We start from the raw sequence: 55,034 nt of genomic DNA on the forward strand, positions 1-55,034 counted from the left end.
CAGCTGGAAGGCTGGCAAAGGAGCCTCGTTTTCTCGCTGCTGCAGCTGCTTCTCTCTCATCGCCGAACAATCCATGCCCCCCCCCCCAACACACACATCGCACAAAGCAGGTAGACAAACCCTCCCCATCTAGCTGCTTTCTGTAGCCGGGACGCCCCTCAAGCATGCACCAAAGAACAGCAAAGGATCGCTTAAGGAGGATCTTAACAGGATGCAAAAGGACGCGGCTTCTCTCCTGCACTAAGACTCCAGCCATCGCCTTGCCCTGTTATTCCTCCCCCCCCCCCCCACGAGAGGAGGAGGAGGAGGAGGGTCTCTGGAGCCTTAGTGCACGAGCGAAACGGCCCCGTACATCATTTCACGCCACATTTGCGTGTAAGGCAGCGTTAGCTGCCCGCTTGCGCCCTCCGCGCTCGGCTTAGGAGCTGGGGGACACGGCAAGGCTGGGGCCTTGATGCAGGAGAGAAGCCACGTTCTTTTGCGTCCTGCTAGGATCCTCCTTAAGCGAGCAGCCAGTGGCCCCGCTGGCGCCTTTGCTGCCCTTTGGCGCTCGGTTAAGGGGGGGGTTGTCTCCCTGCGCGTGCGTGCACCCTCCCGCCCTTCCCACAGCCAGCCACCTCCTTGCGAGAGGAGGAGGAGGAGGGCCGACCGAAAGGAAGCCTCCGCCACGGCTGCCAATCAATTTCCAAAAAGAAGAGAGCACAGAGGAGCTGTGACTGCCGGAACCCACCCCTGGTCCAAAGCTTCTCATCCATTCTCAGCATCCAGAAGCTGCTGGGGAGGAGAGGGGCATACAGGGCTCTTAAAACCAGATGTGAAGCAGCAGCAGCTAGCGATAACTTTGCAGTTACTTTGTGCTGAGTTTTCAAGCCTGCATTAAAACACATCTCATGCCAAGAACTGTGTCACTTGCTGTTTTCTGGTGCGGGAGGCTTGGAACATGACTAAGTCAGTGTTCCCTCCTCCTCCCCTCCTTGTCTCCAGCTGGTTGCCTACCTGTTCCCTGCAGGGTATAAGAAGCCAGGGGAGTATCATGGGAAATGCTGAGGGAACAGTGATGGAGGCCACTGCTGGAGTGGCGGTGGATCTATCCCTAGGGGCAGTCCTTCCAGCGCAGGACGATGGGGTTTCCCAGTTAAGATATATGCCCCAAGACGTGTGAGGCCCGCTGACATGTACAGCTGGTCCATGCGGCATCTGTCCAGGACAGAGGACAAGAGATGGGACCCACCGGAGAATGGTGGTGGAGTTCATTGGCAGCTGGTGATTTGGGACCCTGCTACTGACATCGAATCTGTCTGGCAGATATTTGACGCGGTGGCGGGAGAGTTGCCTGTCTGAAGGTGATGATGATGAGGGGTGGAGTTTTTCCACTGAGCCTGGCAGTCAAACAATGGTGCTGCTTTGGGAGCGGTTTGGTGAGGCCATTTTTGAGACGTTGGTCCTGGCAGCGTGGGGAGTTGAAGGGGGGGAGACAGCAGCCACACTGAGGGCCCTGTTGCAGTTCAGTCAAGCCGGTGGGTCCACCCACCCATTTCTGCTTGGCCAGCCTGAAACTCCGGCTAGATGATGGCCATGGCAGATCTCAGGAGACCCAAGTGGTGAGGGGACCTGGGACCAGGCCCCTCCTTGACAGAGTTTGGCAGAAGCTCTGGCCAAAACCAAGGTGAGGCAACAAGACTTTTTAATAGTAGAAAACAATGGATGCCCCCTCGGCAGGGCAGCCCACCTCTGGCACGGCAGTGACCAGTGCCTAGGGGAGCTCATCAGATCCCATTGATTCCAGGGTGGCCTCTGGGCAGAGGTGGGATTCAGCCAGTTCGGATCAGTTTCGGCAAGCCAGTTGTTAAAATTCTCCGCGGTTCAGTGAACCGGCTAATCCCACCATTGACTGGTCCCACCACCACACAATTTTGGGGCCTGAAAAACAGCTAAAAATGCCCCCCAAAACCCTCTCAGAAACAGCCTGGAAAATGGCCTGGAAATGGCCAAAAAATTGGTCCAAAAAAAAAAAGCCCTGAAAATATCTAAAAATGGCCAAAAACAGCGCAAAAAACCTCCGAGAAACAGGCTGAAAAAGAGCCAAAACCCACCACAGAAAACAGCCTGGAAATGGCCCAGAACACGGCCCAAAAAGTCCCAAAATACAGCCCACAAAATGGCTATGAACAGCCCCAAAATGGGCCAAAAACCACCCTGGAAACAGCCTAAAAAACACCCCCAAAATGGCCACAAAAAACTTCAAAAAAGGCCACAAAACACCCGAAAACATCCCCAAATATACCCCAAAATACAATCTGACAACAGTCTGAAAATGGCCCATAAAGGGCTGGTAAATGGCCCACAAATTGTCCAAATATTTCCCCAAAAGCAGCCCCCCAAATGGCCCCAAACCAGCCTGTAAATGGCCCCAAAACACTCTAGAAACCGCCTAAAAACAACCCCAAAACTGGGCCAAAAAACAATCCATAACAGGCCAAAAATGGCCCAAATTACTGCCTGACAACAGCCCAGAAAATGCCCCCAATGGGCCTGAAAAACAGCCAAAAACTGCCTTTATCTCTCTGTTCTCTACTTCCTCTTGCTCTGTTCCTCTGCCCTCTTTCCAGACCTTCCTTCTCTCCTTCCTCCCTTCTGCTTCCCTCTCTCCTGTCTCCTCTCTCTCGCTTTCCCTCTCTTTTTCTTCCTTCCAGTCTCTATTTTGCATGGTGTATTTCAGCATTTCAGCAAACCCCATTCAATATCAATGGGATTAATAATTATATTCAAAAAACTATTTTTCTTATTACTAATTTTACATACCTTCTCCTTTTAAAGGTCTACCTATATAAGAGTTCAATTGGTTTCCTCCCCCCCCCCCAAGCCCCTTTTTTGGCCGAAATGTGAGAGGGATTCAGGTTTCCAGCTATCCCCATAATACTATTACATAGTTATACATCAGTAAGCACCAATATTTTTTAGGTCTCGTGTTGTAATTTTAAATATATTTTGTTAGGCGTATTTCCAAATTCCCCCTCCATTCTTTTTCTTTTTCTAACCCCTGATAACTTTTCCAACTGATATTTTTCTAATCCAGTATAATCATTTCACATTCCACCTAAAAACAACCCCAAAACAAACAAAAACAGCACAAAAATGTCTCCAAAAACAGCCTGGAAATGGCCTGAAAAACTGATGGAAGCATTTGGGATTATGAGCGCAAAGAAATGAATCCCTTTGTGAGCCTGAGTTCTTCGCAAGAAGCTTCCATAGGGAGCACAGTCACTTCTTAAGAGATTCGTCGCCATGGTTTGAAACTGCTGGTTGGTTAGAGAAGGGTGAAGGAATTGCGGATTCTACAGATTTGGAGTGAACAGATTAAATGTGTGATGAACCGGACTTTGAAGTGATGTTGGTTGTCAATGGGAAATGGACTTGCCATATCCAATTGGAAAACTATTTGGACTGGACTGTGGTGAAAATGGAGAGACAACAGAGGTTTATGATTTTGAGGAATAAGACACAATAGTTGTTTTATTTACCATCCCTCTCAAATGGTTGTCCAGTCTACTCTTGAAAACCTCCAGTGACCCACAAAACAGGGAGGCAAACTATTCCACTGATTAATTGCTCTGACAATATATGTATGTATGTACGTACGTACGTACGTACGTATGTGTATATATCTTCTAGGTTGGGCCTCATTTTAATTAGCTTCCACCCATTACTTCTTATCCTGCCATCTGGTGCCCTAGAGGATAAGTCAATCTGCTCTTCTTTGTGTCAGATGCATAAGTACCACTTGAAGACAGCTATCTTGTCCCTCTTGGTTGCTCTTCTGTGCACATTTTCCAGTGTCTCAACGTTTTTATATCATGGTGACCAGCACTCAACTATGTATTCTAAGTGTTGTATTGCGTAAAGCAATTCTATATTTTCTTGTTGTCTTGACATTATTCCTCTCTTCATGCAACCTAGGACTACATTGGATGTTATTGGCAACTGCAGCACAATGCTGGCCAAGAGGTATTTGTCCACTTATCAGGCACTCCAGGGATACATGGCCTGCCCTTTTGGAGATCTCCCAGAAGCAGACACCATTTTCATTGCACCCGCAATTCCTTAACACGCTCTACAAAGTGTTAAGGTAGCTGTGATGCCTGGTAGGGTGGGAGTCAGGCCTAAGGACTGCAGGGATCCAGTAGAAGTGGAGATCCTCTTTGTGTTTGTGGTGGGGGGGGAGGACTATGGAACCATGTGGGGAGCCTAAGGGGGACGACTGACCTATTGGGACCTGTGAGGAAGGGAAAGGGCTAGGAGGACCCAAGGGTGGGATTCTCCAAACTCTGAAGTAGCCACTGTTGAGCTTAACAATTTGCACATTCATTTGATGGCTTCATCAGGAAGAGCAAGGGGTGAGAGTAATTCAGCAAAATGATCAGCCAGTATTCAAATGAGGCCAATATTCAGTGTTCTCACCTACACTCTAAGCGGGAGTTCAGAAATGAAATTCAAACCTTCTCCAAACTCATCAACTTCTGTGAGTCCCCTGGTGTATCACTAGGTAGGAATTCTGACTGAAACCTTTCTCACAGTCAGAACATTCAAAGGATTTTTCTCCTGTGTGAGTCCTCTGGTGTGTCATCAGGCTGGAATTATCACTAAAACCTTTCCCACAGATAGGAAATTAAAAGGGTTTCTCTCCTGTGTGAGTCCTCTGGTGTATCAACAAATTGGACGTCTGACTGAAACATTTCCCACAGTCAGGACATTCGAAAGGTTTCTCTCCTGTGTGAGTTCTCTGGTGTGTCACCAGGCTGGAATTGTCACTAAAACCTTTCCCACAGATAGGACATTCAAAGGGTTTCTCTCCTGTGTGAGTCCTCTGGTGTATCAACAAGCTGGACTTGTGACTGAAACCTTTCCCACAGTCAGGACATTCAAAAGGTTTCTCTCCTGTGTGAGTCCTCTGGTGCATCACCAGGTTGGACCTTTTACTGAAACCTTTTCCACAGTCAGGACATTCAAAGGGTTTTTCTCCTGTGTGAGTCCTCTGGTGTATCAACAAGCTGGACTTGTGACTGAAACCTTTCCCACAGTCAGGACATTCTAAGGGTTTCTCTCCTGTGTGAGTCCTCTGGTGTATCACTAGGTGGGAATTCTGACTGAAAGCTTTCCCACAGTGAGGACATTCAAAGGGTTTCTCTCCTGTGTGAGTCCTCTGGTGTGTCACCAGGCTGGACCTGTGACTGAAACCTTTCCCACAGTCAGGACATTCAAAGGGTTTCTCTCCTGTGTGAGTCCTCTGGTGTATCACTAGGTAGGAATTCTGACTGAAAGTTTTCCCACAGTCAGGACATTCAAAGGGTTTCTCTCCTGTGTGAGTCGCCTGATGTTTCACTAGGTGGGAATTGCTGCTGAAAGCTTTCCCACATTCAGGACATTCGAAATGTTTCTCTCCTGTGTGACTCCTCTGGTGTATTACTAGGTCGGAATTATGATTGAAACTTTTCCCACAGTCAGGACATTCAAAAGGTTTCTCTCCTGTGTGAGTCCTCTGGTGAATCACCAGGTTGTACCTGTTACTGAAACTTTTCCCACAGTCAGGACATTCAAAGGATTTTTCTCCTGTGTGAGTCCTCTGGTGTATCACCAGGCTGGAATTATCACTAAAACCTTTCCCACAGATAGGACATTCAAAGGGTTTCTCTCCTGTGTGAGTCCTCTGGTGTATCACTAGGCTGGAATTACGACTGAAACCTTTCTCACAGTCAGGACATTCAAAGGGTTTCTCTCCTGTGTGAATCCTCTGGTGTGTCACCAGGCTGGAATTATCACTAAAACCTTTCCCACAGATAGGACATTCAAAGGGTTTCTCTCCTGTGTGAGTCCTCTGGTGTATCACTAGGCTGGAATTCCGACTGAAACCTTTCTCACAGTGAGGACATTCAAAGGGTTTCTCTCCTGTGTGAATCCTCTGATGTATCAACAAGCTGGACTTGTGACTGAAACATTTTCCACAGTCAGGACATTCGAAAGGTTTCTCTCCTGTGTGAGTCCTCTGGTGTCTCACCAGGCTGGAATTATCACTAAAACTTTTCCCACAAACAGGACATTCAAAGGGTTTCTCTCCTGTGTGAGTCCTCTGGTGTATCAACAGGACGGACCTCTTACTGAAACTTTTCCCACAATCAGGACATTCAAAAGGTTTCTCTCCTTTGTGAGTCCTCTGATGCATCACCAGGTTGGACCTCTTACTGAAACTTTTCTCACAGTCAGGACATTCAAAGGGTTTTTCTCCTTTGTGAGTCCTCTGGTGTCTCAACAGGTTGGAATTCTTGCTGAAACCTTTCCCACGATCAGAACATTCATATGATTTCTTTTTTGTGTGCATCCTCTAATATATTACCAGGCTGGAGTTCAGAGTGAAACTTTTCTCACAGTCAGGATTCTCCCTGGTGTGAGTTCTCTAATGTACCACAAAGTTGCCAAGCTCACTTCCTTGGGAGCACATGTAGGGCTCCCCCCCTATGTGGGTCCTTCCATGAACCAACCACAAGGAGCAGTTCTGACTAAAGCTTTGGCCACATTAATATTGCTTTTCTCCAATGTGGATCATTTCGTGGCCATTTAGTTATGATTTGAAATACACATTTTGCTCACAATAGCCACATCTGTGGAGCTGCCAAAGGGGATCATGTGACCCTAGAACAGGGCAACTGTCATAAATGTGAGTTAGCTGCCAAGGATTCAAATATAGATCACGTGACCATGGGGCTGCAGCAATAGTCATAAGTGTGAAAAATGTTCATCAGTCAGGTTTTTCAGTGGCACTGTCACTTTGAATAGTTACTAAATGAACTGTTATAAGTCGAGGACTACCTGTAATGTATCCTTGTGTTCTGCATACTCTATGTTTTCCAGTTCGAAATCTCTTCTTGATTACCTGCTGGGGAAGAAGGAGAATTTTGTGGGTTTCTCTAGGAGATGGAAATGTTTTGATTTCTGGCTTGATTAACTTTCCTTTTTAATGTTGCTTGTTATTCTCATTTGTCCGGAGTTCTCTTATTGGCATCCTCTTTGCCTGTAAGATTCAAAGAAATTGCTTATAAAATGGTTGCAGAAGATATACATATTAAATAAAAATACCATATACATTACAGGTAAAAAGGAAATAGCCCACTAAAATAACCTTAGATTAATTATGATTTATTTGACACATTGAAGATTACAGAGACCCAAGTTCACATTTGTATGCAACCATGAAATTCTCTGGTTGACTTGGGTCAATACAAATTCTTAGTATAGCAATTATTGGCTAGAATCACTGTAATTAAGATGAATACAATATATAACAGAATAATAGAGTGGGAAGGGACCTGAAAGGTCTTCTAGTCCATCCCTCTGCTCTACCATTTCAGAAGTGGCCGTCAAATCTCTTTTTGAAAGCTGCCAGTGCGGCAAAAGAAAAAAGCGGCTTTTGCCCGCCCCACCACTATGTCTGATATAGAGGCGGGGTGGGAAAAAGCCGCTTTCTTTCTACGTCCGACATAGAAGCGTCCTGACTCTATGTCGGACATAGTGGCGGGTCGGGCAAAAGCCGCTTTTTAAAAAAAATGTTTTTATTAACAAACATGTAAAATACACAAACACAAAAATTAGACGTACACCACATTTATACAATACAGTACGAACAGGAACTTCCTGTTTTTTATAATAGCAATCATCAATCGATACCGCTCACCTAATATTATTTCCCCTTGTATTGTATTTCATTTAGATTTCATCATTCTTAACCCTCTTATTTTACTCAGAACTATTATTTTTGAGTTTTGTTATATTCTTCCATTGATTTTTGTTTCTTTCCTCCATCCACCTATATCATTTATCCCATATCTGGTAGAATTCTGATTCTTCCTTTCCCTGGATTTCTTTAGTTAGTTTATCCATTTCGCCACAGTCCATAATCTTTCTTATTATTTCATCTTCATTTGGGATTAATTTGTTTTGCCCGCTTCTGGGCAAAAGAAAGAAAGTGCCAGCCCGGCAGCATAGACGGGTAAAAGAAAACAAACTCTCAAATTGAGAGTTTGTTTGAGTGAAGAAACAAACACACGCACACACACACACAAAAACACACATATTACTTTAAAAATTACATTAATTTTGAATTCCTCCCCCTCCCTTTGACCCACATACCTTTTCCAGCTGTTTCACAATCACAGAGGATTTCAACTCTGCTCTTGCCTGCCATCATGAAAATGTAAAAATACAAAAGGAAAAAGGCAAGAGCTGCTGAGGTCAGGCTGGGTTAGCTGCTGCCAGAGTCCCCAATGGATGACTCTGCTTAAGTGTTTAAAAAAGCCTCTAAAAAAAACGCCCTCTACAGGAGGAGGCAAGAGAACCACGTACCTCATCTACATAAGGAATTTTTCGGCTTTCAACCCTTGCTTAACTCTGCTCGAGTGAACATAAAGTCAGACTAAATGAGGCACGTGGTTCTCCCGCCTCCTCCTGTAGTGGGCACTTTTTTAGAGGCTTTTTTAAACAGTTAAGCACTAAGCAGAGTCATCCACTGTGACTCTGGAAGCAACTACCTCAGCCTTTTTCCTTTCTTTTCATGATGACAGTGGTGAGGCTCTGCCTCCCCCTGACTGCATGTCACTGATATAATTAGATAAAGTGTATCTTTCTTAAACCCTTCCGGTATTATACCTAGGAGAAAAATTTCTGGTTTAAACAGAATTTTGTCTCCCACCATTTGTTCTAACCATGATTGAATCATTTTCCTATATATTTTTGGCCTCATTGCCTGTCCACCACATACGATAAAAAGTGCCTTCCGACAATTTGGGGCCAGATTTTTAAACATTTTGGAGAGCCATGTTGGGGGGAGATGCCATCTGTAGAACATCTTATAAAATTTTTCTTTATACGCCGTAGCCAATGTTAGTTTCCGATTAAGTATCCAAAGTTTTTCCCACTTAGCCAATTCCACATAATAACCAAATTTTTTCACCCAGGTGACATGTTCCTCCTCTAGCTTATATTCCAATGAAAATCTATGTAACACTTTGATCGATCTCTTTTCTGTCTGTATCAAAGGTTTATCTAACATTGTGTAATCTTTGGTAATCCTTTTTTTCTATCCTGTGCAAACCTTGGTTGTATCTGTAAATAAGACCACCATTCCACTTGGAATTTTCTTTTTAGTTATAGGTTGTATCTCTCTTTGGTTAGTTTACATCCTTTTGGTACTTTGGAAAATAAATAGTCGTCTTTGTCTTCATAGGGGCCCCTCAAATATTGGAACATTGTTGTCATATTTCCGCTAGTCCTCCTCATTAGGACTTGCATGTCCACAACATATGATAAAAACTGCCTGTGTTTTTTTACACTTCCAACAATTTGGGGCCAGTTTTTAAATGTTTTGGAGAGCCGTGTTGGGGGAGATGCCATCTGTAGAACATCTTATTAAAATTTTCTTTATACGACATAGCCAATGTTAGTTTCTGATTACGTATCCAAAGTTTTTCCCACTTAACCGATTCCCCATTGTAATCAAATTTTTTCACCCAGGCGACCATAGTTTTTTAGACATGTTCCTCCTCTAGCTTATGTTCCAAAAAAATCTATATAACACTTTGATCAACCTGTTTTCTGTCTGCATCAAAGGTTTATCTAATATTGTGTAATCTTTGGTAATACCTTCCTTCTTCCTATCCTGTGCAAACCTTGGTTGTATCTGTAAATAAGACCACCATTCTACTTGGAATTTTCTTTTTAGTTATAGGTTGCATCTCTCTTTGGTTAGTTTCCATCCATCGTTTCTTTTGGTATTTGGAAAATAAATGGACGTATTTGTCTTCATAGGAGCCCCTCAAATATTGGAACACTGTTGTCATGTCTCCCCTAGTCCTTCTCACTAGACTAGACATGCCCAATTCCTATAACCATTCTTTGTACGTTTTAACCTCCAGCACCCTAATTACCAAAAATACATTTTCTGTTTTAGACTTTACAAATAGCAATAGCAGTAGACTTATATACCGCTTCATAGGCCTTTCAGGCCTCTCTAAGCGGTTTACAGAGAGTCAGCATATTGCCCCCAACAATCTGGGTCCTCATTTTACCCACCTCGGAAGGATGGAAGGCTGAGTCAACCCTGAGCCGGTGAGATTTGAACCGCTGAACTGCTGATCTAGCAGTAGCCTGCAGTGCTGCATTTAACCACTGCGCCACCTTGGCAAATGGAGTAAGTGATACTCCATTTAAACAATTGCAGATGGAGATCTCGGAATTTATATTACAAGGGATGAAACCAAGAATTACATATAAATTAATATTAATTATTCCAAGACGTTAAGGAAAGAGGAGGTTGGTTTACCAGATTGCTGCTTCGATCCTTGGAAGAGGCGCCAGAGTCTCTCTGCGCGTCACTCTCCCCTCTCGTCTTCCGTGAGTGTTTCGGAAGTTCCTCTGTGCTCCTTTTCCCCTATCCTTTCTAGCAATTCAGTACACGATGATTTTAACTCCTTTAAGGTCAACTGGAAGGGCCGCAATTTTACTGTTGGCTCTTCAGTCACAGATGCTGCCATCTCCTGACAGGAGGCTGAAAAACAGGCTTGTCCTATCTAACAATGGCATTGGCCAGATCCTGTCACTGATTATGTGCTATCAGTCATGTTCAGACTCCTAGCAACCTGTATTTGTACCTGAGTCAGGAGAAATATAATAAGTACTGAAAAACTGCTATCACATCACTCCGCTCCTTCTCTCTGTTACCCAATTCCTTCAACTGTTCATCATGTTTTACCCTCCAGTCCCCTAAGAGCCAAGGTGGCGCAGTGGTTAAATGCAGCACTGCAGGCTACTGCTAGATCAGCAGGTCAGCGGTTCAAATCTCACCGGCTCAGGGTTGACTCAGCCTTCCATCCTTCCGAGGTGGGTAAAATGAGGACCCAGATTGTTGTTGGGGGCAATATGCTGACTCTCTGTAAATCGCTTAGAGAGGCCTGAAAGGCCTATGAAGCGGTATATAAGTCTACTGCTATTGCTATTGCTATTACATGACTTTTTTCTTCTTCTCTGCACTCTTTCTGCAGCCTAAACACTTTTGTATTCTGGTGACCAAAACTGGATGCAGGATTCAAAGTGCTGTTCCCCACAACTGGATGTCACCTGCAAATTTGATGAGTTCTCTTCCAATCTCTTCATCTAAGTCAAGTTTGAACAAACTGGATATTCTAGCACTCAAGCTGCTGTCCCAAAGATGCTTTTCCAAACCCAACTTTTGCAGGAGTAGACTTCCAAAATTTTACCACCAAGGTGTCAACAGAAATCCTGAGGACTGTGTGCTTCTCCCAAGACTTGTCTTTGTGAGACTCCAAACAGTAGGATCTTCAGTGCAGTGTCAATTAGCAACCAAATAGAGGTGCCAACATGTACAGAGATGAAAATAAGTAACAGCTGATTGAAACTTCCCTTAGCACCAAACAGGTAAATATGTTGCTGCCAAACAGGAAGGAAACACTGTACCTTATGCCTTCCCCTTGATTTTCAAGGAAATATTAAAAAGACAGAATATGATACCTCCCTGGATGAGAAAAGGAGAAACAGCCCCCACCTTTCTTTTTTTTTTATTTTATTTTTTTTATATATATATTAAGATTTTATTGGTAAAAAGAAAATACAACATCCATAACTTGTAACAAACAATACAACTACATTTCAAGATATTCCCATACTATCACATCATTATAAACATCAAAGGTTAGGTATCTTTCCCTCCCTCTTTTCTTCCCTCCCCCCTTACTTCCTTCTCCCCTGCCTTCCCTCCTTTCTTTTCTCCTTTTCTCCTTTCCTTCCCCCTCCTTTCCCTCCCTCGCTCCCCCCCTCCTTCACACATACCTTCCCTCCTTCCCTGCCTCTTTCCCTCCTCCTTCCTTTTCTCTTAATCTCCCTCCTTTCCTCCCTCCTTCCCTCCTTCCTTTCAACTCTCCTTCTCTCTTTCTTTCCCTCCCTCTTTCCCTCTTTACTACCCTCTCTTCTTCCCTCCCTCCTTCCTCCCCCAGTTTCTTCTCTTTCTTCTCTCCTTCTTTCTTCCCACCTTCTTTCCCTTCTCTTCTTTCTCTTCCTCCTCTTTCTTCCCCCCTTCTTCTGCCTTTCCTATTCCTCTCCTTTCTCCTCTCCATCCTGACTTCCCTACTATCCTCCTTCCCTCCCTTCTAACCTTTGTTACCTTTGCATATTTTCCTCTGCTGAGGACAATCTGGTTCTCTTTCCCTTTCCTTGCTTGAAGAGGCAAGGATTATACATCTTCTCGCCTCATCTAAAATGAGGTTTGATCACTAATTTCATGCAGGTAATTATAGCGAATTTCCTATCAGCTTTTTAAAGTTTTCTCAGCATTGTAGCGTGACACAATTGCTCGACGGTGGGTTCTCGCCCCTGGTACATTTCTCCTTTCGTTTATCTCTCAGTTGTTGTATATTGTTCATTTAATTTATTGGTTTAATCGTGATAGGTTAGTTAGCTATCTCTTTTTATGTCTAGGTCTTCACTGACTCATCAAGCCATTTGTATAGCTTCTCCCAGACTGTATAAAAGTCTGTGTCTTCTTTGTCATTAATTCGCATCGTCAGTCTGTTCATTTCTGCTAGTTCTAAAATTTTATTCATCACCATAGTGTTGGTGGGGGCATTTTCACTCTTCCAGCACTGTGCGTAAACAATCCTTGACGCTGTCAGAATATGGACTAGGAGGTATTGGTCAGATTTGCAAATTTTTTGATCTATTATTCCTAATAAGAAAGTTTCCGGCTTAAAGCATAGTTTAATTGACAGGATTCCATTCAGCCATCCTAGTATTTGCTTCCAATATGCTTTGGCTACCGGACACGTCCACCACATATGGTAGTACGTGCCCAGCACCGTTTTACATTTCCAGCATATGGCCGAAACTTTTGAAGACATTTTCGCCAGTCTTGTCGGTGGAAGATGCCAGCGGTAGAACATTTTATATATATTTTCTTTATAGGCCGTCGACTTTGTCAATTTTAGATTCCATTCCCAGACTCTTTCCCAGTCGTCTAGATCTATTGAGTGGCCGATGTTTTGGGCCCAGGTTACCATGACTTCTTTTACTCTTTCTGCTTCCGTTTTTCGAATCAGTAAGCAGTTATATATTTTTGAAATTAATTTCTCATCTGGTCCAATTAAAATTTTATCTAATTCCTGGTTCTTGTTCTGGAAGCCAGGTTGTGCTAGATCGAATTTATATTTGTTTTGAATTTGAAGATATGGCCACCAATCGATGTTTATTCCCTTATCAGCCAAATTTTCCCTAGGGTTTAGTTTGTTTTGGTCGTCTAGCAACTGTTGGTAGGTAACAATTTTATCCAAGTTTATCAAATTCGGGTATATCAGGGCTTCCGTCGGAGATATCCATTTAGGTAGTTGCGTATAGTATCTCCTTCTAATTTCGAGCCAGTCCTTAATCAATACCCCCCTTAAATGGTGACTACTAAAATAATTGTGGATTTTATTTCCCTCGCACCATAAGTAGTTGTGCCAGCCATATTGCAGGTCGTGGCCCTCTATTGTTAAGATTCTTTTATTAGCTAACATTACCCATTCTTTTATCCACATGTTTTGGAGAGCCGTGTTGGGGGAGATGCCATCTGTAGAACATCTTATTAAAATTTTCTTTATACGACATAGCCAATGTTAGTTTCTGATTACGTATCCAAAGTTTTTCCCACTTAACCGATTCCCCATTGTAATCAAATTTTTTCACCCAGGCGACCATAGTTTTTTAGACATGTTCCTCCTCTAGCTTATGTTCCAAAAAAATCTATATAACACTTTGATCAACCTGTTTTCTGTCTGCATCAAAGGTTTATCTAATATTGTGTAATCTTTGGTAATACCTTCCTTCTTCCTATCCTGTGCAAACCTTGGTTGTATCTGTAAATAAGACCACCATTCTACTTGGAATTTTCTTTTTAGTTATAGGTTGCATCTCTCTTTGGTTAGTTTCCATCCATCGTTTCTTTTGGTATTTGGAAAATAAATGGACGTATTTGTCTTCATAGGAGCCCCTCAAATATTGGAACACTGTTGTCATGTCTCCCCTAGTCCTTCTCACTAGACTAGACATGCCCAATTCCTATAACCATTCTTTGTACGTTTTAACCTCCAGCACCCTAATTACCAAAAATACATTTTCTGTTTTAGACTTTACAAATAGCAATAGCAGTAGACTTATATACCGCTTCATAGGCCTTTCAGGCCTCTCTAAGCGGTTTACAGAGAGTCAGCATATTGCCCCCAACAATCTGGGTCCTCATTTTACCCACCTCGGAAGGATGGAAGGCTGAGTCAACCCTGAGCCGGTGAGATTTGAACCGCTGAACTGCTGATCTAGCAGTAGCCTGCAGTGCTGCATTTAACCACTGCGCCACCTTGGCAAATGGAGTAAGTGATACTCCATTTAAACAATTGCAGATGGAGATCTCGGAATTTATATTACAAGGGATGAAACCAAGAATTACATATAAATTAATATTAATTATTCCAAGACGTTAAGGAAAGAGGAGGTTGGTTTACCAGATTGCTGCTTCGATCCTTGGAAGAGGCGCCAGAGTCTCTCTGCGCGTCACTCTCCCCTCTCGTCTTCCGTGAGTGTTTCGGAAGTTCCTCTGTGCTCCTTTTCCCCTATCCTTTCTAGCAATTCAGTACACGATGATTTTAACTCCTTTAAGGTCAACTGGAAGGGCCGCAATTTTACTGTTGGCTCTTCAGTCACAGATGCTGCCATCTCCTGACAGGAGGCTGAAAAACAGGCTTGTCCTATCTAACAATGGCATTGGCCAGATCCTGTCACTGATTATGTGCTATCAGTCATGTTCAGACTCCTAGCAACCTGTATTTGTACCTGAGTCAGGAGAAATATAATAAGTACTGAAAAACTGCTATCACATCACTCCGCTCCTTCTCTCTGTTACCCAATTCCTTCAACTGTTCATCATGTTTTACCCTCCAGTCCCCTAAGAGCCAAGGTGGCGCAGTGGTTAAATGCAGCACTGCAGGCTACTGCTAGATCAGCAGGTCAGCGGTTCAAATCTCACCGGCTCAGGGTTGACTCAGCCTTCCATCCTTCCGAGGTGGGTAAAATGAGGACCCAGATTGTTGTTGGGGGCAATATGCTGACTCTCTGTAAATCGCTTAGAGAGGCCTGAAAGGCCTATGAAGCGGTATATAAGTCTACTGCTATTGCTATTGCTATTACATGACTTTTTTCTTCTTCTCTGCACTCTTTCTGCAGCCTAAACACTTTTGTATTCTGGTGACCAAAACTGGATGCAGGATTCAAAGTGCTGTTCCCCACAACTGGATGTCACCTGCAAATTTGATGAGTTCTCTTCCAATCTCTTCATCTAAGTCAAGTTTGAACAAACTGGATATTCTAGCACTCAAGCTGCTGTCCCAAAGATGCTTTTCCAAACCCAACTTTTGCAGGAGTAGACTTCCAAAATTTTACCACCAAGGTGTCAACAGAAATCCTGAGGACTGTGTGCTTCTCCCAAGACTTGTCTTTGTGAGACTCCAAACAGTAGGATCTTCAGTGCAGTGTCAATTAGCAACCAAATAGAGGTGCCAACATGTACAGAGATGAAAATAAGTAACAGCTGATTGAAACTTCCCTTAGCACCAAACAGGTAAATATGTTGCTGCCAAACAGGAAGGAAACACTGTACCTTATGCCTTCCCCTTGATTTTCAAGGAAATATTAAAAAGACAGAATATGATACCTCCCTGGATGAGAAAAGGAGAAACAGCCCCCACCTTTCTTAATAGCCCCAGAAAGACAAAATATATCTCATCTGCAACACAAACCATCTTCAGCTCCAGGGTGATGGGATTAGCCCTCCTCATCCAAACAAGGACAATGTCTTTAAGCCATAATAGGAATTGCCCAAAGCCCCTTCGTTACCACCACACAGCAAGACTCAATCCTGTTTTTCGGTTTCCCATTAGGAGATGGCAGCATCTGTGACTGAACAGCCAACAGTACAATTGCGGCCTCTGTGGCTGAGTTTAAAGGAGATAAAACCATCGAGTACTGCATGGGAGAAGGATGGGAGGATGGGAGGAGGCGAGAAGGATGGGAGGATGGGAGCAGGCGAGAAGGATGGGGAAAAAAAAGGATGGGAGCAGGCGAGAAGCACAGAGGAACTTCCTCTTCTGAAACAGTCACGGGGTGGATTCCCCCCCCCCCCCGCACAGAACAGGCGAATATTTCTGTTTTCTCACTTGGAAGGCTGGCAAAGGAGCCTCGTTTTCCCGCTGCCGCAGCTGCTTCTCTCTCAGCTCCAAACAATCTATGCCCCCCCAACAGACACACACACACACACATCGCACAAAGTAGGTAGACAAACCCTCCCCATCTAGCTGCTTTGTCTGGCCGGGACGGTGCGTGCGTGCGGGGAGACGCCCCTCAAGCATGCGCCAAAGGACAGCAAAGGCTCGCTTAAGGAGGGTCTTAAACAGCAAAAGCTCGCCTAAGGAGGGTCTTAACAGGATGAAAAAAAGACACGGCTTCTCTCCTGCACTAAGGCTCCAGCCATCGCCTTGCCCTGTTATTCCCCCCCCCCCCCACGAGAGGAGGAGGAGGAGGAGAGTCGCTGGAGCCTTAGTGCACGAGCGAAACAGCCCTGTACATTATTTCACGCTCGGCTGAGGAGCTGGGGGACATGGCAAGGCTGGGCCTTAATGCAGGAGAGAAGCCACGTTCTTTTGCGTCCTGCTAGGATCCTCCTTAAGCGAGCAGACAGCTACTCTGCTGGAGCCTTCGCTGCACTTTGGCGCTCCCTTAAAGGGGGGGGTCGTCTCCCTGCGCATGCGTGCACCCTCCCGCCCTTCCCACAGCCAGCCACCCCCTTGCGAGAGGAGGAGGAGGAGGGCCGACCGAAAGGAAGCCTCCGCCACAGCTGCCAATCAATTTCCAAAAAGAAGAGAGCACAGAGGAGCTGTGGCTACCGGAACCCACCCCTGGTCCAAAGCTTCTCCGCCATTCTCAGCATCCAGAAGCTGCTGGGGAGGAGAGGGGCATACAGGGCTCTTAAAACCAGATGTGAAGCAGCAGCAGCTAGCGATAACTTTGCAGTTACTTTGTGCTGAGTTTTCAAGCCTGCATTAAAACACATGCCAAGAACTATGTCACTTGCTGTTTTCTGGTGCGGGAGGCTTGGAACATGACTAAGTCAGTGTTCCCTCCTCCTCCCCTCCTTGTCTCCAGCTGGTTGCCTACCTGTTCCCTGCAGGGTATAAGAAGGCAGGGGAGTATCATGGGAAATGCTGAGGGAACAGTGATGGAGGCCACTGCCGGAGTGGCGGTGGATCTATCCCTAGTGGCAGTCCTTCCAGCGCAGGACGATGGGGTTTCCCAGTTAAGATATATGCCCCAAGACGTGTGAGGCCCGCTGACATGTACAGCTGGTCCATGCGGCATCTGCCCAGGACAGAGGACAAGAGATGGGACCCACCGGAGAATGGTGGTGGAGTTCATTGGCAGCTGGTGATTTGGGACCATGCTACTGACATCGAATCTGTCTGGCAGATATTTGACGCGGTGGCGGGAGAGTTGCCTGTCTGAAGGTGATGATGATGAGGGGTGGAGTTTTTCCACTGAGCCTGGCAGTCAAACAATGGTGCTGCTTTGGGAGCGGTTTGGTGAGGCCATTTTTGAGACGTTGGTCCGGGCAGCGTGGGGAGTTGAAGGGGGGGAGACAGCAGCCACACCGAGGGCCCTGTTGCAGTTCAGTCAAGCCAGTGGGTCCACCCACCCAGTTCTGCTTGGCCAGCCTGAAACTCCGGCTAGATGATGGCCATGGCAGATCTCAGGAGACCCAAGTGGTGAGGGGACCTGGGACCAGGCCCCTCCTTGACAGAGTTTGGCAGAAGCTCTGGCCAAAACCAAGGTGAGGCAACAAGACTTTTTAATAGTAGAAAACAATGGATGCCCCCTCGGCAGGGCAGCCCACCTCTGGCACGGCAGTGACCAGTGCCTAGGGGAGCTCATCAGATCCCATTGATTCCAGGGTGGCCTCTGGGCAAAGGTGGAATTCAGCCAGTTCGGATCAGTTTCGGCAAGCCAGTTGTTAAAATTCTCCGCGATTCAGTGAACCGGCTAATTCCATCATTGGCTGGTCCCACCACCACACATTTTTGGGGCCTGAAAAACAGCTAAAAATGCCCCCCAAAACCCTCTCAGAAACAGCCTGAAAAATGGCCTGCAAATGGCCAAAAAATTGGTCCAAAAAAAAAAGCCCTGAAAATGTCTACAAATGGCCAAAAACAGCGCAAAAAACCTCCGAGAAACAGGCTAAAAAAGAGCCAAAACCCACCCCAGAAAACAGCCTGGAAATGGTCCAGAAAACGGCCAAAAAAGTCCCAAAATACAGCCCACAAAATGGCTATGAACAGCCCAAAATGGGCCAAAAACCACCCTGGAAACAGCCTAAAAAACAGCCCCAAAATGGCCACAAAAAACTTCAAAAAAGGCCACAAAACACCTGAAAACATCCCCAAATATCCCCCAAAATACAATCTGACAACAGTCTGAAAATGGCCCATAAAGGGCTGGTAAATGGCCCACAAATTGTCCAAATATTTCCCCAAAAGCAGCCCCCAAAATGGCCCCAAACCAGCCTGTAAATAGCCCCCAAACACTCTAGAAACCGCCTAAAAACAACCCCAAAACTGGGCCAAAAAACAATCCATAACAGGCCAAAAATGGCCCAAATTACTGCCTGACAACAGCCCAGAAAATGCCCCCAATGGGCCTGAAAAACAGCCAAAAACTGCCTCTATCTCTCTGTTCTCTACTTCCTCTTGCTCTGTTCCTCTGCCCTCTTTCCAGACCTTCCTTCTCTCCTTCCTCCCTTCTGCTTCCCTCTCTCCTGTCTCCTCTCTCTCGCTTTCCCTCTCTTTTTCTCCCTTCCAGTCTCTATTTTGCATGGTGTATTTCAGCATTTCAGCAAACCCCATTCAATATCAATGGGATTAATAATTATATTCAAAAAAACTATTTTTCTTATTACTAATTTTACATACCTTCTCCTTTTCAAGGTCTACCTATATACGAGTTCAATTGGTTTCCCCGCCCCCCCAAGCCTCTTTTTTGGCCGAAATGTGAGAGGGATTCAGGTTTCCAGCTATCCCCATAATACTATTACATAGTTATACATCAGTAAGCACCAATATTTTTTAGGTCTCGTGTTGTAATTTTAAATATATTTTGTTAGGCGTATTTCCAAATTCCCCCTCCATTCTTTTTCTTTTTCTATCCCCTGGTAACTTTTCCAACTGATATTTTTCTAATCCTGTTGCAGCAGATTGTGGTTTGTAATCTACTTACGAAAGATCAGGACTTGAGACCACGAAGGAAGAGAAACAGGTTTATTGGATGCATCGAGTTCAGCGTGTTCACACACCAACATCTGAACTGGCCTGGCTACGCCCAGGGCAGTGATTTTATACCTTTAATCAAACTTCGTCAATCAGAGGGCGTTTAAAGAGGCGTATTCATACAAAACGTAAAAACCCCTGTCCAGAACAGGGAAGTACATCTTGGAAAAATACAAAAGCAGATATTCATACCAACAGTTTTCTGCAACTTCTCTATTCTATCTCTCCCCCGCGTATGGCTTCCTGTGCCCCTCCTTTACAGAGTCTTGCCACACTGTTCAGCCCTATTTGTAATATGAGGAAGTTAAAAGTCAACTTTGGGACTCCAGGGCACTGGAGTAAAAGGCCAAACTAAAATGAATCTATAAGGTCCATTCTATTAAGACCACCTAACCTGGCCAGCCACTGGTGGGTTTACCTGTGCAACCCATGCTGTATCATTCCCCCCTATTGAAACTTCACCCAATCCTAAGATTATTGTGTAGTTTCATAAATGGCAGGTTCCTCTCCATGAAGCATGAGCCCAACATATTTGCTCGAGCGTCCTTCTTCTGAGCGTCCCACCAGGGCCAGAACCTTTGCAGTGGCCCATTTCTCCATCAAGAGGGGTGAAACCCTGGCAATTTCGGGAACCAGGAGTTAGAAGTGGAGGTTAAATCAAAACCTTTCCATTCCTGCCCTGGGACATGAGTGAGTTGCCTTATTTCTGTGGTGAGCTGCTTAATGACACGTTCAGTCTCATCAATGTGAAGGCAGCAATTAAACAAGTTGAACTTCCCACAGACCCTCCTTCCCTTGCGTGGAGGTAATCAAGAGCCAATCGATTTTGGTACACTGCAGTACAGAGTTTGCCAGTGGCACTGGGGAGGATATTCAAAGATTTATCAATCCTCTCCCCAGCCAAGTCCAATACTGCCTGCAAATCATTTCACATTCCACCTAAACACAACCCCAAAACAAACAAAAACAGCACAAAAATGTCTCCAAAAACAGCCTGGAAATGGCCTGAAAAACTGATGGAAGCGTTTGGGATTATGAGCGCACAGAAATGAATCCCTTTGTGAGCCCGAGCTCTTCCCAAGAAGCTTCCATAGGGAGCACAGTCACTTCTTAAGAGATTCCTCGCCATGGTTTGAAACTGCTGGTTGGTTGGAGAAGGCTGAAGGAATTGCGGATTCTACAGATTTGGAGTGAACAGATTCGATGTGTGATGAACCGGACTTTGAAGGGAAGTTGGTTGTCGCTGGGAAATGGACTTGCCATATCCAACTGGAAAACTATTTGGACTGGACTGTGGTGAAAATGGAGAGACAACAGAGGTTTATGATTTTGAGGAATAAGACACAATAGTTGTTTTATTGTTCTCAGCCAAAATATTAAGAAAAAGTTTTATTCGTAAGAATCAAACAAAGATATTTCATCCCGGATAGATCATAGACAATGATTATGGTAAATAAAAAGCCATTCTGGACTTTATACAAATTAAATGCAAAACTAAATTGTTAATGCGATTTTAATTTTGCTGTTTATTCACCTGTTAACCACTTTGCCTCTCTGTGTAGTAGATTGATGAAAGTCAAATTGTTTGTAAATAGAGGCAGAACTTTATAAATTTTGGGCCTGCTTCACAAGGGGAGGTAAGTAATATTGGTCCGACATATGTATGAATACTCAAGGGGAGGGGATAGTATATGTAAATCTGTTTTTGCACATTTTTTTGCTTTCTTTTTAAACCTTGTGTCTATTTTTGCTTTGCTTTAAAAGCTTTGTGGGGGTTTGGGGAGTTTTATTTATATTAATTTCCCCCCAAAAGCCACAAGAAGCAAGTTCATGTGGGTGCTCTTTACCTATCTTTACGGTTTCTCTCCTGTGTGAGTCCTCTGGTGTACCACCAGCCGGGAATTACGACTGAAACTTTTCCCACAAACAGGACATTCAAAGGGTTTCTCTCCAGTGTGAGTCCTCTGGTGTGTCACTAGGTCGGAATTCCAACGGAAACTTTTCCCACAAAGAGAACATTCAAAGGGTTTCTCTCCCGTGTGTGACCTCTGGTGTACCACCAGCTGGAAATTGCGACTGAAACTTTTCCCACAAACAGGACATTCAAAGGGTTTCTCTCCTGTGTGAGTCCTCTGGTGTGTCACTAGGTGGGAATTCCCACTGAAACCTTTCCCACAAAGAGAACATTCAAAGGGTTTCTCTCCTGTGTGAGTCCTCTGGTGTCTCACCAGGTTGGACCTGTTACTGAAACCTTTCCCACAGTCAGGACATTCAAAGGGTTTCTCTCCTGTGTGAGTCCTCTGGTGTGACACTAGTTCGGAATTCTGACTGAAACCTTTCCCACAGTCAGGACATTCAAAGGGTTTCTCTCCTGTGTGAGTCCTCTGGTGTCTCAACAGGGTGTACTTGTCACTAAAACCTTTCCCACAGTCAGGACATTCAAAGGGTTTCTCTCCTGTGTGTGTCCTCTGGTGTATCACTAGGTGGGACCTGTTACGGAAACCTTTCCCACAGTCAGGACATTCAAAGGGTTTCTCTCCTGTGTGAGTCCTCTGGTGCATCACCAGGTTGGACCTGTTACTGAAATCTTTCCCACAGTCAGGACATTCAAAAGGCTTCTCTCCTGTGTGAGTCCTCTGGTGTATCACTAGGCGGGAATTCTGACTGAAACCTTTCCCACAGTCAGGACATTCAAAGGGTTTCTCCCCTGTGTGAGTCCTCTGGTGTTGCACTAGGCTGGAACTGTTACTGAAACTTTTCCCACAATCAGGACATTTGAAAGGTTTCTCTCCTGTGTGAGTCCTCTGGTGTTGCACTAGGTCGGAATTCTGATTGAAACTTTTCCCACAGCCAGGACATTCGAAAGGTTTCTCTCCTGTGTGAATCCTCTGGTGCATCACCAGGCTGGAACTGTTACTGAAACTTTTCCCACAATCAGGACATTTGAAAGGTTTCTCTCCTGTGTGAGTCCTCTGGTGTCTCACTAGGCTGCAATTCTGACTGAAAGCTTTCCCACAGTCAGGACATTCGAAAGGTTTCTCTCCTGTGTGAGTCCTCTGGTGTGTCACCAGGCTGGAATTATAACTAAAACTTTTCCCACATATAGGACATTCAAAGGGTTTCTCTCCCATGTGAATCCTCTGGTGTACCACCAGAGGGGAGTTCCTGCTGAAACTTTTCCCACAAAAAGGACATTCAAATGGTTTTTCTCCTGTGTGAGTCCTCTGGTGCATCACCAGGTTGGACCTCTTACTGAAACTTTTCCCACAATCAGGACATTCGAAAGGTTTCTCTCCTGTGTGAGTCCTCTGGTGTGTCACCAGGCTGGAATTATTACTAAAACTTTTTCCACAAAGAGGACATTCAAAGGGTTTCTCTCCTGTGTGAGTCCTCTGGTGTTTCACTAGGTTGGACCTCTTACTGAAACTTTCCCCACAATCAGGACATTCGAAAAGTTTCTCTCCTGTGTGAGTCCTTTGGTGTATAACTAGGTAGGAATTGTGACTGAAACCTTTCCCACAGTCAGGACATTCAAAAGGTTTCTCTCCTGTGTGAGTCCTCTGGTGCATCACCAGGTTGGAATTCTTGCTGAAACATTTCCCACGATCACAACATTCATATGATTTCTTTTTTGTGTGCATCCTCTAATATATTACCAGGCTGGAGGTCAGACTGAAACTTTTCTCACAGTCAGGATTCTCCCTCGTGGGAGTTCTCCAATGTATCACTAAATTGCCAAGCTCACTTCCTTGGGAGCACATGTAGGGCTCCTCCCCTATGTGGGTCCTTCCATGAACCAACCACAAGGAGCAGTTCTGACTAAAGCTTTGGCCACATTAATATTGGTTTTCTCCAATGTGGACCATTTCGTGCACACTCAGTTGTGATTTGAAATACGAACTTTGCCCACAATAGCCACATCTGTGGACCTGCAAAAGGGGATCATGTGACCCTAGAACAGGGCAACTGTCATAAATGTGAGTTAGCTGCCAAGGATTCAAAGACAGATCATGTGACCATGGGGCTTCTGCAATAGTCATAAGTGTGCAAAATGTTCATCAGTCAGGTTTTTCAGTGGCACTGTCACTTTGAATAGTTACTAAATGAACTGTTATAAGTCGAGGACTACCTTTAATGTATCCTTGTTTTCTGCATATTCTACGTTTTCCAGTTCGAAATCTCTTTTTGATTACCTGCTGGGGAAGAAGGAGAATTTTGTGGGTTTCTCTAGGAGATGGAAATGTTTTGATCTCTGTCTTGCTTGATTTTCCTTTTTAACGTTGGTTTTTATTCTCAGTAGTCCGGAGATCTCTTATTGGCATCCTCTTTGCCTGTAAGAGTCAAAGAAATTGCTTATAAAATGGTTGCAGAAGATATACATATTAAAAAAAATACCATATACATTAAAGGTAAAAAGGAAATAGCCCACTAAAATAACCTTAGATTAATTATGCTTTATTTGACACATTGAAGAGCCAACAGTACAATTGCGGCCTCTGTGGCTGAGTTTAAAGGAGATAAAACCATCGAGAACTGCTTTGCTAGAAAGGATGGGAGCAGGCGAGAAGCCCAGAGGAACTTCCTCTTCTGAAACAGTCATGGGATGGATTTGCCGCCCCCCCCCCACAGAACGGGCGAATATTTCTGTTTTCTCACTTGGAAGGCTGGCAAAGGAACCTCGTTTTCCCACTGCCGCAGCTGCTTCTCTCTCACCTCCAAAGAATCTATGCCCCCCCAACACACACACATCGCCCAATGCAGGTAGACACACCCTCCCCATCTAGCTGCTTTCTGTAGCCAGGACCAATGTTTCCTCTAATTTTTTTTCAGTGTGAGCAGAAAAGTATAGTGTTTGAGTGGCATATTTTCATGCCTGAGCACCTGAATTTTTTTCACAGATGTCACCTAAGACAACAACAAAATCAGTATTATTTGAAACTCAAAGTTATGTTTATTCAAGGTACCCGCTTAATTAAAAGTGTTATATAATATCAGTATCACTTAACAACGCTCCTGCTTAGCAACCAAAATTTTGGCTCAGAAAGTCTGGCATTTGAAGCACGCAAGTCTTAAAGCTGGAAATGGATCAACAACAGAGCTTTATGATTTTGCGGAATAAAACACAATAGTTGTTTTATTGTTCTCAACCGAAATATTAAGAAAAAGTTTTATTCGTAAGAATCAAACAAATATATTTCATCCCGGACAGATAACAAACAATGGTTATGGTAAATAAAAAGCCATTCTTGACTTTATAAATTAAATGCAAAACTAAATTGTTAATGCGATTTTAATTTTGCTGTTTATTCACCTGTTAACCACTTTGCCTCTCTGTGTAGTAGATTGATGAAAGTCAAATTGTTTGTAAATAGAAGTAGAACTTTATAAATCTTGGGCCTGCTTCACAAGGGGAGGTAACTAATATTGCTCCGACATACGTATGAATACTCAAGGGGAGGGGATAGTATATGTAAATCTGTTTTTGCACATTTTTTTGCATTCTTTTTAAACCTTGTCTAGTTTTGCTTTGCTTTTAAAGCTTTGTGGGGTTTTTGGGGAGTTTTATTTATATTAATTTCCCCCCAAAAGCCACAAGAAGCAAGTTCATGTGGTTGCTCTTTACCTATCTTCTAAACTGCCTCCAAATTCATGGAAACATTGCATTACAGGCTTGGGAGGGACATCGGAGGTCTTCTAGTCCAACCTGCCCTTCAAGGCAGGACACTTAAACCATCCCTCTCAATGGTCGTCCAGTCTACTCTTGAAAACTTCCAGTGACCCACAAAACAGGGAGGCAAACTATTCCACTGATTAATTGCTCTGACAATATATGTACGTATGTATGTACGTACGTACGTACATATGTGTATATATCTTCTAGGTTGGGCCTCATTTTATTAGCTTCCACCCATTACTTCTTATCCTGCCATCTGGTGCCCTAGAGGATAAGTCAATCTGCTCTTCTTTGTGTCAGATGCATAAGTACTTGAAGATAGCTATCTTGTCCCTCTTGGTTGCTCTTCTGTGCACATTTTCCAGTGTCTCAATGTTTTTATATCATGGTGACCAGGACTCAACTATGTATTCTAAGTGTTGTATTGTGTAAAGCAATTCTATATTTTCTTGTTGTCTTGACATTATTCCTCTCTTCATGCAACCTAGGACTACATTGGATGTTATTGGCAACTGCAGCACAATGCTGGCCAAGAGGAACTTGTCCACTTATCAGGCACCCCAGGGATACATGGCCTGCCCTTTTGGAGATCTCCCAGAGGCAGACACCATTTTCATTGCACCCGCAATATCTTAAAACAATCTATAAAGTGTTAAGGTAACTGTGATGCCTGGTAGGGTGGGAGTCAGGTCTAAGGACTGCAGGGATCCAGTAGAAGTGGAGATCCTCTTTGTGTTTGTGGTGGGGGGGAGGACTATGGAATCATGTGGGTTTCTCTCCTGTGTGAGTCCTCTGGTGTCTCAACAGGCTGGAGTTGTGACTGAAACATTTCCTACAGTCGGGACATTCAAAAGGTTTCTCTCCTGTATGAGTCCTCTGGTGTCGCAACAGGTTGAAATTCTGACTGAAACCGTTCCCCCAGTCAGGACATTCAAAGGGTTTCTCTCCTGTGTAAGTTCTTTGGTGTCTCAACAGGATGGACTTGTGACTGAAACCTTTCCCACAGTCAGGACATTCAAAGGGTTTTTCTCCTGTATGAGTCCTCTGGTGTTGCAAAAGGTCGAAATTCTGACTGAAACCTTTCCCACCGTCAGGACATTCAAAGGGTTTCTCTCAAGTGTGAGTCCTCTGGTGTCTCAACAGTTGGAATTCTTGCTAAAACACTTCAAGGAATCATAACATTCATATGATTTCTTTTTTGTGTGCATCCTCTAATATATTACCAGGCTGGTGGGAGTTCTCCAATGTATCACCAAGTTGCCAAGCTCACTTCCTTGGGAGCACATGTGGGGGTCCTCCCTTATGTGGGTCTCTCCATGAACCAACCACAAGGAGCAGTTCTGACTAAAGCTTTGGCCACATTAATATTGCTGTTCTCCAATGTGGATCATTTCGTGTACACTCAGTTGTGATTTGAAATACGAACTTTGCCCACAATAGCCACATCTGTGGACCTGCAAAAGGGGATCATGTGACTGTAAAACAGGGCAACTGTCATAAATGTGAGTTAGCTGCCAAGGATTCAAAGACAGATCATGTGACCATGGGGCTTCTGCAATAGTCATAAGTGTGCAAAATGTTCATCAGTCAGGTTTTTCAGTGGCACTGTCACTTTGAATAGTTACTAAATGAACTGTTATAAGTCGAGGACTACCTGTAATGTATCCTTGTGTTCTGCATATTCTACGTTTTCCAGTTCGAAATCTCTTCTTGATTACCTGCTCGGGAAGTAGGAGAATTTTGTGGGTTTCTCTAGGAGATGGAAATGTTTTGATTTCTGGCTTGATTAACTTTCCTTTTTAACGCTTGTTATTCTCAGTTGTCGGGAGTTCTCTTATTGGCATCCTCTTTGCCTGTAAGATTCAAAGAAATTGCTTATAAAATGGTTGCAGAAGATATACATATTTTAAAAAAATACCATATACATTAAAGGTAAAAAGGAAATAGCCCACTAAAATAACCTTAGATTAATTATGATTTATTTGACACATTGAAGATTACAGAGACCCAAGTTCACATTTGTATGCAACCATGAAATTCTCTAGTTGACTTGGGTCAATACAAATTCTTAGAATAGCAATTATTGAATAGAATCGCTGTAATTAAGATGACTACAGTATATGACAGAATAATAGAGTGGGAAAGTACCTTAAAGGTCTTCTAGTCCACCCCTCTGCTCTACCATTTCAGAAGTGGCCGTCAAATCTCTTTTTGAAAGTTACAACACCCAAAACCTCTGAAGGCAAGCTATTCCATTGGTTGATTGCTGCAATCGGTAGGATTTTTTTAAAGTATATTTTTATTATTTTTAAATTTAAAACAATGCAGTACCGCAAAGTCAAAGTGAACATACATTCACATTATAAAGCCGTGTTGGGGGGAGATGCCATCTGTAGAACATCTTATAAAATTTTTCTTTATATGACGTAGCCAATGTTACTTTCCGATTAAGTATCCAAAGTTTTTACCACTTAGCCAATTCCCCATTATAATCAAATTTTTTCACCCAGGCGACCATAGTTTCTTTGACATGTTCCTCCTCTAGCTTATGTTCCAAGAAAAATCTATATAACACTTTGATCAACCTGTTTTCTGTCTGCATCAAAGCTTTATCTAATATTGTGTAATCTTTGGTAATACCTTTCTTCTTCCTATCCTGTGCAAACCTTGGTTGTATCTGTAAATAAGACCACCATTCTACTTGGAATTTTCTTTTTAGTTATAGGTTGCATCTCTCTTTGGTTAGTTTCCATCCATCGTTTCTTTTGGTACTTTGGAAAATAAATGGACGTCTTTGTCTTCATAGGAGCCCCTCAAATATTGGAACACTGTTACCATGTCTCCTCTAGTCCTTCTTATTAGACTAGACATGCCCAATTCCTATAACCATTCTTTGTACGTTTTAACCTCCAGCACCCTAATTAGCAAAAATACATTTTCTGTTTTAGACTTTACAAATACTTGTAAGTGATACTCCATTTAAACAATTGCAGATGGAGATCTCTGAGTTTATACTACAAGGGATGAAACCAAGAATTACATATAAATTATTCCAAGACACTAAGGAAAGAGGAGGTGGGTTTACCAGATTGCTGCTTCGATCCTTGGAAGAGGCGCCAGTCTCTCTGCGCGTCACTCTCCCCTCTCGTCTTCCGTGAGTGTTTCGCAAGAAGTTCCTCTGTGCTCCTTTTCCCCCATCCTTTCTAGCAATTCAGTACTCGATGGTTTTAACTCCTTTAAGATCAACTGGAGAGGCCGCAATTTCACTGTTGGCTCTTGAGTCACAGATGCTGCCATCTCCTGACAGGAGGCTGAAAAACAGGTTTGTCCTATCTAACAATGCCATTGGCCAGATCCTCTCACTGATTTTGTGCTATCAGTCATGTTCAGACTCCTAGCAACCTATATTTGCAGCTCAGCCAAGTAAAATATAATAAGTACTGAAAAACTGCCATCACTCTAGTCCTTCTCTCTGTTACCCAATTCCTACAACTGTTCATCGTCCTGTTCCCTACATGACTTTGTTCTTCTTCTCTGCACTCTTTCTGCATCCTAAACACTTTTGTATTCTGGTGACCAAAACTGGATGCAGGATTCAAAGTGTAGCCTTACTTCAGTAAAACACAATACTAACACTTAATATGATCTTGATACTATCCCTGTGATGCTGCAGAGGAGGACTGAATTGACTTTTTCGGCAATTACAGGGCACTGTGGTTGTTTCTAGGTCCCTGACACAATTTCTGCTCTTGAGCCAAGTACAACCTCTTCTATAGATGTGCATTTAGATTTTCTTGCCTAAGTATAAGTTCCTCACCACTGAATTGCATTTTACTGGAAAGGGCCCAGTGCTCACATCTGTCAAGATCCTTCTGTATCTTGGGCTTATCCTCTAAAGCAGTGAGGGCAGACCTTTTCAGGGACGTGACCCGGAGCAGAAGCTGCCAAGTGTGCATGCAAGCGCCGGGAAATGAACTTCCTGTTTTTGACACACGTATGTTCACCAGCCAGCTTGTCTTCCAGTTACTGGCGTGCATTTGTGCACAACAATCAGCTGCCCATTGCACATGCGGACAACGGAAACCAGAAGACCAGCTTTTCCAGTTTCCGGGACTGCCACACACGTTAAGAAAAGCTGATTGTCACAAGTGCACGTGTGCCAGAAATCCAGAAGAAGAATGAGCGATGCTGCATGTGCCAGCCGACATGGTTCTGCATTCGCGCACGTGTGCTATAGGTTCGCTATCACTGGTTTAAAGCATTGGCTGTTCCCTGCAACTGGATGTCACCTGCAAATTTGATGAGTTCTCTTCCAATCTCTTCATCTAAGTCATGTTTGAACAAACTGGATATTCTAGCACTCAAGCTGCTGTCCCAAAGATGCTTTTCCAAACCCATGTTTTGCAGGAGTAGAGTTCCAAACTTTTACCACCAAGGTGTCAACAGAAATCCTGAGGACTGTGTGCTTCTCCCAAGCCTTGTCTTTCTGAGACTCCAAACATTAGGAGCTTCAGTGCAGTGTAAATTAGCAACCAAATAGAGGTGCCAACAGGTACAGAGATGAAAATAAGTAACAGCTGATTGAAACTTCCCTTAGCACCAAACAGATAAATATGTTGCTGCCAATCAAACAGGAAGGAAACACTGTACCTTATGCCGTTCCCTTGATTTTCAAGATCCCTCCTGAATCTGTTTTTGAAAAAATTATTGCAAATGCTGATAGCAGTTAGGAAAGAAGCTTACATGAAATGCCCTCAGTTAGGTTGGCATTGTGATGTAGAGCTTCGTTGTGGTGTCCCATGTCTCCTGTGCCTAATTCCATTTTAAACTTGGGGGACATGTAACTCTGTTGATGCAAAGGGGGTGTAGAAAGATAGCCCCCACCCTCTCTTAGAAAAATGAAATCTAGGAAATATTAAAAAGGCAGAATATGATACCTCCCTGGATGAGAAAAGGAGAAACAGCCCTCCACCTTTGTTAATAGCCCCAGAAAGACAAAAGACATCTCATCTGCAACACAAACGATCTTCAGCTCCAGGGTGATGGAATTGCCCAAAGCCCCTTCGTTACCACCACACAGCAACTCGACCCTGTTTTTCGGTCTCCTATCAAGAGATGGCAGCATTTGTAACAGGAAAGCCAACAGTACAATTGCGGCGTCTGAGGCTGAATTTAAAGGAGATAAAACCATCGAGTACTGCATGGCTAGAAAAGATGGGAGAAGGCGAGAAGCCCAGAGGAACTTCCTCTTCTGAAACAATCACGGGGTGGATTTCAATTTTTGTAAAGCTAAAGGCTCTGTGGGCGTGGCTAGATGGGTCACTCACGCGCACTCAGTCATATGGCCCCCCCCACCTAGCCACACCCACAGAACCGGCGAATATTTCTGTTTTCTCAGCTGGAAGGCTGGCAAAGAAGCCTCGTTTTCCCGCTGCCGCAGCTGCTTCTCTCTCAGCGCCGAAAAATCCATGCCCCCCTAACACATACACATCGCACAAAGCAGGTAGACACTCCCTCCCCATCTAGCTGCTTTCTGTAGCCGGGACCAATGTTCCCTCTAATTTTTTTTCAGTGTGAGCAGAAAAGTATAGTGTTTGAGCGACATATTTTCATGCCTGAGCACCTGAATTTTTTTCACAGATGTCACCTAAGACAACAACAAAATCAGTATTATTTGAAACTCAAAGTTATGTTTATTCAAGGTACCCGCTTAATTAAAAGTGTTATATAATATCAGTATCACTTAACAACGCTCCTGCTTAGCAACCAAAATGTTGGCTCAATAAGTCTGGCATTTGAAGCACGCAAGTCTTAAAGCTGTTGTTACAAGACCCTTGCACCTCTAACCCTTTAGGGGAAAACAACCCCAGGGGTCTTCAAACGTGACAGCTTTAAGACTTGTGGACTTCAACTCCCAGAATTCCTCCCTGAGAGGAATTATATATTTGGACTGTTTCATAGTTACATTAGAGAACTACATTGTTAGAACTTAGCACAAAAGATACCTTTTATCTATAAACCTGCTATTATCCCAGACCACTAAGGTCATTTGTCCCAATCTGTTTTACAAGATACAGCCGCGCACCTTAGAGGGAACAGTGGCCGAGACGCCTCTCAAGCATGCGCCAAAGCACAGCAAAGACTCGCAAAAGGACACGGCTTCTCTGCTGCACTACGGCTCCAGCCATCCCCTTGCCCTGTTATTCCTCCCCACCCCCACGAGAGGAGGAGGAGGAGGAGGGTCTCTGGAGCCTTAGCGCACGAGCGAAACAGCCCCGTACATCATTTCACACCACATCTGCGTGTAAGGCAGCCTTAGCTGCCCGCTTGCGCCCTCCGCGCTCGGCTTAGGAGCTGCGGGACACGGCAAGGCTGGGGCCTTAATGCAGGAGAGAAGCCACATTCTTTTGCGTCCTGCTAGGATCCTCCTTAAGCAAGCAGCCAGTGGCCCCGCTGGCGCCTTTGCTGCCCTTTGGCACTGGCTTAAGGGGGGGGGTCGTCTCCCTGCACCTGCGTGCACCCTCCCGGCTTTCCCACAGCGAGCCACCCCCTTGCGAGAGGAGGAGGGGGAGGAGGGCCGACTGAAAGGAAGTCTCCGCCACGGCTGCCAATCAATTTCCAAAAAAAGAGAGCACAGAGGACCTGTAACTGCCGGAACCCACCCCTGGTCCAAAGCTTTTCCGCCATTCTCAGCATCCAGAAGCTGCTGGGGAGGAGAGGGGCATACAGGACTCTTAAAACCAGATGTGAAGCAGCAGCAGCTAGCGATAACTTTGCAGATACTTTGTGCTGAGTTTTCAAGCCTGCATTAAAACACATCTCATGCCAAGAACTATGTCTTGCTGTTTTCTGGTGCGGGAGGCTTGGAACGTGACTGTACGTCAGTGTTCCCTCCTCCCCCTCCTTTTCTCCAGCTGTTTGCCTACCTGTTCCCTGCATGGTATAAGAAGGCAGGGGAGTATCCTGGGAAATGCTGAGGGAACAGTGATAGAGGCCACTGCCGGAGTGGCAGTGGACCTGTTCCTACTGGCAGTCCATCCCAGAAACAGGCCGAAAAAGAGCCAAAACCCACCCCAGAAAACAACCTGGAAATGGCCCAGAAAATGGCCAAACATCCCAAAATACAGCACACAAAATGGCTGTGAACAGCCCCAAAATGGGCCAAAAACCACCCTGGAAACACCCTGAAAAACAGCCCAAAATATCGCCCAAAATACAATCTGACAACAGTCTGAAAATGGGCCAAAATGGGCTAGTAAATGGCCCAGAAATTGTCCAAATATTGCCCAAAAAGCAGCCCCCAAAATGGCCCCAAACCAGCCCGTAAATGGCCTGAAAAATGGGCCAAAATACACCCCAGGAACTGCCTAAAAACAACCCCAAAATAAACAAAAACAGCACAAAAATGGCTCCAAAAAGAGCCTGGAAATGGCCTGAAAAACTGATGGAAGCGTTTGGGATTATGAGCACACAGAAACGAATCCCTTGGTGAGCCTGAGCTCTTCCCAAGAAGCTTCCATAGGGAGCACAGTCACTTCTTAAAAGATTCCTCGCCATGGTTTGGAAACTGCTGGTTGGCTGGAGAAGGCTGAAGGACATGTGGATTCTACAGATTTGGAGTGAACAGATTCGATGTGTGATGAACCAGACTTTGAAGTGAAGTTGGTTGTCGCTGGGAAATGGACTTGCCATATCCAACTGGAAAACTATTTGGACTGGACTGTGGTGAAAATGGATCAACAACATAGATTTATGATTTTGAGGAATAAAACACAATACTTGTTTTATTGTTCTCAACCAAAATATTAAGAAAAAGTTTTATTCGTAAGAATCAAACAAAGATATTTCATCCCGGACAGATAACAGACAATGATTATGGTAAATAAAAAGCCATTCTGGACTTTATACAAATTAAATGCAAAACTAAATTGTTAATGCTATTTTAATTTTGCTGTTTATTCACCTGTTAACCATTTTGCCTCTCTGTGTAGTAGATTGATGAAAGTCAAATTGTTTGTAAATAGAAGTAGAACTTTATAAATTCTGGGCCTGCTTCACAAGGGGAGGTAAGTAATATTGCTCCGACATACGTATGAATACTCAAGGGGAGGGGATAGTACCGTATTTTCACGACCAAAAGCCGCACCGGATTATAAGCCGCAGTATCAATTAACGTTAATTTTTCAAACTTTTTCCACATATATAAGCCGCACGTTTCCCGACGCTTCTGGACATCTGTTGCAGTCGCGAGGAGCGGCGCGAGGGTTCTTGGCGCTCAAGGGGGCCCCGGGGGCGGCTGGGAGAGGCGCACGGCCCGGCCCCCCCTCCCTGGACGCCGCAGCAGCAGCCTCAAGCGCACCGATCTCCGCGTTTTTCGCATCGGGGCATGCTCTTGCAGCACACCCCGATGCGAAAAACACCGAGATCGGTCAGCCCGGGGCCGCCACTGCGACATCCAGGGAGGAGAAACCAAACCGCGCGCCTCTCCCAACTGCCCCCGGGGCCCCCCGGAGCGCCAAGAACCCCCGCGCCGCTCCTCGCGACTGCAACAGATGTCCAGAAGCGGCTCCTGGGGCCAATGGGGACTGGACCTCCAGCTCGACAGCCCCTGTCGCCCCTGGACGTCCACCGCAGTTGTGAGGAGCCGAGGAGAGTGCGGAGAAGAGCGCGCGGCGGCCCCCGGCGCTCCGGGAAGCGGGAGAGGCGCGCGGCCCGGTCTCTCCTCCCTGGACGCCGCAGCAGCAGCCCCAAGCGCACCGATCCCCGTGCCCCTCGCATCGGGGCATGCTCTTGCAGCACACCCCAATGCGAAAAACACAGGGATTGGCGCGCCCGGGGCCGCCGCCGCGACGCCCAGGGAGGAGAAACCAAACCGCGCGCCTCTCCCGCCTCCCGGAGCGCCAAGAACCGCCGCGCGCTCCCCCCCACACTCTCCTCGGCTCCCCACAACCGCAACAGACGTCCAGAAGCGACAGGGGCCACCGAGCCGGAAATCCAATCCCCACCAGCCCCAAAAGCCGCCTCTGGACATCTATTGCAGTCGCGAGGAGCAAAGCAGCTGGGAGATCTTTTTCCACATATAAAGCGCACCGGGTTATAAGCCGCACTGCCGATTTTGGATCAAAATTTAGGATTTTTAGTGCGGCTTATAGTCGTGAAAATACGGTATATGTAAATCGGTTTTTGCACATTTTTTTGCATTTTTTAAACCTTGTGTCTATTTTTGCTTTGCTTTTAAAGCTTTGTGGGGTTTTTGGGAGTTTTATTGATATTAATTTTCTGAATAATTTCCCCCCCAAAAAAATCCACAAGGAAGTTCATGTGGCTGCTCTTTACCTATCTTCTAAACTGCCTCCAAATTCATGGAAACGTTGCATTATAGGCTTGGAAGAGACCTCGGAGGTCTTCTGGTCCAACCTGCTCTTCAAGGCAGGGCACTTAACCATCCCTCTCAAATGGTCGTCCAGTGTACTCTTGAAAACCTCCAGTGACCCACAAAACCGGGAGGCAAACTATTCCACTGATTAATTGCTTCGACAAAAAAAAAATCTTCTAGTTTGGGCCTCATTTTAACTAGCTTCCGCCCATTACTTCTTATCCTGCCATCTGGTGCCCTAGAGGATAAGTCAATCTGCTCTTCTTTGTGTCAGATGCATAAGTACTTGAAGACAGCTATCTTGTCCCCCTTGGTTGCTCTTCTGTGCGCATTTTCCAGTGTCTCAACGTTTTTATATCATGGTGACCAGCACTCAACTATGTATTCTAAGTACGATATTGCGTAAAGCATTTCTATATTTTCTTGTTGTCTTGCATTATTCCTCTCTTGATGCAACCTAGGACTACATTGGCTGTTATTGGCAACTACAGCACAATGGTGGCCAAGAGGTACTTGTCCACTTATCAGGCACCCCAAGGATACACAGTCTGCCCTTTTGGAGATCCCCCAGAGGCAGACACCATTTTCATTGCACTCACAATTCCTTAAGACAGTCTACAAAGTGTTAAGGTAGCTGTGATGCCTGGTAGGGTGTGGGGGGGTGGGACTATGTAACCATGTGGGGAGCCTAAGGGTGATGACGGACCTATTGGGACCTGTGAGGAAGTGAAAGGGCTAGGAGGACCCAAGGGTGGGATTCTCCAAACTCTGAAGTGGCCACTGTTGAGCTTAACAATTTGCACATTCATGTGACGGCTTCATCAGGAAGAGCAAGCGGTGAGGGTAATTCAGCAAAATGATCAGCCAGTATTCAGATGAGGCTAATATTCAGTGTTCTCACCTACACTCTCAGCGGGAGTTCAGAACTGAAATTCAAACCTTCTCCAAACTCATCAACTTTTGCCTCATATACATTGAGTTGTATGCATTAAGGAAGGGGTTTCAAAGTCAAAGCCCAGGATCAGATGCGGGTCGCAGGGTGGTTAAATCCGGCCAGCAGGGCTGTCGTGAAACCACGGACTGGTACGTGGTGCCTCTGCCAGCATTTGCACTGGCAGAGGATTGCAGGAGGCCATTGCAACTAAAAATGGAGGTTGCGGGGGACGCAGGAGAACCTCCCGAGCTCCGTTTTCATTGATAGAGGGTTGCAGGAGGCCACAGCACCTGAAAATGGAGCTTGAAATCCCATTTTTGTTGGCAAAGCACTTGGGCTTCCACAGGCACCCCCAACAGAAGTGACGTCAAGATAGCTATGCCCCCCTGTCCACTTCCACCAGAGCCCTCCACCCAGGTCAAACAGAACCATAATGCAGGCCTCAATGAATCTAGTTTGACAACCCTGCGATAAGGAGTCATTTTGGCCAAAAGTACTATCCACAGACTGGCCATTTGAAAGGCACTCCCATGTGAGTCCTCTGGTGTTTTACTAGGTTCGAATTGAAATGAAAACTTTTTCCTAAATAGGGCATTCCGTGTTTTTCATGTGACCTCCAGTGTATCACCATGTTAGAATTCTAACTGAAACTTTTGCCACAAAGAGGACAATGATACGGTTTCTCCTCTGTGTGTCCTCTGGTGTTTAATCAGACTGGAATTCTTGGTGAAACGTTTCCCACAGTCAGCACATTCAAAAGCATTTTCTCCTGTGTGTATCATCTGGTGATTTGTGAGCTGTAATTTTGTAATGAAACCTTTTCCACAGTCAAGACATTCAAAGGGTTTCTCTCCCGTGTGAGACCTCTGATGTTTCATTAAGCTAAATTCTGAGTTCTGAATTCTTTGCCACAAACAGTACACTCATACGGTTTCGCTCCTATATGGGTTTTCTCGTGACTCATGAGGTACAATTTTGTAATGAAACATTCCCCACAATATGGACAAGGATATGATTTCTCTCCTGTGCGAGTCCTCTGGTGTTGCACCAGGTGGAAATTGGAACTGAAACTTGTTCCACAAATCGGACACTCCTACAGTTTCTCTCCTGTGTGAGTCCTCTGGTGTGTCACTAGGTGGGAATTCCGACTGAAACTTTTCCCACAAAGAGGACATTCAAAGGATTTCTCTCCTGTGTGAGTCCTCTGGTGACTCAACAGGGTGTACTTGTCACTGAAATCTTTCCCACAGTCAGGACATTCAAAGGGTTTCTCTCCTGTGTGAGTCCTCTGATGTGTCACTAATTGGGAATTCCAAGGGAAACCTCTCCCACAATCAGGACATTCAAAGGGTTTCTCTCCTTTGTGAATCCTCTGGTGTGTCACTAGGTAGGAATTCTGACTGAAACTTTTCCCACAGTCAGGACATTCAAAGGGTTTCTCTTCTGCGTGAGTCCTCTCGTGTATCACTAATTGGGAATTCCAACTGAAACCTTTCCCACAATCAGGACATTCAAAGGGTTTCTCTCCTGTGTGAATCCTCTGGTGTGTCACTAGGTAGGAATTCCGACTGAAACTTTTCCCACAGTCAGAACATTCAAAGGGTTTCTCTTCTGCGTGAGTCCTCTGATGGTGCACTAGGTAGGAACTCTGATTGAAACATTTCCCACAAACAGGACATTCAAAGGGTTTCTCTCCTGTGTGAGTCCTCTGGTGTTGCACTAGGTGGGAATTCTGACTGAAACATTTCCCACAGTCAGTTAGTTTCCCTTTAGTTTCCAATTACGTATCCAAAGTTTTTCCCACTTAGCCAATTCCACATAATAACCAAATATTTTCACCCAGGGGACATGTTCCTCCTCTAGCTTATATTCCAACCAAAATCTATGTAACACTTTGATCAATCTCTTTTCTGTCTGTATCAAAGGTTTATCTAACATTGTGTAATCTTTGGTAATACGTTCCTTTTTTCTATCCTGTGCAAACCTTGGTTGTACCTGTAAATAAGACCACCATTCTACTTGGAATTTTCTATTTAGTTACAGGTTGTATCTCTCTTTGGTTAGTTTACATCCTTTTGGTACTTTGGAAAATAAATAGTCGCCTTTGTCTTCATAGGAGCCCCTCAAATATTGGAACATTGTTGTCATGTCTCCCTTAGTCCTTCTCATTAGACTAGACATGCCCAATTCCTATAACCATTCTTTGTACGTTTCAACTTCCAGCACCCTAATTACCAAAAATACATTTTCTGTTTTAGACTTTACAAATACTTTTAAGTGATACTCCATTTAAACAATTGCAGATGGAGATCTCTGAGTTTATATTACAAGGTGTTGAATTATTACATATAAATTATTCCAAGACGCTAAGGAAAGAGGAGGTTGGTTTACCAGATTGCTGCTTCGATCCTTGGAATCCTTGGATCTCTGCGCGTCACTCTCCCCTCTCGTCTTCCGTGAGTGTTTCGGGAGAAGTTCCTCTGTGCTTCTTTTTTCCCATTCTTTCTAGCAATTCAGTACTCGATGGTTTTAACTCCTTTAAGGTCAACTGGAGGGGCCGCAATTTTACTGTTGGCTCTTCAGTCACAGATGCTGCCATCTCCTGACAGGAGGCTGAAAAATAGGCTTGTCCTATCTAACTATGGCATTGGCCAGATCCTCTCACTGATTATGTGCTATCAGTCATGTTCAGACTCCTAGCAACCTGTATTTGTACCTGAGTCAAGAGAAATATAATAAGTACTGAAAAACTGCTATCACATCACTCTGCTCCTTGTCTCTGTTACCCAAATCCTACAACTGTTCATCGTATGTTTTACCCTCCAGTCCCCTACATGACTTTGTTCTTCTTCTCTGCACTCTTTCTGCAGCCTAAACACTTTTGTATTCTGGTGACCAAAACTGGATGCAGGATTCAAAGTGTAGCCTTACTACAGTATAACACAGTACTAACCCTTTATATGATCTTGATACTATCCCTGTGATGTTGCAGAGGAGGACTGAATTGACTTTTTCGGCAATTACAGCGCACTGTGATTGTTTCTAGGTCCCAGACACAATTTCTGCTCTTGAGCCAAGTACAACCTCTTCCATAGATGTGCATTTAGATTTTCTTGCCTAAGTGTTAGTTTCTCACCACTGAATTGCATTTTACTGGAAAGGGCCCAGTGCTCACATGTGTCAAGATCCTTCTGTATCTTGGGCTTATCCTCTAAAGCAGTGAGGGCAGACCTTTTCAGGGACGTGACCCGGAACAGAAGGTGCCAAGTGGGCATACAAGCACTGGGAAATGAACATCCCGTTTCTGACACACCCATGTGCACCAGCCAGCTTTTCTTCCGGTTACTGGCGTGCATTCATGCACAACAATCATCTGGCCTTTGCACATGCCACAATAGAAACCAGAAGACCAGCACTTCCAGTTTCCGGAACTGCCACACACGTTAAGAAAAGCTGATTGTCACAAGTGCACGTGTGCCAGAAATCCAGAAGAGGAATGGGCGATGCTGCATGTGCCAGCCAACATGGTTCTGCATTTGTACATGTGCTATAGGTTCGCCATCACTGGTTTGAAGCATTGGCTGTTCCCTGCAACTGAATGTCACCTGCAAATTTGATGAGTTCTCTTCCAATCTCTTCATCTAAGTCATGTTTGAACAAACTGGATATTCTAGCACTCAAGCTGCTGTCCCAAAGATGCTTTTCAAAACCCACATTTTGCAGGAGTAGAGTTCCAAACTTTTACCACCAAGGTATCAACAGAAATCCTGAGGACTGTGTGCTTCTCCCAAGACTTGTCTTCCTGAGACTCCAAACAGTAGGGAGCTTCAGTGCAGTGTCAATTAGCAACCAAATAGAGGTGCCAACAGGTACAGAGATGAAAATAAGTAACAGCTGATTGAAACTTCCCTAAGCACCAAACAGGTAAATATGTTGCTGCCAATCAAACAGGAAGGAAACACTGTACCTTATGCCTTCCCCTTGATTTTCAAGATCCCTCCTGAATCTGTTTTTGAAAAAAATATTGCAAATGCTGATAGCAGTTAGGAAAGAAGCTTGCATGAACTGCCCTCAGTTAGGTTGGCATTGTGATGTAAAGCTTTGTTGTGGTGTCCTATGTCTCCTGTGGCTAATTCCATTTTAAACTTGGGGACATGTAACTCAGTTGATGCGAAAGGGGAGTAGAAAGACAGCCCCCACCCTCTCCTAGAAAAATGAAATGCAGGAAATATTAAAAAGGCAGAATATTATACCTCTCAGGATGAGAAAAGGAGACACATTCTATTGGAAAGCAGCCCCCACCTTTGTTAATAGCTCCAGAAAGACAAAAGACATCTCATCTGCAACACAAAAGAGCTCCAGGGTGATGGGATTAGCCCTCCTCATTCAGATCCAAACAAGGACAAAGTCTTTAAGCCATAATGCCCAAAGCCCCTTCGTTACCACCACACAGCAAGACTCAACTCTGTTTTTCGGCCTCCTATCAAGAGATGGCAGCATTTGTAACTGGAAAGCCAACAGTACAATTGCGGCCTCTGTGGCTGAGTTTAAAGGAGATAAAACCATTGAGTACTGCATGGCTAGAAAGGATGGGAGAAGGCGAGAAGCCCAGAGGAACTTCCTCTTCTGAAACAATCACGGGGTGGATTTCAATTTTTTTAAAGCTAAAGGCTCTGTGGGCGTGGCTAGATGGGTCACTCACGCGCACTCAGTCGTATGCCCCCCCCTCCTAGCCACGCCCACAGAACCGGCGAATATTTCTGTTTTCTCAGCTGGAAGGCTGGCAAAGAAGCCTCGTTTTCTCGCTGCTGCAGCTGCTTCTCTCTCAGCGCCGAACGATCCATGCCCCCCCTAACACACACATCGCATAAAGCAGGTAGACACTCCCTCCCCATCTAGCCGCTTTCTGTAGCCGGGACGCCCCTCAAGCATCCGCCAAAGCACAGCAAAGGATCGCTTAAGGAGGGTCTTAACAGGATGCAAAAGGACGCGGCTTCTCTCCTGCACTAAGGCTCCCGCCATCGCCTTGCCCTGTTATTCCCCCCCACACACACACGAGAGGAGGAGGAGGGTCTCTTTAGCCTTAGCACACGAGCGAAACGGCCCCGTACATCATTTCACGCCACATTTGTGTGTAAGGCAGCCTTAGCTGCCCGCTTGCGCCCTCCGCGCTCGGCTTAGGAGCTGCGGGACACGGCAAGGCTGGGGCCTTAATGCAGGAGAGAAGCCACGTTCTTTTGCGTCCTGCTAGGATCCTCCTTAAGCAAGCAGCCAGTGGCCCCGCTGGCACCTTTGCTGCCCTTTGGCACTGGCTTAAGGGGGGGTCATCTCCCTGCTCCTGCGTGCACCCTCCCGGCTTTCCCACAGCCAGCCACCCCCTTGCGAGAGGAGGAGGAGGGCCGACCGAAAGGAAGCCTCCACCACGGCTGCCAATCAATTTCCAAAAAGAAGAGAGCACAGAGGAGCTGTAACTGCCGGAACCCACCCCTGGTCCAAAGCTTCTCCGCCATTCTCAGCACCCAGAAGCTGCTGGGTAGGAGAGGGGCATACAGGGCTGTTAAAACCAGATGTGAAGCAGCAGCAGCAGCTAGCGATAACTTTGCAGATACTTTGTGCTGAGTTTTCAAGCCTGCATTAAAACACATCTCATGCCAAGAACTATGTCACTTGCTGTTTTCTGGTGCGGGAGGCTTGGAACATGACTAAGTCAGTGTTCCCTCCTCCTCCCCTCCTTGTCTCCAGCTGGTTGCCTACCTGTTCCCTGCAGGGTATAAGAAGGGAGGGGAGTATCATGGGAAATGCTGAGGGAACAGTGATGGAGACCACTGACGGAGTGGGGGTGGACCTGTCCCTAGTGGCAGTCCTTCCAGGCAGGACGATGGGGCTTCCCAGTTAGATATATGCCCCAAGGAGTCTGAGGCCCTTGGACATGTACAGCTGGCCCACGTTACATCAGTCCAGGATGCAGGACAAGAGATGGGACCCACCGGAGAATAGTGGTGGAATTCATTGGCAGCTGGTGGTTTGGGACCCTGCTACTGACATCGATTCTGTCTGGCAGCTATTTGACACGGTGGCGGAAGAGGTGCCTGTCTGAAGGTCATGATGATGGGGGATGGAGTTTTTCCACCGAGCCTGGCAGTCAAACAATGGTACTGCTTTGGGAGCGGTTTGGTGAGGCCATGTTTGAGACTTTGGTCCTGGCAGCTTGGGGAGTTGAAGGAGCGGAGGCAACAGCCACACTGAGGGCCCTGTTGCAGTTCAGTCAAGCCAGCGGGTCCACCCACCCAGTTCTGCCTGGCCAGCCTGAAACTCCGGCTAGATGATGGTCATGGCAGATCTCAGGAGACCCAAGTGGTGAGGGGACCTGGGACCAGGCCCCTCCTTGACAGAGTTTGGCAGAAGCTCTGGCCAAAGCCAAGGTGAGGCAACAAGACTTTTTAATAGTACAAAACAATGGATGCCCCCTCGGCAGGGCAGCCCACCTCTGGCACGGCAGTGACCAGTGACTAGGTGAGCTCATCAGATCCCATTGAGTCCAAGGTGGCCTCTGGGCAGAGGTGGGATTCAGCCAGTTCGGATCGGTTTCGGCAAGCCAGTTGTTAAAATTCGGCTCGGTTCAGTGAACCGGCTAATCCCACCATTGGCTGGTCCCACCACCACACATTTTTGGGGCCTGAAAAACAGCTAAAAATGCCCCCCAAAACCCACCCAGAAACACCTTGAAAATGGCCTGGAAATGGCAAAACAAATAGTCCAAAAAACAGCCCTGAAAATGTCGAAAAATGGCCAAAAAACGGCCCCAAAAACATCCCAGAAACAGGCTGAAAAAGAATCAAAACCCACCCCAGAAAACGGCTAAACATCCCAAAATACAGCACACAAAATGGCTATGAATAGCCCAAAAATGGGCCAAAAACCACCCTGGAAACACCCTGAAAAACAGCCCCAAATATCGCCCAGAATACAATCTGACAACAGTCTGAAAATGGCCCAAAAACATGCTGGTAAATGGCCCACAAATTGTCCAAATGTTGCCCAAAAAGCAGCCCCCAAAATGGCCCAAAACCAGCCAGTAAATGGCCTGAAAATGGCCCCAAAACACTCTAGAAACTGCCTAAGAACAACCCCAAAACTGGGCCAAAAGCAATCCATAACAGGCCAAAAATGGCCCAAAACATCCCAAAATACAGCCCAAATTACTGCCTGACAAAAGCCCAGAAAATGCCCCAAAAGGCCTGAAAAAATGGCCAAAAACAGCCAAAAGAAAGCCCCCGAAACAGCCCGTAAATAGCCTGAAAAATGGTCCAAAATATACCCCAGGAACTCCTTGATCCCAACTTAAATTTTTATTTCATTTTTCATTTTCATTTTATACAATCACTTATATACTGTGCATAAAAAAAAAAAGGAAAAAGAAAACCCAACATAACACTTCATTCCCCCATACACCCTCTCTTCTCCCCCTCCAACTTTCCTTTCACCCCTCCAGCATTCCCCTCTTCTACTTCCCTACCCCCTCAGACATCTCCCCCTCCCTCCATCTCACCCTCCTTACATTCCCTCTCACTCCCTCTTTACTTCTCCCTTCTCTTTCCCTCTTCTCCTCACTTTGGTGTATCTATACAATTCAGTTTGTTTTTAAAATAAAAGTAGAAAAAGAAAAAAAGAAAAAAAAGAAAAACGAGCCGCAGTATACAAGTGAATTCTTATTGTTCTAAAGATTGAAACTGTAATTCCACCCTCCCCCCTCCCCCCTATAATCCCCCCTCCCTAACCCCCTTACGGCTTCGCAGGTCCCATACCCGGCATAATTCTTTAACAAGCATTTGAGTATAATAAGGCCAGCTAACTTTAAAATTAAAAAAATAAAATAAAAGTAAAGCCAAAAAGAAAAAGGAAAAATATTAGAAAATAAGAAATTAAAAAAAAAACACACACTCACACACAAAAAGAAGAAAGAAGCAAAAAGGGTCAATAAACCCACTACGTTAACACAGCTTCCCATTATCTATAAACCTTAAACAATGTAGTTCATTCCAAATTTCGGTTATTTTGCTACTTGCAGGGTTTCAAACTGTATTAGAGCCAGGTAAGTTGATCAATTAGGATTCCCCAACTAAAAGTCTCGTTGCTTTGTCTATCTATTCAGACCTTTAATTTATCTCTTTTTTTATCCAAATATCCAAACCTTTCTATAACACCATTAAGCTCAAATACTTCTTTCATTTTTCATTTCCAACACCTCCCTTTCTATCCTTACCCACCTCCACATATAAATTTTTTACCTTCCACCCTGCCTTTATCCATATCCACATATATATTTTATCCACATTCATTGCTCCTCCCATGTTTACTCCACTTTCCTGAAGATTCTCCGACCAATCTTTCTTAACCTTATATTGAGATAGCAACTCAAACAAACATCAGCTTGCGTTCTAGCCCCAGGTAATCTAGTTAAGCTTTCGCTACCCCTCCCTCTCCCACACACCTCCCAACTCCGTTCGTCCCAAACCACAACTCAGAAAAATCACAATTTCCGCTCTCCTCGCCTTAGAAAATGGTTCATGCGCAATTTGAGTTAGAGTTCAGACAAAACTTATGTACAATATATGTCCACAATCAGCAACGCTTCTTTCAGTCTCCATGTCTCATCATCGATATGCCACTTTTCCATTTTATCCCAGACGGAAATCATAAAGCTTTAAAAACATCGCTTAGTCTTTATTCTTTAGTCTTCTGCCCTTCCGGAAGAGAAAAGCAACACCCTCCGCCTTGTAGCCACGTGTCTCGCTGTTTGTCTTCTCCTTCTCCTTGTCTCTCTCCAGGTCTGGATGAATCAGGAAGTCCCGCCTTCAAGGTCTCGTAGTAAAATTTTTGGGCTTCACAGACAGAATTAATGCGGTGTTTTTGGTTGCCAAATGTAACTGTAATACCAGCTGGGACTTCCCATTTGTATGGAATCTGAGAGTTTCTGAGTTCTTCGGTTAAGAAAGCATACTGTCTCCTTGTTCTTAATATTTGAAATGGTATCTCTTTAAAAACAATCAAGTCCTCCCCATCAATTCTCAACCTCTTTCCGTAAAGCCTCTGTATTATCTCATTTCTAGATTCCCTTGTATTAAAGTATATTATTATGTCCCTCGGAAGCTGTCGCTGTTTTGCTACCCAGGAATTCTGGCGGTAAATTCTTTGAATCTGCCAATCAAAGTTAAGTCCCGGACTTCCCACCAAGCGGCTGAAAGCCTCAAAGAAAGTCTTTTTCAAATTCTCCTGTTGGTTTTCACGCAGTCCTCTAACTCTTATAGCAAAAGCAGTCTTATCATAATTTATCATAACAAGTTCTTTTTGAGCAGTTTCAATTTCCTGTTGCAACGTTTGAATTTTTGATATCAGATTAAGGTTAGTTTCTTCCAAAAGTTCCAATTTGTCCTCCGTTTCAGCAATATAATCTGTCATGACTGTCATTACTCCGATCATATCCTGCTTTGCCTGAGCAATTTTAGCATCAAATTGATCACATAAATCCGATATCAGTTGATTAATCTCCTGTCTGAAATCATTAAGCGTTTTGAGAAGAAATTCTTGTGTTAGCAATTCTCCCGTGGAGGGTGTAGGAGACAAGGGTAGCGACTTCATAGCAGTTTTTGGAGATATGTTATTAAGGAAGCGCTTCTGTTTAGATTTGGGAGCCATTCCAGAATAAAAATAAAAGACAAGCAATCAAGCGAGCCAAAAATCAAAGTCTCTGCTCCCCTCAGTTAATCTTTTAGCAATTAGTACGGAGAAGCCTTCAGGAGGGTAGGGCTAACTAAGTACGTCACATCAAACACAAAAGCTACGAGATCACCATCTTGTGACGCAGCTAAAAAAGAAAGGGAGCCTTTTGCGAAATTGAAGCTGGTATTTTAAATAGTAATGGAAGAAATTCCTCGGGAATGGTCCCCGCCCGGATTGACTTTTAAATAGCTTGGCTTTGTCCTGGGGGGGGGAGGCAGTCTGCCTAGGCTGCAAAAAAGGCAGCGCGGAAAACTGGCCGGAGTAAAGGCTCAGCTAATGTTGAACCTCTTCTCCATTCACAGCAAAAAGAAAAGCTATGAATTACAAAGAGATCCTAATGACTGACCTTCTCCCTGCCCCTTTCTGCCAGAAAGGGGAGATATCTATAGATCTTATAAGATATACGAACCAGAGTCCTGGCAGGAGCTTTGTTGAGCTCCCGACGGCGGCGGCTCCTCCCCCCCAGGAACTCCTTAAAAACAACCCCAAAATAAACAAAAACAGCACAAAAATGGCTCCAAAAAGAGCCTGGAAATGGCCTGAAAAACTGATGGAAGCGTTTGGGATTATGAGCGCACAGAAATGAATCCCTTGGTGAGCCTGAGCTCTTCCCAAGAAGCTTCCATAGGGAGCACAGCCACATCTTAAGAGATTCCTCGCCATGGTTTGGAAACTGTTTGGAGAAGGCTGAAGGAGATGTGGATTCTACAGATTTGGAGTGAACAGATTCGATGTGTGATGAACGGACTTTGAATTGAAGTTGGTTGTCGCTGGGAAATGGACTTGCCATATCCAACTGGAAAACTATTTGGACTGGACTGTGGTGAAAATGTATCGACAACAAAGATTTATGATTTTGAGGAATAAAACACAATACTTGTTTTATTGTAGTCCACCAAAATATTAAGAAAAAGTTTTATTTGTAAGAATCAAACAAAGATATTTCATCCCGGATAGATCATAGACAATGATTATGGTAAATAAAAAGCCATTCTGGACTTTATACAAATTAAATGCAAAACTAAATTGTTAATGCGATTTTAATTTTGCTGTTTATTCACCTGTTAACCACTTTGCCTCTCTGTGTAGTAGATTGATGAAAATCTAATTGTTTGTAAATAGATGTAGAACTTTATAAATTTTGGGCCTGCTTCACAAGGGGAGGTAACTCATATTGCTCCGACATACGTATGAATACTCAAGGGGAGGGGATAGTGTATGTAAATCTGTTTTTGCACATTTTTTTGCATTCTTTTTAAACCTTGTTTCTATTTTTGCTTTGCTTTTAAAGCTTTGTGGGGTTTTTTGGAGTTTTATTGATATTAATTTTCTGAATAATTTCCCCCCCCCCAAAAAAAAATGACACAAGAAGCAAGTTCATGTGGTTGCTCTTTACCTATCTTCTAAACTGCCTCCAAATTCATGGAAACGTTGCATTATAGGCTTGGAAGGGACCTCAGAGGTCTTCTGGTCCAACCTGCTCTTCAAGGCAGGACACTTAAACCATCCCTCTCAAATGGTTGTCCAGTCTACTCTTGAAAACCTCCAGTGACCCACAAAACCAGGAGGCAAACTATTCCACTGATTAATTGCTCTGACAAAATATATGCATGCATGCATACATGTATGTATGTATGTATGTATGTATAAATGTAACAAAGGCAATCTTAAAATATTGGGCTTTCTGTCTGGATGGTCTCTTGTGACGAGCCGATGGACTGAGAATGGAAGCAGTTAGCTTCCTCCCATAATTGGGGCATACCAGGCGTTGTGACTTTAAATATATACCATATACACATATACATATACATGTATATGTATATCTTCTAGGCTGGGCCTCATTTTAACTAGCTTCTGCCCATTACTTCTTATCCTGCCATCTGGTGCCCTAGAGAGTAAGTCAATCTGCTCTTCTTTGTGTCAGATGCATAAGTACTTGAAAACAGCTATCTTGTCCCCCTTGGTTGCTCTTCTGTGCACATTTTCCAGTGTCTCAACGTTTTTATATCATGGTGACCAGCACTCAACTATGTATTCTAAGTGTTGTATTGTGTAAAGCAATTCTATATTTTCTTGTTGTCTTCACATTATTCCTCTCTTGATGCAACCTAGGACTACATTGGCTGTTATTGGCAACTGCAGCACAATGCTGGCCAAGAGGTACTTGTCCACTCATCATGAACCCCAGGGATACATGGCCTGCCCTTTTGGAGATCTCCCAGAGGCAGACACCATTTTCATTGCACTCACAATTCCTTAACACAGTCTACAAAGTGTTAAGGTAGCAAAACAGAACAATTTGTCCCACTCCCAGTGACCAAGAAGCAGCCGCCTTATTGACACAGGCAGCCATGGCAAAATGACAGCTGCTTCCACAAGTTCACTGCATGGCCTACGGATGAATCCCGGGCACAGTCAAAGGAATGGCTCCTTCTATTAGGCAGTCACACAGCCCAGAGATACATGCCCTGTCCCCTTTCCCCACATGAGATTCAGAGATCTTCAAAAGGTATGGAGGAGGCTGTGATGCCTGGTAGGGTGGGAGTCAGGCCTAAGGACTGCAGGGATCCAGTAGAAGTGGAGATCCTGTTTGTGTTTGTGGGGGGGTGGGAGGACTAAGGAACCATGTGGGGAGCCTATGGGGGACGACTGACCTATTGGGACCTGTGAGGAAGGGAAAGGGCTAGGAGGACCCAAGGGTGGGATTCTCCAAACTCTGAAGTAGCCACTGTTGAGCTTAACAATTTGCCCATTCATTTGACGGCTTCATCAGGAAGAGAAGCAAAATGATCAGCCAGTATTCAGATGAGGCCAATATTCAGTGTTCTCACCTACACTCTCAACGGCAGTTCAAAATGAAATTCAAACCTTCTCCAAACTCATCAACTTTTGCCTCTTATATGTTTAGTTGTATGCAATAAGGAAGGGGTGTCAAACCCAAGGCCCAGGGTCAGATGCGGGCCGCAGGGGGGTTAAATCCGTGCCGCAGGGCTGTCGTGAAAACATCGGACTGGCCCATGGTGCCTCTGTCAGCATTTGCACTGGCAGAGGATTGCAGGAGGCCATTGCAACTAAAAATGGAGGTTGCGGGGGACGCAGGAGACCCCCCCGAGCTCCGTTTTTATTGATAGAGGGTTGCAGGAGACCACTGCAGCCGAAAATGGAGCTCGAAATCCCATTTTTGTTGGTAAAGCACTCGGGCTTCCACAGGCGCCCCCAACACAAGTGACGTCAAGATAGCTATGCCCCCCTGTCCACTTCCACCACAGCCCTCCACCCAGGTCAAACAGAACCATGATGCAGCCCTCAATGAAATCTAGTTTGACAACCCTGCGATAAGGAGACATTTTGGCCAAAAGTACTATCCACACTGGCCATTTGAAAGGCGCTCCCATGTGAGTCCTCTCGTGTTTCACTAGGTTGGAATTGCATTGAAAACTTTTTCCTAAATAGGGCATTCCGTGTTTTTCATGTGACCTCTGATGTATCACCATGTTGGAATTCTGACTGAAACTTTTGCCACAAAGAGAACACTGATACGGTTTCTCCTTTGTGTGTCCTCTGGTGTTTAACCAAACTGGAATTCTTGGTGAAACTTTTCCCACAGTCAGCACATTCAAAAGCATTCTCTCCTGTGTGTATCATCTGGTGATTTGTGAGCTATAATTTTGTAGTGAAACCTTTTCCACAGTCAAGACATTCAAAGGGTTTCTCTCCCGTGTGAGACCTCTGATGTTTCATCAAGTTAGAATTCTGAGTGAAACCTTTGCCACAAACGGGACACTCATTCGGTTTTGCTCCTATATGAGTTCTCTGGTGACTCATGAGGTAGAATTTTCTAATGAAACATTCCCCACAATATGGACACTGACATGATTTCTATCCTCTGGTGTTGCACCAGGCGGAAACTGGAACTGAAACTTGTCCCACAAACCGGACACTCCTACGGTTTCTCTCCTGTGTGAGTCCTCTGGTGTGTCACTAGGTGGGAATTCCGATTGAAACCTTTCCCACAATCAGGACATTCAAAGGGTTTCTCTCCTGTGTGAGTCCTCTGGTGTATCACTAGGTTGGAACCCTGACTGAAACCTTTCCCACAGTCAGGACATTCAAAGGGTTTCTCTCCTGTGTGAGTCCTCTGGTGTTGCACTAGGCTGGAATTCTGACTGAAACCTTTCCCACAGTCAGGACATTCAAAGGGTTTCTCTCCTGTGTGAGTCCTCTGGTGTATCACTAAGTGGGAATTTGTGCTGAAAGCTTTCCCACAGTCAGGACATTCAAAGGGTTTATCTCCTGTGTGAGTCCTCTGGTGTCTCATCAGGATGGAATTCTGACTGAAACCTTTCCCACAGTCAGGACACTCGTACGGTTTCTCTCCTGTGTGAGTCCTCTGGTGTATCAACAGGACGGACCTGTTACTGAAACTTTTCTCACATTCAGGACATTCAAAGGGTTTCTCTCCTGTGTGAGTCCTCTGGTGTTGCACTAGGCTGGAATTCTGACTGAAACCTTTCCCACAATCAGGACATTCAAAGGGTTTCTCTCCTGTGTGAGTCCTCTGGTGTATCACTAGGTAGGAATTCTGACTGAAAGCTTTCCCACAGTCAGGACATTCAAAGGGTTTATCTCCTGTGTGAGTCCTCTGGTGTCTCATCAGGATGGAATTCTGACTGAAACCTTTCCCACAGTCAGGACACTCGTACGGTTTCTCTCCTGTGTGAGTCCTCTGGTGTATCAACAGGACGGACCTGTTACTGAAACTTTTCCCACAATCAGGACATTCGAAAGGTTTCTCTCCTGTGTGAGTCCTCTGGTGTGTCACCAGGCTGGAATTATCACTAAAACCTTTCCCACAAATAGGACATTTAAAGGGTTTCTCTCCTGTATGAGTCCTCTGGTGTATTACTAGGCTGGAATTCTGACTGAAAGCTTTCCCACAGTCAGGACATTCAAAGGGTTTCTCTCCTGTGTGAGTCCTCTGGTGTCTCAACAGGATGGACTTGTGACTGAAACATTTCCTACAGTCAGGACATTCAAAGGGTTTCTCTCCTGTGTGAGTACTCTGGTGTATAACTAGGTAGTAATTGTGACTGAAACCTTTCCCACAGTCAGGACATTCAAAAGGTTTCTCCCCTGTGTGAGTCCTCTGGTGCATCACCAGGTGGGAATTCTGACTGAAACTTTTCCCACAGTCAGGACATTCAAAGGGTTTCTCTCCTGTGTGAGTCCTCTGGTGTCTCATCAGGAGGGAATTCTGACTGAAACCTTTCCCACAGTCAGGACACTCGTACGGTTTCTCTCCTGTGTGAGTCCTCTGGTGTATCAACAGGACGGACCTGTTACTGAAACCTTTCCCACAATCAGGACATTCGAAAGGTTTCTCTCCTGTGTGAGTCCTCTGGTGTGTCACCAGGCTGGAATTAGCACTAAAACCTTTCCCACAAACAGGACATTTAAAGGGTTTCTCTCCTGTGTGAGTCCTCTGGTGTATCAACAGGACGGACCTCTTACTGAAACTTTTCCCACAATCAGGACATTCGAAAGGTTTCTCCCCTGTGTGAGTCCTCTGGTGCATCACCAGGTGGGAATTCTGACTGAAACCTTTCCCACAGTCAGGACATTTAAAGGGTTTCTCCCCTGTGTGAGTCCTCTGGTGTGTCACTAGGTGGGAATTCCGATTGAAACCTTTCCCACAATCAGGACATTCAAAGGGTTTCTCCCCTGTGTGAGTCCTCTGGTGTGTCAACAGGATGGACTTGTAACTGAAACTTTTCCCACAATCAGGACATTCGAAAGGTTTCTCCCCTGTGTGAGTCCTCTGGTGCATCACCAGGTGGGAATTCTGACTGAAACCTTTCCCACAGTCAGGACATTTAAAGGGTTTCTCCCCTGTGTGAGTCCTCTGGTGTGTCAACAGGATGGACTTGTAACTGAAACTTTTCCCACAATCAGGACATTCGAAAGGTTTCTCCCCTGTGTGAGTCCTCTGGTGCATCAACAGGTTGGACCTGTCACTGAAATCTTTCCCACAGTCAGGACATTTAAAGGGTTTCTCTCCTGTGTGAGTCCTCTGGTGTATCAACAGGACGGACCTGTTACTGAAACTTTTCTCACATTCAGGACATTCAAAGGGTTTCTCTCCTGTGTGAGTCCTCTGGTGTTGCACTAGGCTGGAATTCTGACTGAAACCTTTCCCACAATCAGGACATTCAAAGGGTTTCTCTCCTGTGTGAGTCCTCTGGTGTATCACTAGGTAGGAATTCTGACTGAAAGCTTTCCCACAGTCAGGACATTCAAAGGGTTTATCTCCTGTGTGAGTCCTCTGGTGTCTCATCAGGATGGAATTCTGACTGAAACCTTTCCCACAGTCAGGACACTCGTACGGTTTCTCTCCTGTGTGAGTCCTCTGGTGTATCAACAGGACGGACCTGTTACTGAAACTTTTCCCACAATCAGGACATTCGAAAGGTTTCTCTCCTGTGTGAGTCCTCTGGTGTGTCACCAGGCTGGAATTATCACTAAAACCTTTCCCACAAATAGGACATTTAAAGGGTTTCTCTCCTGTATGAGTCCTCTGGTGTATTACTAGGCTGGAATTCTGACTGAAACCTTTCCCACAGTCAGGACATTTAAAGGGTTTCTCCCCTGTGTGAGTCCTCTGGTGTGTCAACAGGATGGACTTGTAACTGAAACTTTTCCCACAATCAGGACATTCGAAAGGTTTCTCCCCTGTGTGAGTCCTCTGGTGCATCACCAGGTTGGACCTGTCACTGAAATCTTTCCCACAGTCAGGACATTTAAAGGGTTTCTCTCCTGTGTGAGTCCTCTGGTGCCTCAACAGGATGGACTTGTACCTGAAACCTTTCCCACACTCAGGACATTCAAAGGGTTTCTCTCCTGTGTGAGTCCTCTGGTGTCTCAACAGGTTGGAATTCTTGCTGAAACATTCCCCGCAATCAGAACATTCATATGATTTCTTTTTTGTGTGCATCCTTTAATATATTACCAGGCTGGAGTTCAGAGTGAAACTTTTCTCACAGTCAGGATTCTCCCTGGTGGGAGTTCTCTAATGTATCACCAAGTTGCCAAGCTCAGTTCCTTGGGAGCACATGTAGGGCTCCTCCCCTATGTGGGTCCTTCCATGAACCAACCACAAGGAGCAGTTCTGACTAAAGCTTTGGCCACATTAGTATTGCTTTTCTCCAATGTGGATCATTTCATGCACACTTAGTTGTGATTTGAAATACGCACTTTGCCCATGATAGCCACATCTGTGGAGCCGCAAAAGGGGATCATGTCACCGTAAAACATGGCAACCGTCATAAATGTGAGTTAGCTGCCAAGGATTCAAATATAGATCACGTTACCATGGGGCTTCTGCAATAGTCATAAGTGTGAAAAATGGTCATCAGTCAGGTTTTTCAGTGGCCCTGTCACTTTGAATAGTTACTAAATGAACTGTTATAAGTCGAGAACTACGTGTAATGTATCCTTGTGTTCTGCATATTCTACGTTTTCCAGTTCGAAATCTCTTCTTGATTACCTGCTGGGGAAGAAGGAGAATTTTGTGGGTTTCTGTAGGAGATGGAAATGTTTTGATTTCTGGCTTGATTAACTTTCCTTTTTAACGTTGCTTGTTATTCTCAGGTGTCCGGAGTTCTCTTATTGGCATCCTCTTTGCCTGTAAGATTCAAAGAAATTGCTTATAAAATGGTTGCAGAAGACATACATATTAAAAAATAATACCATATACATTAAAGGTAAAAAGGAAATATCCCAAAATGCTAAAATAACCTTAGATTAATTATGATTTATTTGACACATTGAAGATTACAGAGACCCAAGTTCACATTTGTATGCAACCATGGAATTCTCTGGTTGACTTGGGTCAATACAAATTCTTAGAATAGCAATTATTGGCTAGAATCGCTGTAATTAAGATGACTACAGTATATGACAGAATAATAGAGTGGGAAGGGACCTTAACGGTCTTCTAGTCCACCCCTCAGAAGTGGCCGTCAAATCTCTTTTTGAAAGTTTCCAGTGATGGAGCACCCAAAACTTCTGAAGGCAAGCTATTCCATTGGTTGATTGCTGTAATTGGTAGGATTTTTTTTTTGAGTATATTTTTATTATTTTTACATTTAAAACAATGCAGTACCGCAAAGTCAAAGTGAACATACATTCACATTATATAGCCGTGTTGGGGGGGAGATGCCATCTGTAGAACATCTTATAAAATTTTTCTTTATACGACGTAGCCAATGTTAGTTTCCGATTAAGTATCCAAAGTTTTTACCACTTAGCCAATTCCCCATTATAATCAATTTTTTTCACCCAGGAGACCATAATTTCTTTGACATGTTCCTCCTCTAGCTTATGTTCCAAGAAAAATCTATATAACACTTTGATCAACCTGTTTTCTGTCTGTATCAAAGGTTTATCTAAAATTGTGTAATCTTTGGTAATACCTTTCTTCTTCCTATCCTGTGCAAACCTTGGTTGTATCTGTAAATAAGACCACCATTCTACTTGGAATTTTCTTTTTAGTTATAGGTTGCATCTCTCTTTGGTTAGTTTCCATCCATCGTTTCTTTTGGTACTTTGGAAAATAAATGGACGTCTTTGTCTTCATAGGAGCCCCTCAAATATTGGAACACTGTTGTTATGTCTCCGCTAGTCCTTCTCATTAGACTAGACATGCCCAATTCCTATATGTAAAAAAAAACACTGTATACATTAAAGGTAAAAAGGAAATATTCCACAATGCTAAAATAACCTTCGATTAATTATGATTTATTTGACATATTGAAGATTATGGAGATCCAAGTTCACATTTGCATTCAACCATGACTTGGGTCAATACAAATTCTTAGTATAGCAATTATTGGCTAGAATCACTGTAATTAAGATGAATACAATATATAACAGAATAATAGAGTGGGAAGGGACCTTAAAGGTCTTCTAGTCCATCCCTCTGCTCTTCCATTTCAGAGGTGGCCGTCAAATCTCTTTTTGAAAGCTGCCAGTGCGGCAAAAGAAAAAAGCGGCTTTTGCCCGCCCCACCACTATGTCTGATATAGAGGTGGGGTGGGAAAAAGCCGCTTTCTTTCTACGTCCGACATAGAAGTGTCCCGACTCTATGTCGGACATAGCGGCGGGTCGGGCAAAAGCCGCTTTTAAAAAAAAAGGTTTTTATTAACAAACATGTAAAATACACAAACACAAAAATTAGACGTACACCACATTTATACAATACAGTACGAACGGGAACTTCCTGTTTTTTATAATAGCAATCATCAATCGATACCGCTCACCTTATATTATTTCCCCTTGTATTGTATTTCATTTAGATTTCATCATGCTTAACCCTCTTATTTTACTCAGAACTATTATTTTTGAGTTTTGTTATATTCTTCCATTGATTTTTGTTTCTTTCCTCCATCCACCTATGCCATTTATCCCATATCTGGTAGAATTCTTGATTCTTCCTTTCCCTGGATTTTTTTTAGTTAGTTTATCCATTTCGCCACAATCCATAATCTTTCGTATTATTTCATCTTCATTTGGGATTAATTTGTTTTGCCCGCCTCTGGGCAAAAGAAAGAAAGTGCCAGCCCGGCTGCAGAGACGGGTAAAAGAAAGCTGGCCAGCTGCCCTCGCTGCCTCTTCTACCACCCTCCCTCTCTTCTCAAACAAACTCTCTCTCAAATTGAGAGTTTGTTTGAGTGAAGAAACAAACACACGCGCACACACACACACACACACACACACACACAGACATATTACTTAAAAAATTACATTAATTTTGAATTCCTC

At 44.5% G+C, this 55,034-nt stretch overlaps 2 protein-coding genes and 2 pseudogenes across 2 annotated transcripts; all 4 read right to left on the reverse strand.

The window, feature by feature from the left end:
• Positions 1-4,109: 4,109 nt before the first annotated feature.
• On the reverse strand, positions 4,110-6,232 carry LOC148047518 (uncharacterized). Its single transcript, XM_087711497.1, has 2 exons — positions 5,992-6,232; positions 4,110-5,907 (listed from the first exon to the last, which is right to left on the reverse strand). Exons 1-2 carry the CDS (start codon positions 6,215-6,217, stop codon positions 4,667-4,669), a joined length of 1,467 nt encoding a protein of 488 aa, XP_087567623.1. The 5' UTR covers positions 6,218-6,232; the 3' UTR covers positions 4,110-4,666.
• Positions 6,233-21,304: 15,072 nt separating this feature from the next.
• Positions 21,305-23,694, reverse strand: LOC148047519 (uncharacterized). Its single transcript, XM_087708074.1, has one exon. It carries the CDS (start codon positions 23,090-23,092, stop codon positions 21,305-21,307), a length of 1,788 nt encoding a protein of 595 aa, XP_087564200.1. The 5' UTR covers positions 23,093-23,694.
• A 536-nt stretch (positions 23,695-24,230) lies between these two features.
• Positions 24,231-38,791, reverse strand: LOC148047520 (uncharacterized; annotated as a pseudogene).
• A 9,785-nt stretch (positions 38,792-48,576) lies between these two features.
• Positions 48,577-52,951, reverse strand: LOC106554162 (uncharacterized; annotated as a pseudogene).
• Between the last annotated feature and the right edge of the window lie 2,083 nt (positions 52,952-55,034).

This window comes from Thamnophis sirtalis, unplaced genomic scaffold, assembly GCF_051295495.1.
Source record: "Thamnophis sirtalis isolate CommonGarterSnake01/CBP01778 unplaced genomic scaffold, rThaSir2_p1.2 scaffold_3, whole genome shotgun sequence".
Taxonomy (NCBI): Eukaryota; Metazoa; Chordata; class Lepidosauria; order Squamata; family Natricidae; genus Thamnophis; species Thamnophis sirtalis.

Excerpts from the sequence above, each read along its gene's own strand:
- LOC148047518 (XM_087711497.1), bottom strand. The coding sequence starts at position 6,217 with ATGCATCAGAGGACTCACAAAGGAGAGAAACCTTTTGAATGTCCTGAT. Across the intron at positions 5,908-5,991 it reads ATGTCCTGACTGTGGAAAAT|GTTTCAGTCGGAATTCCAGC; the intron begins GTTTCAGTCACA and ends ACTGTGAGAAAG.
- LOC148047519 (XM_087708074.1), bottom strand. The coding sequence starts at position 23,092 with ATGCACACAAAAAAGAAATCATATGAATGTTGTGATCGTGGGAAATGT.